General features: G+C 40.9%; 2 protein-coding genes and 1 pseudogene across 2 annotated transcripts; all 3 read right to left on the bottom strand.

Moving 5' to 3' along the window:
* Positions 1 to 31,039: 31,039 nt before the first annotated feature.
* Positions 31,040 to 33,383, bottom strand: LOC142985866 (uncharacterized; annotated as a pseudogene).
* A 4,175-nt stretch (positions 33,384 to 37,558) lies between these two features.
* On the bottom strand, positions 37,559 to 37,969 carry LOC142985865 (uncharacterized). The gene has a single exon (XM_076134109.1). It carries the CDS (start codon positions 37,967 to 37,969, stop codon positions 37,559 to 37,561), a length of 411 nt encoding a protein of 136 aa, XP_075990224.1.
* A 4,680-nt stretch (positions 37,970 to 42,649) lies between these two features.
* On the bottom strand, positions 42,650 to 43,153 carry LOC142985864 (uncharacterized). Its single transcript, XM_076134108.1, has one exon. The coding sequence runs from the start codon at positions 43,151 to 43,153 to the stop codon at positions 42,650 to 42,652; it is 504 nt and encodes a 167-aa protein (XP_075990223.1).
* Between the last annotated feature and the right edge of the window lie 28,936 nt (positions 43,154 to 72,089).

The raw sequence follows: 72,089 nt of genomic DNA, 5'->3' as shown, positions 1-72,089 counted from the left end.
ATAGTTTCATTTGAAGTTATTAATCTATACTAATATTATCTATACTAATATTATATGCCTGAAGAGTTTGTTTGTTTGTTTGTTTGTTTGTTTGAACGCGCTAATCTCAGAAACTACTGGTCTGATTTGAAAAATTCTTTCAGTGTTAGATAGCCTATTTATCGAGGAAGGTTTTATATCCATATATATATTCAGTAATTGGTACTCTGCTCCTTCCATATATATATATATATATATATATATCTTACTAATATATATATATATATATATATATATGCGTCAGCAATGCTGACGTCACAATTTTTAAAAACACTACGGAGGTCCCTCCTCCGTCATCAGAAGTGGGATTACAAGAAGCTCTTACCCCAGCTGCTTCATCATCAGCTCTTCCACCTGATCAACTGGAACGAACCAACAGCCAGCAACAAGAACCTGTTTTGGCTACCAATGCACCATTGGAAGCTACACTCTGAGATCAGGACCACAAGCGTATACCTACCCTGGAATGCAGTTTGGAGGGATACCACCACAATTCCTGATGCAAATGATGGAGACTATGCAGAAAATGTCGGAGCGCTTATGTGCTCCACCTACTGAAGCAAAAATAAGGATCAAGGATGTTTACTTACCATCATTCGATCCAGACACTCACATCGGTGTAGGAGAATGGTGTCAACATATAGATCAAGCTATTGAAGCGTATAAGCTTGATGATTTCGATGTACGCATGAAGGTCTGCAGCTTGTTGAAGGGGCGTGCTAAGATGTGGATTGATGATTGGATGGTGACAACCACAACGTGGGAAGAGTTGCGGAAAAATCTCATCACCACTTTTGAACCCGAAAATAGATACTCCCGGGATATAATCATGTTCAGGGAACATGTTTACGATACAACAAAAGACATCGCGGAGTTCTTATCACGTGCCTGGATCTTGTGGCGAAGAGTCACCAAAGACAAACTGGGAGACGAACATGCTGTGGAAGCTGTGATTGGATGCATTAATGATGAGCGCTTGCGTATCGAATTAATGAATGCCAGGGCAACCACTGTCCCTGAGCTCATCTCAGTTGCAACATCGATACGGAAGAAGCGGAGTTATCCAAGCTCCAGTTCCACACCACATAACAAACGTCCACGTTATTCGGACAATACAGCATCAACTGCAAACTGCCGAATATATATATAAAAAGACGAACCACTCCACTAATGACTGCAGGTTCAAACCTTCGGAGTCTAAACCGGAAACTAGCAATAAAGATTTAAAAATAACAACCACAAACACGACAAATGAAAAACGAAATGAAACAAACACTTGTACCTATTGCAAGAGACCAGGTCACACTTATGAAAATTGCTTCAAACGCGAACGTTTGTTGACTTCAAATGTTTATTACGTAGCGAGTGGTAAGCTGGCTCCTATCTCCATCAAAATAGGTGAAAAGACTTTGCAAGCCATATTCGATAGCGGGGCAGAGTGCTCAATTATCAGAGAATCAATTGCTATGGCCTTACCTGGTCAGAAGAGACCAGTAGTCAATTATTTGAAAAGGATTGAGCAATTCCCCGCATTATCGTTAACTAAGCTCACGACCGTATGTGTCGTGGATACTATCAGTGTTGAGCTTGAGTTTTACTTATTGCCCGACTACGAAATGTCAACAGACATTTTAGTGGGTATGAACCTAATTCATAACACTAATCTAAGTGTGATAATCACAGCCAACGGGACGAAGCTAATCCGTGAAACAATCGTCAATCATGTGAGTACCAGTTCTTGTCTCTTCAATAACTTGGACTGTGACCTTACGAATGAGGATGAAGTTATGCAACTACGACTACTTCTTAATAAATACGAGCACCTGTTCATCCGTGGGTATCCTAAGACTCGGGTCAACACTGGCGAGCTAGAAATCAGATTGAAAAATCCTGAAAAATTCGTGGAAAGAAGACCATATCGCCTCAGCCCAGTGGAACGAGGGAAGGTTCGCACCATAATACAAGAACTTTTGGAACACAAAATCATTCGTGAAAGCAAATCTCCCTACTCAAGTCCCATCATACTGGTCAAGAAAAAGAATGGTGACGATCGGCTTTGTGTGGACTTTCGAGAACTTAATTCAAATACTCTACGTGACCATTATCCACTCCCGTTGATCTCAGACCAGATCGACCAGTTGGCAAATGGTAATTTTTATACAAGCCTTGATATGGCTGCAGGCTTCCACCAGATTCCCATCAGTGAGACCTCCATAGAGAAGACCGCATTCGTCACACCAGATGGACTATATGAGTATCTCACCATGCCTTTTGGTTTGAGCAATGCTTGTTCGGTCTACCAACGATGCATTAACAGAGCCTTGACATCATTGTTGGGAACAGCTGCACAGGTCTACGTAGATGACGTGCTGAGCAAATGCAAAGATTTTCCTGAGGGAATCTCACATTTGGAGCGAATCCTCATAGCACTGCAAAACTCGGGCTTTTCTATCAACGCAGACAAGTGCACTTTCTTCAAACGGTCCATCGAATATCTCGGACACGTAGTTTCTGATGGACAAGTACGACCGAGTCCACGCAAAGTAGAAGCCCTAGTCAAAGCCCCAGTACCCAAAACTGTCAAGCAAGTCAGACAGTTCAACGGTCTAGCTGGATACTTCAGGAAGTACATTCCTGACTTTTCTCGTGTGATGGTACCTTTGTATGAACTAACGAAGCAAGGAGCAAAATGGACATGGACAGACAAACACGAAAAAGCTCGTAACACAATCATTGAATGCCTATCGTCTGCTCCAGCACTTATGTTATTTCAAGAGGAGGCGCCTATACTACTATACACAGATGCAAGCAGCCTTGGATTTGGAGCAGTACTGGTTCAGGTGACAGATGGACGCCAACATGCGGTTGCTTTTATGAGCTTGAGAACCACGGAGGCTGAAAGTCGCTACCACTCCTATGAGTTGGAGACACTAGCAGTGGTACGTGCTATAAAACACTTTCGCCAGTATCTATATGGGCGAAAGTTCACTGTAATAACAGATTGCAATGCATTTAAAGCGTCAAAACATAAAAGGGATCTCCTACCAAGGATTCATCGCTGGTGGGCGTTCTTACAAAACTACGACTTCGAAGTAGAATACCGCAAAGGTGAACGTCTCCAACATGCTGATTTTTTTAGTAGAAACCCAGTTGAGTTTGCGGTCAATGTTATGACGAGAGACTTAGATTGGCTTAAAATAGAACAGAGACGAGACGATGAACTACGACCGATAATGGACAGCCTCACTGACAATAACCCAGTAGAGGACTACGTCTTGGAGGATAACGTCTTAAAGAAGAACGTCAATGATCCTGTCTTCGGTCAGCAGCTCAGTACTGTTGTCCCCAAATCCTTTCAATGGAGCATTATAAACTCCTTTCACACTGCTCTCAAACACCCCGGCTGGGAAAAGACTCTGCAGAAGATCAAATAAACATATTGGTTCAAGAAAATGAGCTCTACTGTTCGGAGATTTTTGGATAACTGCGTTATATGCCGGACATCCAAAGGAAGATCCGGAGCCATTCAAGCCCAATTACACCCTATACAAAAGCCGACAGCAGCCTTCCAAGTTATCCATATGGACATAACAGGGAAGCTGGGCACTCCAGATGATCAGCAGTACGTCATAGTCACCGTTTATTTATTTATTTATTTATTTTTTGGCACACCAACAGCTTTTAGGCTAAACATACAATTAACATATTATTATAAAATGGGCACAATCTGGCCTACGAGCTAATGACAGGTGTGAGACAACATTTATCACTATCTAGTGTATATTAAAAATAAAGCGGTAAAGACAAAATTAAACAAAACTAATATAACAAAGATAAAATTAGACAAAGGATACTAAATACGTACACAAACCGTAATAAAATCTGGTCAAGTTGGTTGCAATACTTGACGCTTGAGTTGCGATGGAGTGTTATTAAAGATATCCAAATCAAATCTTTCCTGTAGAATGTTGTAATTTGTCTGCAATCTTTGTAGGGGCGAAAATTTACCAACATTTGTTCTGGTTCGACGAGACAAGAACGTCATATTACGTGTTATCCTGCTATTAATCTTAGGATAGTAAAAGTCTAAGCTGGATAAAAGATATGGTTCGGAAATCCTTCCCGCAATCAGCTTATGTAGGAATGTCAATTCAAGATAGGATCGTCTTTTTTGCAGTGAAACCATTCTAAAATATTTAAGTCTTTCACTATAAGCTGCTCTCCAATTTATGCAGCTTTTGAATGTATTGATTTCCTTATGCACAAGATATCGAGTGAAAGATTTTTGTACTTTTTCTAAGCGATCAACATGCACCTGATAAGAAGGATTCCATATTTGACTGCAATATTCTAGACGGCTGCGAACCAACGCACTATAAAGGGTTTGCAATGTCTTAACGCTTTTAAACTTTCTACCCACACGCTTTATAAGACCGAGCATTCTTTGACTATCACTGACTACGTTGTCAATATGGCTTATAAAATTCAATTTACTATCCATAGTGACGCCCAGGTCCCTAATAGAACTAACTTCATCCAAAATAACGCCACCTAGCCTATATGTTGAATAAACTGGAAGTCTTTTCTTCGTGAATTTAATATGACAGCATTTGTTAGCATTCATCGTCATCCTATTTGCAACACACCAGTTGTTGTTACTAGAAAGATCTTCCTGCAGTAATTGAGCGTCCATAGCCGAGTTAATAGTTCTATACAGCTTTACATCGTCAGCAAAAAGCAAGCACTTTGAGTGTTTTACGTGTCTTACTATGTCGTCAATAAACAACACAAACAATAAAGGTCCGAGAAGTGAACCCTGGGGTACCCCTGAGGAAGCCAAATATGTGTTTGAAAAATACCCGTCTTTTACAACACGTTGATACCTATCTGTTAGGTAAGACTTGAGCCACAAAATTACATCATCTGAGAATCCAAAGTTATTTTCCATTTTGTATAACAATATGTCGTGATCAACTTTGTCGAAAGCGCTCGAGAAATCTGTATAAATTGCGTCTGTCTGAATCCCCGCATCTAAAGAGTGTGATATATCACTTACATAACACATAAGGTTGGTATTCGTTGATTTTTGAGGTACAAATCCGTGCTGAAGAGGCGATATCATCTCTTTTACATGACAGAACAATAAAGGATGAATAAGAGACTCAAAAACCTTCGCAAAGATGCACAAAAGAGTTACTGGTCTATAATTTTTTACCGAGCAATTATCGCTTTTTTTATAAATTGGCACCACATTGCTTGCCTTCCAATAGCTAGGAAAAGTACCAGTTTTTAATGATTCGTTAAATATTCTAGTCAAGGGAGCAGCAAGACCGTGAGAACACACTTTAACAAAAATAGGAGGAATCCCATCTGGCCCAGCACTTTTATGGACACTTAGACATTTCAATTTTCTCAACACAGAATCTTCAGCAAAATATATTTTGGTAGCTATGTTAGGAGTAGACTTGATACTGGAATATGACATCACTGTATTGTGAGATGACTGCAGAAAAGTAGAAGAGAAATGTACCGCAAATAAGTTGCATATTTCTGTGTGAGTGTTTGCAGAACTATTTCCTAAGAACATGGTTGAGGGATAAACGGATTTTTTATTTTTATTTTCTTTTATAAACGACCACAATAAGTTTGGATTCGTCGAGATTCTATTTTCAATTGAAGCAATATAGTTATTATAATCTAATCTGATCTTTCTATCCACTCTCTCTCGGAGTATTTGGAATTCAAAATGGTCTCGAGGGTTCTGCGTCCTTTTATACTTAGAACGTTTATTATCCTTTTCACGAATCATTCTAATTAGAGATGGAGAAAACCATTTAGGGTACCGCCATTGTCTCCTTTTTGACTTAGGTACATGTTGTTCTATACACCCTCGCAAGCAACCGTAAAATACCGCAACCATATCATCAACATCAGTACAAACAGAGAATCTATCAATCCAATCTACTGTATTTAAGTAAGCATTAATTGCATCGTAGTCTGCCTTTTCATAATTTAAAGTGCCAAATTGTTTAGGGTATAATATCTTTTCATTACTCTGATTAGCATAAAGTGATACTTCCAGTGGAGGATGATGAAGGTCAATAGGACACAGTGGATGTATCGCCCGATTTAGGGTTAATTCGAGAAAATTACTTAGGACTAAGTCTAATGTTCTATGATTCAGATTTTTTAAGTGGTTTATCTGATAAAGATTATTTTGAGACATAAAGTCGAATAGTAATAGTGCCGCTTGAGATCTACACTCTGAGTATATTGTGAAGGGACCACTTTCATCTTTCCTCCACTGTATAGTTGGAATGTTAAAATCTCCAAATAATACAAAATTGCAGTTACATGAACTTAATTTTTCGTTAACAATTTCAAAAAAGTTACCGTATACTGTAGAAGCTATGTTAGGAGGCATATAGACAGCACCCAAGACGATATTTTTGCCATGCGAAACGGTCACCGAAACCCATATGTCTTCAATTTCACTCTGCCAAGCTGTGAGTCTTGATGATAGTAGGTGTTTGGAAACAGCAATAAAGCATCCGCCGCCTTCCCTTTTCAGATTTGTACTTGAGGCTCTGTCTCTTCTGTATAAAGTGTATCTTAATATTATAATGCAACGGGTCTTATACGCGATTGCGAGCTGAGTCAGCTCGTGACCACGGTCGTTGTAATGCGATCGAAACGTCGGGCAGCAAATAAGGTATCCTAACCTTTAAATTTTCAATCGCGTATAAGACCCGTTGCATTATAATATTATGTGTACTAGTCGCGAGAGTTTAAAAACATTAAAGTGTATCTTGCATCCAATATCTCAGCATCGTGAATGTTGTCGTTTAGCCAGGATTCAGTAACTACTATAACGTCATAGTTGTTCGTCAAAGAATTTAGCCGAAATTCATCAAGTTTTGTTCGTATTCCTCTTGTATTTTGATAATAAACAGTGAATTTTAATTACTTTATCATACGGTCTATTTGTAAGTACTTTGTTCACATTTTGGCTATATCGGACCTGCTTTTAATCAATATGGATGGTGATTCATCATTTTTTCTTACGAAGATACGACCATTCCTGATCCACACGTATTTATACGCCTTCTCACGCGTTGCTATCCTCGCTGCCGCATGGAGACTCTTGGCAGTTGGTGAAAGGTGTTCACTAATATATATTGCCGTTTTAGTCCCAGCCAAACCCAAGTGGCTTGAGTTGAGCTTGTCTTTAGCATTCGATTTATTGAATTTTGATACGGCGGTCAGAAATGTGTCGCTTTGTAGCGGTGTGCGCAATTTTACTATAACTGATCTTGGTCGAGGACTGGAACTATCCAACTTGGCTACTCTCTTACAAGTGACAATATCCTCTTCTTTGATGGAGCAAGAAATTACCCTGCCAATTTGTGAGACAGTATTGGTTAAGTTTTCCCTCATGTGTTCGGGTATGCCAGAAATTTCAAGATTACTCTCACGTGTGTGGTGTTCAAGTAATGCTAAGCGTGAAGACAAATCAGTAACAGTACTTTTAAGTGCTGCATTTTCTTTCTCGAGGTGGATAATACTTTCACTGTATTTAGAAATTTTAATCTGAATTTCGTCGTATTTCTCGTTCAGAAAACCTACGTTTTTTAATATTTCCATATTATTGTTTTTTAATACGGCTATCTCAGCAGCCAAAGATGTTTTTATCATTGACGTAAGCTTTTGTTCAAGAGTATTATACCAAGCTGGAAGCGAACTCGTGTCATACATGCAGTCAGCTAATTCCGTTTCTGGCCTTACCGGCAGATTTTGATGCTGTTTATTGCGCGTAGTAACATTGGTGTCAGAAGGTGAAGACAACGGAGATGGGCTGCCGTGTCTTTGAGGTCGTGCCGGCGTATTGTCACCCTTTGGCAACTTATTTCGACAACAAAAACCTTTCCAGTTTTTTCTATCACTCATGCTCATAGCTTTAAAACATTTTTCGCTAATATTAGCACACTCCAAGTCATACCATTTATGACATATTGCGCATTGCATGCATTCTGCATGTTTAATAATATTCAAACAGCCGATACATTTCTTTGGTGGCATTTTGTCGTAAAGAAATTCCGATTATCGTGTGTGGGTAAGTTAATATTGTAATACAACAACTCCAGAATAAAGCGCTGACAGCAATCGTGTAAAGCAGTAGCGTTCAATGTCCAATATGTTAATCAAGCGCGTTTACTGCGTGAAGGTTAGAGAATAGCACAGGTGCACAGTCAGGCCTAAAAGGTCGTAACCGCCGTGCAAACAGTGTCGCTTACGCGTAATGATCAAAGACAGTTCACAAAAATCCCGAGATCACTCAACTTGTGCAAAAACTTTGTTTATTTTCTATTTACACTATTTTAACGTGAATATTTAACACTTTTATAACATCCACTGTCTTGTCGATGTCCTTAGCAAAGTTTTAGTACCATAACAGTCACAAAAAGTCACATATAAACACTAGATAACTATTTTAATAACGGGAGCAAAACAAAAACACTTGTTGTCGCCGTACCGCCGTTGTCACCGTTGATGCTTTCTCGAAGTATGTTCTACTGTACTTCAGTACCAACAAAAACCCACACAGTACATTGGCTGCTCTAAAACGTACTGTGCATCTATTTGGCGCACCGGTCCAAATCATAGTCGATGGAGGAAGAGAGTTCCTTGGCGAGTTCAAAGAGTACTGTGACAACATCGGAATAAATATTCATACTATCGCTCCAGGAATCAGCCGAGCGAATGGCCAAGTTGAAAGAGTCGTCGCAACCCTCAAAAATGCATTAATTATGATAAAAAATTACGAATCAGAGCAGTGGCACACTGTACTCGAGGAACTTCAGCTGGCAATGAACTGTATAACCCATCGGGTCACCGGGGTTGCTCCACTGACACTCATTACACAACGCAAACACAGTGTACCTCCTGAGCTGCTCAACTTGGTGGATATTGACAACGAAACCATTGATATTGAAGCACTTACCCGACAGGTGCAACAGAAAATGATTCGTTCAAGCGAACAAGACAGGCAACGCTTCAACCTACATAAGGCCAAAATCCATAATTTCCAAAGAGGAGATTACGTATTGGTTCAGAATAATCCTCGCAACCAAACGTCACTTGACCTTAAATTCAGTGAACCGTACGAAGTCTGTAGAATACTAGAGAATGACCGATATTTGGTAAAGAAAGTTGTTTGTAGAGGATGACCTCGCAAGGTTGCCCATGACCAGCTGCGCCGTGCTCCACAACCTGGTGATCAGTTAACCGTATCGGCGGGAAACGATTCACCTACTCACCGAGAACATGCTGCAAACCCAAACGAGCCCATCCCGTCGACCTCACGAGAAGAGCCGCAAGTACAGCAAAATCACGACCTACAAAACAACCCACCAGAATAAACAAGTAAGTATTGTAATTAGTAACTCAATTCAAATTTCAAAATTCCAAATTTCCAAATTAAACTTCGAGAACTCTACGAGACCCTTCGAGAACTCTACGAGAACCTCCGAGTATTCCACGAGAACCGCCGAGAACTCTACGAGAACCTTCGAGAACCTTTAAACCAAAGCTTCGAGAACGTTAACAATATTAATGTTTAAAAAAAAAAAAAAAACAAAGCAACGCCGGTTGCTTACAGATGCACTACTCAGAGATAATTATTTAAATTTTCAGGTCAACGAGAGCTTACAACAATCTACTAGAAACAACAAGGCTGGTGCAGAGCGCGCACCGCCTGTCAGTATGGCCGTATCGGCGCAACCACATTAGCTGTCCAGAGAAAGTAGAATAAGTTTGTTTAATCATTTGATTGTCCAAAATATTAGTTTATAAATCATCAGTTGATTATTTTGAGTTTAATACGATGTAAAATTAACGTTATTATTGTAATTTCAATACTTAACACGTTCGAGGACAGAACGAGATTATACGTCGTAGTTCGAAATTTTGATTTGGCACAACGTACAATGACGTCCAAATAAAATTTTTACTTTACGACAGAACGTACATTTCCGATGAACGTTCAAGTTAAAATCCTATCCTATTGAATGTATCTTGTGTCACAACATTTAAAATACTCGAAGCTTTACTGTCACGTAGAGTAAGTTTTAAACTATTTCAAATAAGAGCCGTTGACGGTGGGCGGTAACGGTACTCACACACGCACAACGTGTAAATGCGTCGCGCGCTCCTACCGCGCTCCTACATTCAGTGCGGCTGCGTCACTGCGGGGTGCGCTCGCGTTCACTAAACATTTCGTGGCGTATCGTAATATTTGCCGCGACACAACATCGTAAGTATTTAGTTTATTTTATTTATATTATATTATTATTCCTCAGCCAGACAATATACTATTTTGCTATGAATTAATAATTTTACTCCGTGAAATTGATGTTTATTGGATTATTTTGTGTGTTTTAGATGGATAAGCGCAAAACAAGACTGATGAGCATTTTCGATGATTCCGACAGCTCTACCGAGGCGGATCCTTACCATGATGATGATGGAGAATATGGTTCGGATAAAGATTTTGACCCACAAGGCAATACATCAGGTAGTGAAAGTTCTTTTTCTATAAATTACCGATGGAAATCGTTGAAAACTACTACAAAGGGTCAATCAAATTTGGTCGGTACTTCAACTCAGAAACCTGTTACTTCTGAACCTAGTAGCGATGAAGACGATATAAAATCTGTTGGGAGTGATCATACACTGTGCACTGTTAACATACCGTCGCCTCACACACCTACCTCATCACGTTTTCAAGAGGAGGGTTATGATTCGAATTCCTCAGAAGAAATTTTTCCTCTAGCCAAACGGTTAAAGTTGGTTAAATCTCCAACTACGACCGTGCCTACTGTAAATCCAAGTTCAAATGAGGTAACCCAACTGGAACCTGAAACTATTGTCCCTCCTCAATGTGTGACTTCATTTACAAGTCTGGATAACCAAGCACACAACACCTCTCAAAATGAGATATTGGGTTCGTCCACTTTATCACTAATTTCTAATGTCTTGGCTGAAAACTGTGATAATACAGGTGAGTTTAGACTTGACAAACTACCACCTTTATTCCACGAATCACAAAATGAGTTGGCTTTAGAAAATTTGACATCTGTCGTTTCTGAAAACAGCCAAAACGAGATAGTCCAGGAACAGCAGATGTGTTCCCGCCAATCATCTAATGATCCGCAAGATATAACTACAACTGTAGAAGATTGGACAGAAACTACAGCGCCTATACCAGAGTTCAATTTTGATACTGATACTGTGGGAGTAAAATTCACTATAGATAATAACACAACCGTGTTTGATGTATTTAACCATTTGTTTCCACCTCTTATTTTAGATTATCTCATCGAATGCACTAATGCATATGGGACAAATATGTGTCAAACTAATCGACCGAAAACTAGGCATAGTCGATCTTACACATTTAAATTGACTGATAGAAATGAGATGTTGAGGTTTTTAGGACTGTGCTTGCTTGGTGGCCAAGTCAATATACCCCAAAAGCGAAAACTTTTTACTTTGTCAGACAGTTTATATTACCACCCTGTATTTGTCTCAACGATGTCAGGACGACGTTATGAACAATTGTTAAGGTGCTTATGCACAGGACCTTTAGGTGCCAAGGGCAAAGATAAAATAATGGAATTCATGGACGCTATTACAAGGAATTTCCGATCGTGCTACTCACCTGAGAAAGAACTTTCTTTGGATGAGTCACTCCTATTATTTAGAGGGCGTTTGTCATTTAGACAGTACATAAAATCTAAAAAGGCAAAATACGGAATAAAATTCTATGAATTAACGGAAGCAAACGGCTATGTTTTAAATATATTAATGTATACCGGCAAAGATGACTCGACTGACTCGGAACAAGGTAAAAAAACTGATAAAACTGTCATGAGACTAATGAAACCATATGTTTTAAAAGGCCACGAATTGTTTATGGACAATTATTATAATTCGTACGGTTTGTCTCAAAAATTACTTGGTCTCAAAACTCATACTATCGGAACCCTTAGAACAAACCGCAAAGAAAACCCAAAGATTGTTGTAAACCAGAAGTTGAAGAAAGGTGAACATGTCTGGGTACGTAAAAATAATGTATATGTCTCAAAGTGGGTTGATAAGCGAGCTGTAACCATGATCACTACAAAGGATCATCCAAAGATGATTAATGTTACAAATAAGCGCGGACAATCAAAAAGAAAACCTTTGGAAGTGGCGACTTACAATGCATTTATGTCTGGTATTGACCACGCTGATCAGATGGTTTCATATTATTCGTCTCCACGAAAATGTTTGAGGTGGTATAAAAAAGTATTTTTTCATTTACTTGATTTAACTGTATGGAACAGTTTTTATTTGTATAGAAAATACAAAATGAATAACAGTAAGAAATATGAATTTTTACATTTTAGAGAAGATTTAATCCGCAATTTAATTGGTATCGGCCTTTCTCAAAAACCCGAACTTTTAGTGAAGCATTCCAAGAACGACAACAGAAGAGTTAATCGGATAGTAAACCCAGAACCGGCCCCAACACAACCCGATAATAGCAGTGGTGAACATTGGCCTGAAAAAATTCCAATTCCTCCTGGTTCTAAAAAGAGTCACAACTACCTAAAATGCAAAATGTGTGCAAAGAATAAACGCCGCAAGGAAACTGGATTGAGATGTAAAGGGTGCAAAGATAAGCCCGCACTTTGCGCATTGTGCTTTGAGGAATGGCACAAGACTGAAAATGAGACTGAAAACTAGTTCCTAATTTTTTATTACTTGTTTTAGATTTTTATTGTTTTGTTAATAATATTTTATTTTTATGCAGAGGTTGCTTTTTTGTGATAAATATAGGTAATTATGCAAGTTAATGGTTGTGATTAAGTAAGTTTCTACCTAATAATGTTACGAGTTCCTATACGAAAGACTTAATTTTGATATTACTTATTTTAGATTTGGATTATTCTGTTGATTACATTTTAATTTTAATGTAGAGGTTGCTTTTTTGTGATGAATAGATGTAAGTAATTATGCAAACTCGAATGGTTGTAATTAAAAGTTAGAGAAGAGAAGAAGAAAAACGTTTCTACCTATGATTGTAAAATGATTCTTAGATAAATAAATACCTAGTCGATTTTCGTATTTTGATTTATTTATTTCCACATGCATTATCTATCATAAAACGTTAAGATACCTTGAACGTACACTGACGTTGTGACACAGGCATAATCTGCCATCTCAGTATGATACGACAAAACGTATTGAAACGATGGTCAGCATAATACGTTGTGACCTAATGATGTGGTTGTCTTATGATTAAAAGTGACAGAACGTTATTTCACGTTGACGCATATATACGTTGTGATGGTACTGCTTGTTACCAACATACCTATGATGTGCCAGAACGTATATATACGTTAGACGTTATTACACGTTGTGTCCGTTCACGTCTAGTTAATTTTACTTTTAATGACGTAACGTATTTATACGATAACGTGATAAAACGGACATTTACTGTGTCATTTTGGTACACAGTCTCAAGTGGTAGCGTCCTCGAACGTGTTAACCTAAAACTTATAAACACGTGCTCGTGCGCCGAGACCTATAAATACGGCCGCTCTGTAGGCAATCGTCTCAGGAGCGCCTCGGACCGTCGAGGCGAGTGCACGTATAGTTTCTCGCCGCGCCGCGCCGCCCGGACTCCACTTACTCGCGCACGGTTACTGCCGCGGTGTCCGCGGTGACGTCTGTATTCGACGCCACCGTGTACACCGAGGCCGCCCGTGTGCGAGCCTGTGCTTCCCGGCCTTCCGCAAGGATCTTTGTCGCCGTTGGGGTCGCGGCCATTCCGAAGACAGACCACCACACCTCATCATGGATCCGGACCAGGAGGTCCGCGATCCTGCACCGGCTGCGCAGTGCAGCCCAACCGCCAAGACCGGCAGCCCGGGGTCTTCCCGCAGGACGCCGGAGGAGCCCACGCGCCCTACATCGCCGCGTGTGAACCCCGTAACCGCCGCGCCTCGTGCGAACCCCGCGGCCGGCCCGCGTGGCCGAGCATCGACGCGCTCTCGCGCGGCCCCTAGGCCTGCGCCCCCGCGCGTGTCCGCCGCCCAACGTGACCATAAGGTCCCCCCGCGCCTCGCCGCCCTCCGCAGCAGGCGCCCGACCGTCGCGGGCCGCCCTGCGCCCTCCTCGCGTACACTAAGTGACAGTGACACCAGTGTTAGTGCCGCGAGTGAAGTGAGTGCAGTGCGTGCTCGTGACACGGAGGATGACGCCCCGCGTGATGACGCGAGGGAGTCCCCCGCCGCCCCCGACTCAGAGATGTCGTCGAGAGCCTGCTCATCGACGTCCCTGGACTCCGCCGCCTCCGGAAACCCAGGTAGGTGCCGCTGGCGTCCGCAGCCGGACACTTTTATGTTTTTGGCGAGGCGCGCGCGACCGATTGCGCGCGCCCACTCCACGTCGGCGCTGGACGCCAGACGATCGGCCCGCCTGGGTGACGAAACCCCGCCGCCGCCTCAACCGCCCTCTAGGCGCCCCCGGAGCCCAGAGGAAACGGCAGCGATGGCCAAGCGCCATTGCGCCATGCCGCCGCCGGCTCGCGCGCCGCCTGCGACCGCGCGCCCGAGCGACACCGCACGCCCGACCGCCGCGGAGCCAGCACCGCTACCGAAGCGAGTGCCGCCCGCGCCCGCGCACCCCGCGCGCCCCGCTAACCACCCCGCCGCCGCCGCGAAACCGACCGCGCGCCAAGCGTGCGCACCGCCCGCCGCAGCGCGCGCCGCCGCCGCACCGCGCGCCGAAGCCGCGCCGCGCGCTCCCACACCGCCCGTGTCGCCGCAGCCAGCACGCTCATACCGAGCTGTGTTGGCGTGCTCGGCCCGACCTGCCGGACCGACCGTCGACGCGAACTCCAATCGAGACGCAGCCTCCGGGACGACTGCGGCTGCTGCAGATGCCTCCAGCAGCACGCCGCCCCAGCCGCCAAACAAGGACTGCAACAGAAAACTCCGCTACGTTATAATATGTTAAAAACATACGGGCTCGTGGCGACCGACCCGGGTGTATCCTCTTCGCCATCCTGAAGAGGACCAAGGACCTGACGCCGGGGATTTTCAACGTCGACGAGATGCTCGGCATCCCCGGCGTCAAGATAGAGGTCTGGCGGGGTAAGAGAAGACCCGCCCAATGCCACCGCTGCCAACAATTTAGGCATTCTTCTCACCAGTGCCACAGGACAATGGCCTGCGTGAGATGCGGCGGTGAGCATCCCGCCCGGGAATGTCCACGTCCAAAGGACGAGCCCGCCACGTGCATTAACTGCGGGGGCGAACACCCCGCAAACAACGTCAAGTGTCCCGTGTTCCGGAAGGAGGCCCGGAACACGAAGGCGGGCACGGTCGCCATCAGTGGGAACTCGCGCCGGCAACAAGCTGCCACCGAGAGGCCAACGATTCCCACTGTCAACCCTGACAAGGAGCCCCAGGGGGCATCGCTTATGGCAGCAGCGAATGCTCCCACAGAGCGCGGAGAACCCGGACCCTCCTCAAAAAGGGGGCGGAGAAAGCGGAGGCGCGGAAGGAAGTCCCGCCCCGCGACAGATGCAGACTCCAAGGCACCGGAAGAGGTGCCAACACCACAGGGCGGCCAAAAAGTGTCGCCGCCGCAACCCACTGTTGTTGCGACCAAAGGCGCAGGGCCAAACCAAGCCGTCAAGACTGCGCCTGCCCACAAGGTCGCAACAACGACTAGAAGGAAGGCGGATCACTCCGCGGCAGGGACAGAGATCCCCGCGGCGACACACTCCACGAAACCGCGGAGAGACGAGAGCGGCAAACCTCTCGACGACGCCGCCATTGAGACCGCGCTGGAGGTGCTCCAGGACGTCCTCCTCGCACTGAGAGCGGGGAGCGACACCTCCAGCATTAAACAGGTGATCCTGAGGGGCATGACGCGTCTATGCGCCCTATGCATAAGCCCCTGAGGATCATCCACTGGAATGCCTGTGGCCTCGTGGGAAAGGCCGCCCTCCTCCGCCCCCTGCTGCAGGAACAGGACATTGACGTGGCGCTGATAAGTGAGACATTCCTGGGCCCTGCAGACAAAATTAAGTTCCCGGGATACCTCACTTATCGGAAAGACGAGACGTCTCCGTGCTTCAGGTGCTACCGCGGCCTGGCAGTTCTGGTGAAGCGCAGAGTCGTACACCAGCAGCTTCCCTTGAGACCCTTCAACACCTTATACACGCTGGGTGTTGAACTTCACCACGGTGGCGCTCATCTACAACTGTTCGCCGCCTATCGCCCGCCCGGTCCCGTTCTCAACGTGGCCGACATCGGCGACCTAATGAGCGCCACCGCACCGGTCGTCATCGCAGGCGACCTAAACGCCAAACACCCAGCGTGGAACTGCGCCACCAGAAACAGGGCAGGTGTACGACTCCACGACGACGCCGAAGCGCGGGGGTACACAGTCGCAGGTCCGGAGGTACCCACACATTACCCGGACAGCGTGAACCTTACCCCCGACGTACTAGACATCCTGGTCCACAACGCCGCCATGAACTGCCAAATCACACAGCAGGTGCTTGACGACGAGCTACAATCGGACCATCAGCCTGTACTCGTCGTCATTGAGCAGCACCCCACACGTCTCGCCCCCCAAGCGCCACGTCCCAAACCGGACTGGACCAAATTCCAGGAACGACTGGAGACGATCACGCCGACTCGGCCGACCAATACCGCCGCCGATGTTGAGCTACTGGCCACGGACATAACTGCCGCTGTAAAGAGCGCCCTCGAAGCGGCGACGAACACGCACTCCACCCAGGGGCGTAGATACACCCCCCTGCCGGCTCACATTAGAAGCCTCATCGTCGCCAAGAGACGACTGCGAAAACAGTGGCAGTTCACGCGCTGTCCAGCGCAGAAAACAGAGCTCAACCGGCTAGCGGACAGAGTAAAGGCCGAGCTTAAACTCCACACCGCCGAGAGCTGGGAGCACACCATCACCGAGGCCGCCGACGACTGGTCCTCGATGCACCGACTCTGCCGCCGACTCACCAACACCCCAGCTCCGGTGCGTCCACTGCTCCACAGCGACGGGGCCCCCAGGTACCGAGCAGAAGACCGAGCGACCATCTTCGCCGACCACCTGGAGCGTCAATTCTCCCCGAACCCAACTGCCGACACGGAACACGTCGCAGCAGTCGAGCAACACCTTCGAGACTACTTCGCCACGCCGATAGCCTCAGAAGAAGATCCACTCTACTTCTCCCCGGCCATGGTACGCAAAGCGATAGCGCGGACCAAGCCCAGGAAGGCCCCGGGCGCGGACGGCATCTCCAACGCAGCGCTGCGTCACCTGCCGCACAAATTCGTGGCAGCGCTGACGCGCCTGTACAACGGCGTCCTGCGCACGGGCACCTTCCCCACAGCTTGGAAGGAGGGCCGCGTTATCATGCTGCCCAAGCCGGGGAAAAACATCCTGAAGCCTGAGAGCTATCGGCCGATCACTCTGCTGCCCACCACCTCGAAGGTGTTCGAACAACTCCTGTGGCGAACCCTGTCACCCCACATCACGCCGAGACCAGAGCAGTTTGGGTTCCGTGCTGAGCACAGCACGACGCTCCAGCTGTCGAGGGTACTGCACCACATCTCCGCGGCCCTTAATAAAAGGGAGAGCGCGTGTGCAGTATTCCTCGACATGGAAAAAGCTTTCGACCGGGTCTGGCACGCCGGTCTTCTCTACAAGCTGACCACTCAGACACCGATGCCCCGTCGCCTTATCAAGATAATCCAGTCGTTCCTGGAAAACCGGACTTACCGAGTAGCGGTTGAAGGAGCTCTCTCCCCGCCGAGACCAGCAGCTGCCGGAGTTCCTCAGGGCAGCTGCCTTTCGCCTGCGTTGTACGCCACGTACACGGACGACATACCGTCCCCAGAGGGGGCCCACCTCGCGCTGTACGCGGATGACGCGGCGTACGTGACGACGTCGCTGAATCCGTACCACGCCGCCGTCAAGATGCAGCGCGCCCTCGACCTCCTCCCCGCCTGGCTGTCGCAGTGGCGACTGTCCGTGAACGTGGGAAAGACGCAGGCAGTCTCCTTCTCGCGGAGGCTGATCGAGCCCCAGCCGCTACAACTCCTCGACCAGACCATCAATTGGGCCACCAAGGCCAAGTACCTGGGCGTCACTATTGACCGCCGCCTCTCCATGACGCCGCACGCCGAAAACGTGGTCGCACAGGTCCGCGCGGCCCGCGCCATACTTCGTCCAGTGCTCTCCTCACACCTCCCCACGAGAGTGAAGCTGGGTGTGTATAAGACCTACATACGCACCCGGCTCACCTACGCAGCACCTGCGTGGTATGCCCTCACGTACGAGAAGAGCCGGCGAGCTTTGCGCGTGCAACAATCGCTTGCGCTGCGCAGCATCGCCGGCGCCCCAAGGTACGTGAGGAATACCACCATCCAACGCGATCTCCGCGTCGAGAGCCTGGACGACTTCGTGCGCCGCCTCGCCGCCTCCATGTTCGCGCGTGCCGACGCGTCAAACCTGGCCCATATCCGGGACATAGCGCCATGGCACGCGCGGCCACCCGACCGCAAGAGGCTACCACGCGACCTGCTCGCGACCACGCAGGCGGAGGACGTCCCTCCGCGACCAGAGGCCGGCGGCCAAGCCCCAGGTGCGGCCCAGGTGGCCCGCACCCCGGACAACACAACGCCCGCCGCTTCCGCTGCGCCGCACTCACGACCGAGTGCGTCGCACGCAGCGGAGCCATCATCACCCGCTTGTCGCGCTCCCGTTGGGTCGAGCGCGACAGCCCCACCGGACTGACTCACCGTGCACCGGGCTCCCGCCGCCTGCCTCGGCGGTAGAGCCCGGTGCAACACCGACAGGACGCGCCGCGCTCCCTCTAGGTCGAGCGCGGCGCCCACACACCGACCTGCGCTGGGCCCTCCGCCATCAAGGCGGCAAGCCCGGCGCCCTCGCTGCGCGATGCGGCAGCCACGCCCCGCCGCAGTTGCCCCTCTCCGCCTGCGAGGACGACCGCGTGTATACTGCGATACGCGCCTCGTCCGCAGGAGACGGGGGCTCTCATCACGTCGGGGCGGTCTCGCCCCGCATCCCGCATGCAATCCACATCACCGCCTCGGCCCTAAACGCAGGGAGTAAGGATCGATAAAGCCTCCCCCCTGGCTGGCGCCCCCTCGTTGGGCCTCCTATGGGGCAACCATAGGTCTCACCCGACGCGGGGGCGACCGCCGGGAGGAGTGAAGCTCGATCCCCAAACCTCGCGACCAGGGCCGAAGGCACTCGTCCGCCATGGGGGAAATTCCCCCCACACCCAAACACCCGCCCCTAAGTTTAGGGGCGGCGAACAAAACACCCCAACAAGGGGACCTTCCAGGTCCCGATGTTGGCTCCACGTGTCCCGTAAGGGGCACTGTGAAGACTTCAACATGCAATCGTCTCAGTCGCACGCCGATCGCCGTACAGTACGGACCTCTCTGGGACGTCGTTACGCTGCCCGTTGAATAAACGAAGTTTATAAGTACAAGTGAAGTTTTTCTGAGAAGACCCAAAATGAGTGATCATCATGAGAACCACAATTGTGACGTCAGCAATGCTGACGTCACACTTTTTAAAAACACTACGGAGGTCCCTCCTCCGTCATATATATTTAGATCAGAACGCTGAAAATTTAGTTATCCAGTAAGAAATAACTTTCTACATAATTAAAATCCAAAATTTCAAGTCTGTAGGTCCTTTAGATCCGAAGTTCTTCTTCTCAGTCGTACACTCTTGACAGAGTGGTCGTGGTTGTGGTTGGTGTCAGGGCCATGAAGTGTCGGTTGTCGGTCTTGGTTCGCACCGCCTCTTTTGCGATCTTTCTCCACTTAGATCGGTGAGCAGCATTACGCGAGCATGCGACCAAGGAAGTTTGGGTCTCTGATTTAATGAGATCCGTCCATCGGGTAGGTGATCTTCCTCTGGATCTCTTCCCCTCCACTTGGCCTTGCACTACTAGCTGTTCAATAGAGCCTTCGTTGCGAGATATGTGGCCAAAGAACTTTAGTATCCGTAGAAGCACAGTTGACGAAAGTCGTTCTTTTATCTTGAGTTCCTCTAAAATCGAGTTATTCGTGCGAAATGCCGTCCACGGAACTCTCAAGAGTCTTCTCCAACACCACATTTCAAGGGTGTCAATCTTTCGGCGGTCTTGGAGTCCTAAGGTCCAGGTTTCAGCGCCATAGAGAAATATTGGAAAGACAAGACATCTCATGAGTCAAACCTTTGTGTTTTTGGTTATTTTCCTGTCCTGCCATATTTTTCCCAGTTTCTCTACAGCAGTCCTCGTAATAGCACAGCGCCTTTTGAGTTCTTGCTCGCAACCTCCTGTATTTGAGATAGTAGAGCCAAGGTAGACAAAGCTCTGGACCACTTTACAGTTTGCAATACTGACGACGTCAGTTCGATTCAGCTGGGCTCGATCCACTATCATCATCTTAGTTTTATCTCTATTGATAGCTAACCCAAAGCTGAGACTAACTTCTTCTAGTCGTGACAGAAGTTCTTTTATATCTTCTTCCGTCTTAGCAAGCAATGTGGTATCATCTGCATATCTCAGGTTACTCATGGTGCGACCCCCAATAGACACGCCTTTGTTCCAATCTTCCAAGACAATTCGCATTATGTATTCCGTGTATATGTTACTGTAAAAGCCCGAACTGTGGTAAATCCTGAGATTTTCCGGTAAAACCTAAGATTTACCAACTCTCAACGGTAAAAGTCCGAACAAGCCAGAGTTTAAAAACTATGTTACGATATATAAAAAAATCCTCCTTCATAACTATGTTTATAACTATTGATGACTGCCTCTGTGACGCGGTCGGTAGTATATGCGGCTGCCATGCGAGAGGTCTCGGGTTCGAATCCTGGGTCGGGCCTAAAAAAGTCTTTTCTGAGATTTTCTGTTGAGAATTTCTTAGAGATGCCCGGAGTTGGGAAGTTGAGGTCGAAGACCTCCGTGCCTCGGAGAGCACGTAAAGCCGTCGGTCCTGCGCCTGACCTCTCTCTGGTCGTGTCGGTTATCCGTCCCACCAAACTATGAGAGTGATGGAATAGAGAGTGTACCTGTGTATTGTGCACACACTTGGACACTATAAACAAAGTCCTGCACAGATGGCCAGTTTCAATGAAACTGACCGCCGTAGCCGTATATCGGCTAGGAGGACATTATAACTATTTCACGGTATAATTATATACTGTGACATAGTTATAAAGAAGGAGTTTTGGGCAAAGCGACATGGGTAGGTTAGGTTAGAAGGCTAAGGCACCTTAGCCTTCGTGGTTAATTTTTTTTAAACACCCAGAAGGAGGAGCCTCGACATCATCAAGTGAATATAGGTAAAAGTTTGAAATAAAATAATTGTTCGGACTTTAACCATTGCGAGTTGGTAAATCTTAGGTTATACCGGAAAATCTTAGGATTTACCACCGTTCGGGCTTTTACAGTAACATATATATTAAATAAAAGTGGAGAGAGAATACATCCCTGTCGGACGCCTGCCTCCGTCTTGAAACTTTTGGATTCCAGTTCTTTTAATTTAACACCCGCTGTGCCATCCTCATACAGCCTTTTTACGAGGTGGATGAGGTGCTGTGGTACAGCCATTTCCACTAGGACTTGCCAGAGTTTAGTCCAGTCCACTGTGTCAAATGCTTTACGAAAGTCCACAAAGCAGGTTTAAAGAGGAATGTTAAATTCCCTAGCCTTTTCTATGATCTGACGAAGGACTAGGATCTGTTCTCGTGTACCTTTCCCCTTTACAAAACCGGCCTGTTCGGGTGAGATCTGGTGAGAAAGATACGCCTTAAGTCGTGTGTTTATTATATGGAGAAGCACCTTGCTTGCATGTGATATGAGTGATATCAGCCTGTAGTTGTTACATATTTTGGCGGAACCTTTCTTGTGTAGTGGTATAAATAATGAGTGTGACCATTTCTTTGGCCAGCACCCAGTTTCCCACACTCTTCTGCATATGTTGTGCAGGATCTCTACTCCTGGTTCTCCCATAGCCTGGATTACTTCGATCGGTATCTCATCGACTCCTACAGCTTTGTTGCGTTTTAGATGCTTGATGGCGGCACGTATCTCATCACGTAAAATAGGTGGTTCCAGTTCATTTACGCCATATGAGTTTGTGACAGTTGGTGAAGTGTTACTTTGAGAGAAGAGTGATTTGCAATAGTCCCTCCAGACGCTGACTATCTCTTGAATCTCAGTTATAGTTTTACCGTCGGCATTCTCTACGGCCCAGGTCTTCGGTTTGAATTGTCTCGTAAGATATCGTACCTTATCGTGTAGATCTCTAGTCTCATATTTCTCGGCGTGACCTTCAAGTTCTTCACATACTTTTGCTAGTGCTCTGTTGCGGTCTATTCGACATGCTGCTTGTATTGTTGCACTTATGGTATTAAGTTGGGACACTGTAGCTCCCTTCGTTTTCATATTTCTACGTTGTTCCACTAGGTTCAAAGTTTCCTCGGTCATCCAGTGTTGCTTTTTGATCTTTAGGTTTCGTGGTTGCGTCTGAGCTACAGCGTCTTTTATGAGCTTTTTCATTGATAGCCATAACGAGTTTGGATCAGTAGTATCGTTGTTGTCAGAGAACCAAGCTTGTTTTTTCGTTGCCACACAATTGCTAAAGGAGATATTGTCGCATTTGTCGCGAATTTCCACTCTCTTTGGTATTCTCATTGGTCTGGCTATTTGTAGCTTGAGGCGCAATTTTCCGATCAAAAGTTGGTGATCTGAGTGGCAGTCAGCTCCAGGGAGTGTATGCGCATTCGTTATTGAACTCCTCCATCTAGACCTTATCAAGATATAATCAATTTGATTCCGGTGTTTTCCATCTGGCGAGATCCAGGTGTACAGCCGTCGCACATGATGTTTAAACACGGTATTTACGATGGTCAAGTTGTTGTTAGCCGCAAATTCAATCAACTTTTCTCCTCTGTCATTACGATCTCCGAGTCCGTAGTTTCCCACAATTTCACGGAGTCCAGAGTTATTAGTGGTGTCCCCCACTTTGGAGTTAAAGTCACCAAGAATAACTAGCAGCTCTCTTTTCGGGATGTTTCCCATACAATCTTCAAGATCTGCGTAGAATTTATCCACCTCTTCATCCTTGGCGGCGCTTGTTGGAGCATAGACCTGGATTATGTTAAGAAGGGTCGGCAAGGTATTGAGCTTGATTGACATGAGCCTGTCGCTAACTGGGTTGTATCCCAGAACCGCTCCACTAAGTCTTTAAGGAATGGCTACAGCTACACCAGAAAAACTGCTCTTCTCGTTTCCAGAGAAATATATAGTATGTTTCTCTGTGTCATAATGGCCGTTATTCTTCCAGTGGGTCTCACTTAGTCCAGTTATTGTCAAATCACAGCGCATAGGTTCGTCTTCGAGGATTCTAAGCTTCCCCGGCTTGAGCAGTCCTCTTACGTTCCATGTGCCGATACTAAGTTGTTTACGCAGGTTGATGCATCTTCCAGTAGCATTATTTCCATGGGTTGCCTGGTTGCCTGCAATTCCATGGCCACCAGTTGCATATTTCACACTTTGAGTCCCGGTAAACCCAAAGCGCCGGTCGCTACGCGGATCACCAGGCAAACTCGCTCTATTCTTAACCTGATTATTCATCTTCACAAATCTCATGGGATAATAGACACAGTGGTTTTCCGTTGCCTTCTGTGCCAGTTATTTTAGGGGTTATTTATTCCCCAAGGTCGCTGGAGCCTCTTCCAGTTGGTTGCCCTTCTGGGAGTATGGTTATACCGCCAATGCTTGGTCGTCAGAGCCTCGTTCGTTGTCTAGCAGGGAGCACCACGGAAGCCGAGCCGTCTCTGTTCAGAGTTATAACTGCATATTAACTAAGATATACTAGACTAACATCTCGCTATACCAACATATTCTGAATAGTTTTTTTTAGACAAGCCATTAGTAATATATTTACTGTCAATTTTTATTTGATTAAAAATATCTTTCATCCGTTAACCAGCTCGGTGAAAATCATTATATAGCGGGATCCTACACTATACTTTTAACATGTTCTACTACATTCATTATTTAAATAACACTGATCTCAAGATTTGCTTTTTCAAAATCCTAAATCAGTTTAATTTATAACTAGGTGTAGTGTGAACAGTCGTTAATATGCGATTGAATAATAATATAAAATTAGTAGTGACAAATAAATAAAAAAATACAAGTAAGAAAGGTTGTTATTTGGTACGATTGTATAATATCGACTGCTAAATTCCACTCGTTTCAGTTCACGTTACCTGCCGTTCCATTATATAAAATATTTAAAAATCTTGCCTAATCATGCTTAAAAATAATGTTGATTAATATTCTTTTGTCATATCGATTCATTTCATATTTGAGTCTTTTCACATTCACTCACACTCAAATTTTGTTAAGGGGATATAGCGGTCTTTTATAAGGTTCTGAGTTTGGGTGGTCAAAGAAACGACTAGAGATCTTGATACATGATTTAATAATGCCAATAATACAGGGTTACATAGTCTTATATCTAGGAATGTCACATGACATCATCATCTTATAATGATACCTTACTTATTCCACTACACGCCCTACCACAACAGAAAAAAAAAAGTCACAAACATATATTTTTTTTTTATACAATATACAATTTTGTCCTATTCTTGTGTACAATCTCGGTTTTGCTGTTTTTTATAATTTTCACATTAGGATCAAGGTCTTCCAAAACTTCAAAAGGACCATGATAAACATTGTCAAATTTATTTCCTGTCTCATTCTTAACTAACAATAAGTCACCTTTCTTATACATCACGGGTTTCACATATTTATCAAGTTTACACTTTCTTATGAATTTACTTTCAACTAAATTTTGTTGTGCTTCACACTGAGCTTTCTGTAATCTAAATTTTAGTTCCATAGGATAGCTGTTTGTATTATATAAAGGTTCATATTTTTTACAATTTACCAAATTGTTGGGTATATTACACAATTTCCCAAAGACCAGTTCATAGGGTGAATATTTTGTATTTGAATGTACTGTGGTATTGTAAGAAAAACACCAGAATGGAAGCCAATCACTCCAATATCTACTGTTATTATCCGTTTGGATTCTCAAAAATGCATTGAGGGACTTATGTGAATTTTCGAGTGATCCTATTGATTCATGATGGTAGGCACATGCAAAGGTTTGTTTAATATTTAGTAACTTACATACTTCAGCCATAGTGCTGGCAATGAACTCGGTTCCTCTGTCGGACGCGATCTCACGTGGGATACCGTACCTTAGAATGAAGTTGTTCACCAACGCCCGAGCCACACTTTCGCTGTCTTTCCTAACTAAGGGATATGCCTCTACATACTTACTTAATTCACACTGTAATGTGAGTATATAGGAGTAATTATAATAATCCTTATCTAAGGGCCCAACTATGTCTTAAATTATCTTATCAAAAGCTGACTGCGCAGTCGTGGTTATGACCATTGGTTGCTTGGTATGCAACGAATGCTTTTGTTTTTGGCATTTATCACATTTATTGACAAATTCTTTTACATCATCTACCATATTCGGCCAAAAGTAATATCTCTTGATATTATTTATCATACGCCTAATACCAGCATGCCCACTAGTTGGCAGCAAGTGAAAATCATTTAATACTACGCGTTTATCGTCATCATTTATTATTCTTATTAGGTTTTTTAATACAAAAATTCGCGGACCGGTCCAATTATTATTTCCACAATATTTGTTCAACCATTTTATATATTTATCATTTTTACCATCTCTTCTAATATAAATTTCATTAATATTTATTTTATTACATATATACTCCAAATCTCTCACGAACGCGTCTCGCGCAGAACATGATCGAGCAATTGGGTCTATAAAGATTGTCTTTCTTGAAGGTACATAAACAAAATCATTTACTTTAACATACTTAGTACTACGCTTTAATACATACGACGAAAATATCAAGTCTGTGCAATTCTTCGGTTTTCTAAGAATTTCAACGACTGTAGGCTGATCAGACCGACTATCTTTGCTATTCCTATCGACCGTGGAATTATCAATTAAGTTATTATTTTTCTATACTTATACTCCGTGTCAAAACATTTAAAACGTTCTGGTTCATGTCTTTTAATTCATCTGACGTAATAACGATGCGGGATAACGCGTCCGCAGCCACGTTATTCACACCCTTAACATACTCCACTACGTAATCGTATTCGTCCAAAGTCAACCGAAATTTAATCAATCTACTGGATGGATTACTGAAACCAAACAAATAAAGTAAGGGTTTGTGATCAGTTTTTATCACAAATTTTTTACCAAATAAATAAGGCCTAAAATATTTAACAGACCAAACAACAGCAAGGAGTTCCTTTTCTATTGTCGGATAATTTAATGCCATCAAAAACATTCTGTAAAAACCTCAAGTCTCGCCGTAAAAAGTTGTGAGATCTATATAATACCAAGTCGATTAATCTATTTAGTCTCTACTTTTAAAGGACCTTCTGTCTTAAGTTATTACGTATGTTATTATCATGCCAATTAAAAAAAAATACCTTTATGACAAATAGACCGACCTGGCCATCGCATGATTTGATTATTAGTATGTATGACACTACACAGCACGACGAGAAGTTAATGCTCCTGATCCTGAAATGTTAATGGCGAATTTGTGTTTTCTTGCGATGACCAAGTCGATCTATTTGTTTTAAAGGTATTTTTTTTTTAGATTGGCATGATAATAACATACGTAATAACTTAAGACAGAAGGTCCTTTAAAAGTAGAGACTAAATAGATTAATCGACTTGGTATTATATAGATCTCACAACTTTTTACGGCGAGACTTGAGGTTTTTACAGAATGTTTTTGATGGCATCTCACTTCTTTTTGTAGAGCGAACATAAGTCCCATTTGTATGGAAAGGCGTTTTTTTTCATAATTCAACATATTTTCCTATGGGAACGTTGTTTAGTTTCATGGACTAAACACCCTTACCCACTCTATACCCCCTCCCGTTATGCCTCATATAGTAGGTACCTATTTACACCTATTTATTTTAATATAGTAATACTAATTCATTAACTGCAAATGTAACCTTGTAATCTTATACATTTATATGGGATTACAAAGTTATTGTTGCAGTTAGTGTATTTAGAAAACTGGACCGAAATTAGAAAATATTGAATTTTTCCCATGATTAAGACACTAAACCCTATTTGTATTCTAAATTTTAAGCTTCTAAGTCTGCTAGAAGTACCTTAGACTTTTGATGATCGGTGAGTCAGTGAGTCAGTGAATCAGTGAGTGACAAAATTCAAAATTTTAGCAAGTTGTCATTCTTAAACTACTGGTTCAAATTGACTGAAATTTTAAATATACCGTGTTTATACAATGACTGATTAGTTGCTGAAAATCCAGGCTTCTTGTTTTATCCACAACGGAATTATAGGGGTGTCAAAAATAGCCCGAATTGCTTCGAGAAAAGTATGTTACGGCCGTGCCGCATTTTTTTTTTGCTCGACTTGCGGGGGCACTTCCGTGCCCCCAGATTCCGCTTTATTAAGAGGTCGGCTCGCGTAAGCTACCGGTAAATCATTTTTATTACATAATACGGAGCCAATAGCCACACTAGAAGCATCTGTGTGCAATATGAACTCATTGTTATCCTCAAAATCAGGATACTGCAAAATGGGTGGGTTGACCAAGGCTTGCTTTAACGATATAAATGCATTTTCGCATTCCTCATTCCAAAGAAACGTTGCACCTTTCCTACAAAGCCTATTCAAAGGTATTGTTATTTCTGCAAAATGCGGGATAAATTTTCGGTAATAATTTGCAAATGCTACTAAACGCTTAACTTCATTTTGTATTTTTCGGAGTGGGGTAACTTTGTATTACTCGAGTCTTTTCAGGGTCAGGTGAGACTCCTTTGGCAGACACAATATGGCCTAAATATAACAATTGCTTCTTTAAAAATTGTAATTTTTCAGGATTTATTTTTAAATTTACGCTTCTAAGTCGTTCCAAGATATCAATTAAGTTTTTATTATGAATATTTAAACTTCTACCTATACAGACCAGGTCATCTAAATATATTAGACACTTGTCATGGTTCAAACCTGACATTGCTACTGTCATTAAACGACTGAAAGCACTAGGGCTGATTTTTAAACCCATTGGAAGTCGTTTCATTTGGTATTGCTTATTTGTCGTAAAAGCAGTGTATTTTCTGCTCTCTGGGCTTAATTCTAACTGGAAATAACTTTGACTTAAATCTAAATGACTGAAATAAACCGCTCCTGATAAGGAATCCAGTATATCGGAGATATTAGGCAATGGAAATTTATCATCTATAATGCAACTATTTAATTTCCTATAATCAATAACAACACGCCACTTTTTATTGCCATTACTATCACTTTTCTTGGGCACCAGAAGAACTGGGCTGGACCATTCACTCCTACTCTCCTCTATGATATCATTACGTATCATTTCACTGATTTGCCTGTCAATCTCAATTTTTTGGGTTTTAGGCAACCTATAAGGCTTAGTGTATACTGGGCTAATATTTTCTTTTAAATGTATTGATTGTTTGTATGGCTAATCGTCAAAACATTCTGCTCGAAATCTAAAATACAACTATATTTACTTAAAAAAATCTTGCCCCAATATTCCATCCGTGCCTAACTACTGACAATGACGCACCGGTGTCAAGTAACCAACTGCGCGACTCATTAAAAACATTTAAAGTGACAGAGTTAATATTTTTACAATTAAAATACTCATGCCCGAAAAAACCAATTGTTATTTTCAGTTTCAGTTTCAGTACTATTGGAATTTTGTTGCAAACGCTCATTACTAACACTGGTATCGGCTATGTTCATTTGATGTTGCCGGGCAGGCCGCCGGTAACCTGTATGGCCACGAAAACTTGAGCGACCGCGATTATTAAACGAATTACCAAAGTTACGTGCATTACCCGAATTACTAGCATAACCACGACCGCGATTATTATTATTGTAACTGTTTGAATTGGAAAATACCCTAAACGCACCCCTGTTAAAATTATTATGGTGATTAAAACGCTGATAGCGGTTTGACTTACCTCTATGCTGCTGAAAACTCATCACTTGTTGTCCTCCTCCACTGAATAGCTGCTCATCCAACGCCCCTTGAACAGCGTCCTTCAACGAGCTATAATTCCTAGCTGCAATAATAGTACTAAGGCGACTATTACGCAGACCATCGGCAAATCTTTTTATCGCTATTCGCTCATTTATTGGCTTTAACGTTTGATACGCACTAGAATCTCCGTTGGCCTGAGTAATTGTCAAATCTACGAACAACTGTTCCAACTCCTTACCGTACTCTTCGATCCGTTCCTATCATTCTGTCTCGCGTATTGTAATTTGCTCTGGATCGTTGTATCGGATTTCCTAGGTAATAAAATGTTTTTCATATCACTGACTAAATCTGCAACAGATAAATAGCTATTATTCATGCGCAGCTTGGCGCTTTCCGACAACCGCGACTTTAAAACAAATTGCACCAATTGTTTTTTGCCACCATCATCAATCATAGTATCATACATTTCAATGTTCGAAATTAATCTTTTCGTGGTATTTTCATCACCCGTCATTATAGGTAACAAGGCAATTGCCGTTTTCAACTCAAATTTCTCCATTGTGCTAACCGTAACTTTGCTACTTTCGGAACACAGTTGAGTTATTTTTGTATACAATTTATTAATATTATCAAATAAATCTGTGAATAATTGGCTTTCACTCTGATCAATGTCTTTATTCTGCAACTGAATCAGAACTATTTCATGTATAGAACAAAATTGATTATACAAAATATTTGCCTCAGCAAGTTTTGTTTCCCTTACAGTAGGTGACCTTCTACTTGGACCTAACTTCGTTAGATACTCTTTAATATAGCTTAATTTACCATATATCTCATTAGCTTCACTCGCCATTACATAAAATAACTACCTATGAAATTATATGCATAACTACTATGCTAAAATAAAATTATTCAAATAAAAGGTAAGATTACATACCAAATATCGATACATGGGTCAAATGCGAGTAAATACGTGTATCATAGATTATATATTTGATTTAAACAAGAGAAGTACCTTAACGTTCATACCATTACTGCTAGACCGAACGATTACATTGTCCACTTTTCGTTGCCGCACACACACACACATTTATACACTTATATCTTCTCTGCACTATTAATACGCAATCTGCTCATACGGGGGAGGTGCCCCCAAGAGTTGAAGAAACGGGGTCACGTTGACGGCGAAACAAACTCATCGCTCTCCGGAGCTCGTGCTCACGGACACCTCTTTCAATCCACTTGCCGTGACATTTTCGGTAATACCGCATCAACCATATAACTCCTCCAACAATCAATATAATGCATATGGTTATCACAAAATAGGTCGATGTACTTATATGCTGCAGCACTTGTTCTGTTGTCGCCGAATTAGCAGCACCATTCTGTGCGATAATAACTTCTGGTTCCTTTGACTGCTGCTTACCCATCGCTATTGTTTAGCACACCGTTAAGAGTTGCCACAAACGAGTCACTAAGTAACGAAGTGTTTCTAAATAATGCCATTGTAATAAATCTAAATGTACTGCACAAATCACTTAGTTTATATTAACCACACCATATAGGGAACGCTCGGAACACGAGCCACTGGCAGGGTCGCCATATAAGGTTCTGAGTTTGGGTGGTCAAAGAAACGACTAGAGATCTTGATACATGATTTAATAATGCCAATAATACAGGGTTACATAGTCTTATATCTAGGAATGTCACATGACATCATCATCTTATAATGATACCTTACTTATTCCACTACACTTTACTAATACCTAGGCTTATGGTTATGGTGGGGGCGATGGGGAGAGTGCCAGTCGGAGTGCCTGGGCTCGCGGTGATGGTGATGGTGGTGATGACGGCGCTTGTCTCTCGAGTGAGGAGCAGGGTACACGTCCGACACTACTAGTTCCGAGCCGTCTTTGGGAGCTTCTCTGTCTCCATGTCTCTCTCCTGTTGTGGCCGTGCTTGGCCCCCGCGGCCTCGTGCAGCTCCTCCCACGCTTGGCGGTAGAACCTGTTCAGTCCACTCCTGGATTCCGAGGAGGAGGAGTCGAGGGAGCCGACGGTGTTGCAGTCAGGAGACACGTGGTGTCTGTAGCGCTTGCCGTCGTTGTGTTTCCTGCTCCTGACGAGTATGACAATGGTCGTGATGATGGCTATGAGGAAGACGAGGGCTTCGAAGGCGCCTAGTGCGACGACCGCTCCGATATTGAGTCTAGCACCGACTCGGTCGCGACGCTCGCCGTCCACTGACTGCGGCACGTTCACGCGGGGAGTCTGCTCTGCGCGGATGTTGTTGCCGCTACCGAGGATCTGGTTTTCCCTCGGATGGCTCGCCACCATAATATGCGGAATATGGCTTGTAGGTGACTCATGGTTGTCAGGCACGGACACCTTCCTCTCCGGAGGTCTTTCGTAGATCCTTGTGGTCGGCCGCTCCGTGGTCGTCTTCGGCTTCAGCCTGCGCGGTGGTTCAGCCGTCACGAAGGGTGTTGGTGAGGACAGTGGTCTGGGAGACGTGCGCAGTTTGGTGGGACCTGCGAGCACCAGGCGGGGCGTGGTCGGTGACACGAAGAGAGGAGGTGTGGTCGGCAGTGGAGGGGCACTGGTTGTCGTCGTTGTAGTGGTCGTGGGACGTTCTTCCACTGGCGAGCATATCGGCGCGGGTTTATCCCACAGACCGGAGGCAAGGCAAGCGATTCTTCTAGCTCCCTGCATCTTGTGACCCCTCAGGCAGACGTACTCGGCCACGGCACCAAACACCGACGCTTTGTGAGATAGCGAGACCCTTGCGTTCAACACTTGAGGCGGGTCTTCGCATTGAACCACATCACACCTAGGCGGTGGTCCATTCCACCGTTCATCAATGTCGCAGACCAGGCGGGACCTGCCCACCATCTCGTACCCTGCCTTGCAAGAGTACTGCACGTGGGAGAGGTAAGACACGGAGCCGTTGATCAGCCACGGAGCCGTTGATCAGCTCGTACGTGCCGTGGGGTATCTCTGCTGGGAAACCGCACTCTATGCGTTTACAAACAGGCGGGAACTCATCATAGAATTCGGTATCAAGACAAGTCCTGACGGTGGGTCCGACCAGCAGGTGACCATCGTCACACGAGTACTCCACCGAAGCGCCGACCTCGAAGCTGTCAGCCGATATCGTGGAGTTAGGAGGCTGCTCCGGACGACCGCAAGCCTTCGGCTGGTGTTGACATATATAGTTCAGTCTCGCTTGGCAGTCGGTGTCGGCCCAGAGCCAGCCCTTGCTGCCGTCGAAGCGGGCGCACTCCTCGCCGCCACTGGGCGCGTTCCAGAAAATTGTGCATTGCCGTTCACCCACTTCCAGTTGGCAGGGTCTCTGATGTCACGGACTGCTCCCATCCAGTACTGGCTGCTGCTGTCACTTCTGTGTCGTCGCCACAGCTTCCAGCTGATGAAGCCTTGCAGCGCGGGGTTGTTCTCATCCACCAACGTGCCTCCTCTCGACCGGCAGAAGCCCAGGGCATCCGTGAAGGAGGCCGGCTGCCGATCGTAGAAGATGTAGCATTTCCCGTTGTAAGTCGCCGTACTGCCGGGGGGCTGGTCACGGAATTGCGGGCATCTCTCAATGGGTAACGCCTGGTCGGTGTACACAAAGACTTCGCAGATCGAGAGTTGGCTTGGACTGGAAGCTTCCAAGTGCACGCTGACGAATGCTCCTGGCATCGGAGGGCATGGCAGGAAGAGAGGCTGGCCCTCTTCAAGGAAGCCGGTGTAACGGTTGCAAATGGGGTTGGTGCCGAGGTCGGGACGGTTGTTGCCGACGCGAACTACCACCACCGCTGGTGCAGTTTGGGTGGAGTTTTATACTCTTCTGGGGAGATTTTGAATAAAACAAGAATAGTAAAACGTGCTTTGTCGACCACAATTTGAAAACGACATTTTATGCGCATTTAGCCTTACAAAATCACCGAAAAGATACAAATTAACTAAAAAATTACTTTAATATAGGTAAAAATTAAATAAATGAACGACTTTTAAAACGTATGTTAGTATCACACGCCTTTAGTCAACTCCGTAAGTTCCGAAGTTAAGCGAAAGCAAAATTTCGTATTTATGACACTTACTCATGATCTGAAAAACGTTCATTTTAACTATTTCGGAGCGAATTACGTAAACTGCAGCCGAAGGTTCGAAAAAAAACCAAAGTTACTTATAATTAATTTAATAAAAAGAAAATTACAGTTACAATTATAGTGAAACCTATTCGATGCGAGAATATGGAATGACAATTTATTCATATTAATACATTAAAACTAATTTGCTAATTCGGCGATTGATTCCCAAACGTCATCGGGCTGCAGTTCTGCTGTGTCGGCGTTTCCGGCCTTAGATTGTATGTTTGCGGTAAATAAGTATATTCTTGCTGCGTCGTCGGTATTGGTTAGGGATCCGTACTTAACACCTCCATCCGCAGAACAGCAACTATTTTGTCATATTAAGAGAAAATGTTGCTGGGACCTCTTTGTGTTTCTTGGTCACTTCTTCATAAGTATGGATCTGGAGAGTTTGCTGATTTTCTTTGTTTCTTGAACAGAGATTCCAACATTTGTATTTGCGGCTTAGTATGAATATGATGATGGCGGCTGCACATATTACAATGGTATAGAGTGGTATCGTTGTATGATGTATGACAGACGACTGAGTCTCGTTTATTTGTACGGGTTTTTCAAGTATAACTTTATTCTGGATGCTGTGAAGTTCTTCTAGATTTATTGATCTGGATCCAATATGAGCAAAAACAGCTGTCTTGTTGAGATCTTCATAAGGAATCTTTGAGAGTTTTAGTGGTTGACCCTTTATCTCATTTCCGTCATTGACTATGGTGAATTCTGGAGTTTGTATGTAGCAATTCACAGGGATAGTAGCCAGATAACTTCCTTGCAGCGTATTGTAGTCTCTTCTGCCACACGTTAATTGTACTTTGGTAGGTTGTGGTAGGGAAAGTACATAATGCTGGTCGTCCATTTTCTCTATTGCTTCTTTAGATAGTATGATTTTGGTCAATTGGCAGCTGGTCCTTAGGTTTTGTCGGATGATGAGTTCCTGGATACAATCGGGATCTGTCCGGACTTGATGACTTATCTTCTTCTCACAGAGATATGTATATGCTGCTGTACTTCGGGCATTCAGCCTCTATGTACACGAATGATTTCTCGGTTGTTGCTATATAAGGAGTAGGAGGTATAAGGGCTAATTGATTTTCATTAGGGACAATGGATAATTTATATAAATCGTAAATATCATGTGAAACTATAGGGAAATTATAAACTATAACTATTCTTTTCTCAACAAAATATGAACCTGGCTTAATCAGATCATAGTACTCTCGTAACTCTAAATTTATTATTTGATCTTGGTTGTACAAAGATCTTAATTTACTAACCATAGATTTTAAGATTTCAATATCTATCATAGAGTGGTGTGTACTAGATGCATGTATAAACGCTAAAATATTCTCTATTCTAATTGTTTCTAACATAATATCTTCTACATTATTAGTTATTATACCTAAGGCTTGGGAAAACTTAATGAACCTTACTAAGTTATAATCTTTAAGGGCATCTCTCTCTAAGAGTAATTGTAAGGATGCGTTAATTTTTTCCTGATTTAATACTAATTGTTCTAGGACAGTGTTGTGTTGAGACATCCATTCTTTACATAAACTAATATGGTTATTGAATTCAGAAACTACCTTATTGTCGTTTTCCTGTAAAGTTCTAATGGCTTCATCGTACCTTACAGCGTCTTGATTGATTGATTACTGACCCTAAGCTATCTATCAGACCTCTTTTAACCCTTACAGGTTCCAGTGATTTCACGCGATCTAGTACCCTATTCAGTTTATTTGTAAGATAATCTATTTGATATTCAAAGATAGCGTATGTTCCTTTATCAAGTTTAGTCTTAAACGTCCCAAGTTGAATCTGTACAGAGTCTATTTTGTCTTCAATGTCTGTAAGCTGTATAAATTGTATAAAGGAATGGTAATGGGTTGTTAATCTGGTTGGTCCTAGTTTATATGGCAATAATCCTGGTCCGTCAGCTAATGTCTCAAGTCTTATGTCCTGAGGATGTGTCGCCGGTATTATCAGTAGTAGCAGACTCCTGTAACAATTGGTTCCCTTTAGGTACTCGCTTTAGACGCGATTTGGCAATAGGGCCGCGTTTTTTGGAGGTATAAATGTGGATTGGTAGATCGGCTAGAACTGTATCCTGCGTGTAGCGTGGCGCGACTTTCTGACGACTAGCTAGGGGATTTTTAATAAAAACTTGTTGCTGTGGTACGTATTCTACTTCAGGCTCACGGGATTTATTCCTATTTTCAATTAGAGCTGTACGATCAGAGAGAGAGGATGCGTTAATTAAATCATATACCCGTTTCATCTGTTCCCTATGATTCTGCGCGTACTGCTGTAAAATATGCTCAGTAAAGTCAATGTTAATTGGGTCTCTTGGGTCAAAATGTCCATTCAGTAAGTCGAACGGTCTGCACTTAGTAAAGCTATGGATAGAGCTGTTATAAGTTATAATGGCGTATGGTATGAGATTTACTACTGGTTCAGATTTATTTTGTAATTTAAGAATTCTTATATGTTCCAATAGTGTTGAATGAAAACGTTCTATGTTGCCATTATCATTTGGGCTATGGGGTAAAGTTTTATGATGGTCAATTTTATGAATACGCGTGAACTCGGAGAACAATTGGTTCGTAAATTCTGTGCCATTGTCAGTAATAATAATCATGGGCAGTCCATGGTGGGTGCAAAATTTTAAAAGTGCCTGAATTATACTTACTGCCGTACCGTCTCGTAAGTGGTATGCCTGACCGTATTTCGTAAAAACATCAATAAATGTTACATATTTTTCAGAATCAACCGTGAATAGGTCCATGTGAATAATCTCTAATGGTTTTGTAGCTGGTGGTACTATGTTAAAGTATGGCCTGATTGGATTCCTATCATATTTAGCCTGACCGCAGATGGTACATTCGTTAATAAATTTAGCAATCTGTTCTTTCATTTTTGGCCAGTAGTATTTTCGTGAAAGAGCTAGGTAACATTCGTTGATACCACGGTGATTAGTTTTACCATCGTGGTAGTGTTTAATGATATCTTGTTGTCGTAGGTATTCTTTAACATTCTCTAATTCAGTTTTAGTCAATACTAGTTTAAGGGAAGAGCTTTTGAACTTATCCTGTATAATAGGTATTATTGAGTACAAAGCTAAAGGTGGGTTTATCAGTAAGGCCGTCTTAACCTTAGGGTTAACATACTCTTTCACAGCGTTAATGATATCTGATTCTAAATTTGATTCTGAAACCTGAATTGCTGTTCTTATATAGCCCTCAAACGGTTTGACTACTATCGGCTTTCGTTTTATATCTCCAACTACGGTAATGTGAATTTGTCTATGAAACTTGTTAAGAGGCTCATCGGTAATAGGAACTTCTAAAATGGGGTGTTCGTTACTAGTATGTATGGTGTCAGTTGATGATTTTGTCAGGTTAGCTGGTATAACTATTTGATTGGAATCTTCTCTGGGGTGTTCATCGTTAGTATTGAAAATGTCAGTCGAGGAGTTGGCACGTTGGATTGATGGTTGTGAGGTGTTATTTATCATTGAAGCTAACTCTTTGATGCTGTCAATTACTGAGTTAATTTCGTCAGTCTCGTTGTTATGGATCTCTATGCGTGAAAGAGCGTCAGCGTTAGTGTTAAACTTTCCTTTCTTATAAATTACGGTAAAGTCATATTCACTGAGTTTAAGTCGCCATCTTGTCAGTCGTGAGTTCGGTTCTTTTAAGTTCATCATCCATTGCAACGGTCTATGGTCAGTTAATATTTTAAATTTTCTACCAAATAAATATGGTCTGAAATACTTCGTGGCCCACACAATGGCTAACAACTCCTTTTCAATTATGCTGTAATTTAATTCGCTGTCGTTTAGAGTGCGAGACGCGTAACAAACTGGTTTGTCAGACCCTATGGGTCCCTGAGATAACACTGCTCCAATAGCAACATTTGAGGCGTCTGTTGTAAGGTTAAATTCTCTATTAAAGTCGGGGTACTGAAGAATAGGATCATTAGTAAGCAATGTTTTACATTTATTAAAAGAATCTATATATTCGGGGCTATAATAATAATAATAATAATAACATTTATTTCAGACTTTGTCCATATTCTTGTTAGTAACAATGTTCTTAGTCTAATGTTAGTAAAAATACAAATACAAGTACACATAAGTCAGGCGCTTGCTCTCGTGTGGAGGCCTATCCAGTGTGCCAACAGTACCGAGTCCCAGCGGCCGGCACACGTCGTCAGCATGGTGCTGGGGCTGCTGCGCACCCGGGCTAGCATCGAGGCACAGCGCTTGCGTATGATCGCATGGAAGCCGTCCACGTTCGCCTCCGCGAACATGCCACTCGCGCTACAGTAGCGCGGCAGCCCCATCAACACCCTGAACGCATTATTATACTGTATACGCAGAGCGCTGTACGTCCCCTGCGTGTAATTGGCCCACAGACTGCACGTGTAGAAGGTCTGACAGAATGCCCTAAATAGTGTGACCTTCACTTGTTCAGTACAACGTGCGAATCTGCGAGCCAACATATTACAGCGGATACACAGCGCCCTACGTTCTCTCTCCATATCCATGTTGTCTTTAAGGTCTTCAGTGACCCAATGGCCCAGATACTTGACTATGAATTACTTTATTACCTTTCTTAAGACAAAGTGTAAGAGGCTTTGTAATACGTGCGAAATCTGGGATGAATTTTCGGTAATAACCGAGAAGGCCTAAAAATTGTTTTATTTCTTTTGGGGTGTTTGGTATAGGATACTTCTGGATGGCAGAAATTTTATCGGGATTGGGCATAATACCGTCCCTACTAATTATATGTCCAAGGTAGGCTGTTTCTAACTTAAGGAATTCCGATTTGTCCATCTGAATTTTGAAGTTAGATTCTCTAAGTCTTTGGAATACTCTTTCCAGGTTTTCCAGGTGTTCCTGGAGCGAGGAGCTGAACACGATGATGTCATCAAGATATACTAGGCAAATGCTATTCTGGAGGCCTCTTAGAACATTGTCCATGACTCTTTGAAAAGTCGATGGGGAATTCTTCAAACCCATGGGCATTCGTAAAAATTCGAAGTGCCCATGCTCTACATTAAAGGCTGTCTTGGGTATGTCCTGTGGGTCCATTTCAACCTGGTAAAACCCACTTGCTAAATCTAGGGTCGTGAAGTACTGGCACCTTCCTAACTTGTCCAGGACGTCAGTAATGTTTGGTATGGGGTATTTGTCGTCTATTGTCTTTTCATTCAATTTACGGAAGTCCACTACGAGACGCCACTTTTGTTTACCAGAAGCATCCATTTTCTTGGGTACAACCCAAATGGGTGAGCTCCAGGCAGAGTCAGAAGGTCTAATTATACCCTGCTGTAACATTTTTGAAATTTGGTCTCTAACTTCTTGTCTATGAACGAAGGGATATCGATAGCTTTTGGTATATACTGGTACCTCGTCTGTTGTACGGATTCCATGTTTAATTTTGTTTGTAAAAGTCAATGGTTCGCCGTCGATATAGAATACATCCGCATAGCGACTACACAATGTTAGGAGATTAGCTTTTTCCTCCTCATTAAGATGATCTGTACGCAATCGGGATAGCACATCGTTTATACGGTTAGAATTATCGGTCTGCGTGCACTTAATGTTGAATATATCTGCACCAGCGGGCTGATCTAAATAAAATATTATGTCATTGGATGTTGGGTTTTCTATTTCTACATAGCCTCGACCACTACGGTAGTAAGACATTGATGTAAAATACAACTGCAAAATATTTGTTCGTCTATTATAACTTCACCATCTGGGGCGTTAATTGGTATTTTAATAATTTTAGAACTTTTAGCGGGTATGATGTCCTCATATAAGTTGACATTACGGGAATTATATAATTTAATATGATTGGTTGCGTTTCGTGTAATTAATTTAAAATCCTTCAAATTTATATTGGCTTCCCATTTGGATAATATATCTAAACCTATTAAGCCATCAAAATAATCGTGAAAACGATATACAAATAGTTTAACTTCATCATTCTCGTTAAATTCTTTAAAGCATGGTAATGTTATAGAATGGTCGCTTCTACTAACACCATGAATGTTCGTCACTTCAAAAGGGTCATAGTTTAGTGGGTAATCGCGGTAAAAATTTTGTACAGCCTCGGGGCTTATAAAGGACTGATTCGCGCCAGTATCTATTAAGAATTTTAAGGGGGGACAAGCAATTTCTATATACGGTAACTGTCTTTGTGTTTGCAAATTTATATCTATCCTTGCTCTTTTGATATCCTGTCTGAGCGAAAATCCTGGCTCTGTCCTGCGTGGCTGGGCCCTGGTTGTGGCTCCATGTCATGTACCACTTGGTTATGATAAGGTGTATCGCTATAAGTCATGTTAGTATTATATTCATAGTCGTAAGAGTTATTAAAGTCATTAAAGTCTGTATAACAATCATTTTCCGGCTCACAGTAATACTCGTCAGAATAATAGGCATTATCGGGTAACGCAAATTCATTTACATTTACTTCGCGTGTTTTAAAATAATTATTAGGTGGCGGGTTACCAGATTGTCGCCAATCATGACCTGACATAGGTAACGCTCTAGGAGTAAAATGTTGAACGCCGCTCATGGGTTTCGCACCAGCATTTTGTGGGGCGTTATTCCTGGGTTGTAGTCTAAACATATTACTCTGGGGGTGATAGTTAGTTGGCTGTGCGCGGAACATTTGCTGTGTTCTTGTAGGAAAACGGTTATGTTGTTGGTTAGGCATATTGAATCTAAAAGCTTGGTTTGGAGGCTGATGAGGGCGCTGTGCCATAGGGGCTGGCCAATTAGGTACGGGAGGTCGCGGGACACTTTGCGTGTTTAACGGTACATTGAAGGGCGTAGCAGACTTGGGTGTACTATGAGATTTTACGGTATCATTACGCTGTTGCAAGTACATAATATTTAATTCCTCCTGCACATATTCAAGAGCCTTTTCTATAGTTTCCGGACGCATGCATCGTATACGCGATCCCAAGGGTTCTTTTAAACCACGTACAAAAGCCTGCATAGCTACTTTCCTATAAAGTGTTCGTTTAGCGTCGATAGTTGTCTGTAAGGTCTCATGTAAAGTCACATATGTCATTATTGTACTAAACAAGGTTTGACAATGATCGTAAAATTCCTGAGGGGACTTATTACCTTGTGTAGCTAACGAAAGGTCGTTATATAAAGCTGTTTCGTCTCTCTGGTCTGAAAAATTATTAATAAGAGCTGCTCTAATGCCTGCCCAAGTCTCTGGGATACCATTCGCATTAATAGTGGATGCGGCGGAACCCGTGATTTTATTTAAAATACCATTTAATAAACATAGATTGCCTAACTCGCTGCCTGGCTCGGCGCTAGCGTATTGAGTTACAATTCGATCACAAATATTAATAAATCTCGTCAATACATTATGATTACCGTCGAACTCTGGAACAAGGCGAAGTGCCTTATAGATTACGTCCGGGTCGTACGGCATTTTTAATTGAAATAAACTACTCAAATTAAAATCTAATTCACTATCTAACTCTCTATAACTATCTACTATATGCCGGCGAGCCTGACGCGATGCAGGATCCCGGGAATGAAATTTTCCGGGGCGGAAAATCTTGGAAATTATTAGGATAAGACAGGAAGCAACACGAGAAAGATTCAAGTGTACTTACATATAATAAATCATCTCTGGTTCTTCTCCGTGAATCGAAGTCTGGATTCTCCACTCGGCGCTGCAGCTTCGTAGATTCTGGATTCTCGTACCGTGGCTTGAAAGCCGCCCGGGCGACACGCGAACGCGAATTATCGATATAAGATGCTTCTAACCGCTCGCGAACCGGCCCGCGAGAATCCTACCGACTGCGCCAATTACGTAAACTGCAGCCGAAGGTTCGAAAAAAAACCAAAGTTACTTATAATTAATTTAATAAAAAGAAAATTACATTTACAATTATAGTGAAACCTATTCGATGCGAGAACATGGAATGACAATTTATTCATATTAATACATTAAAATTAATTTGCTAATTCGGCGATTGATTCCCAAACGGACGTCATCGGGCTGCAGTTCTGCTGTGTCGGCGTTTCCGGCGTTTTCGGCCTTAGATTGTATGTTTGCGGTAAATAAGTATATTCTTGCTGCGTCGTCGGTATTGGTTAGGGATCCGTACTTAACAAGCGTGATGCTCGAAAACTGATGAGAATTTCGATAAAGTGTGTTTACAAAAGTTGTAGACAATTTTATCATCTTTCATTATGTAGGAGACACTTTTTCTCTACAACGAACCGTTTTAAAGAAAAAAATGGGACCTTTAACCCTCTCCCCCCACTCCGGGGCCCCCCCTAGAGGCGGGGATTTTTAGTATGTTTATTCTCTAAGCATCCTGAACCAATTTCTGAAGAAATTGCTTAGGATCCCGCTCACGCACTCTACACTTGCTTTTTTGAGCGGACTAAAAACTGAAGAGTTTGTGTTTGTTTGTTTGTTTGAACGTGCTAATCTCAGGAACGACTGGTCCGATTTCAAAAATTCTTTCAGTGTTAGATAGCCTATTTATCGAGGAAGGCTATATAGGCTATATATCAACACGCTACGACCAACAGGAGCAGAATACCAGTAAAAAATGTTACAAAAACGGGGAAAATTTTGACCAATTCTCTTATGTGACGCAAGCGAAGTATTTATCATCACGCTGCAGCCATTAGAAACGGAGTTCAACAAAAAATGTTACAAAAACGGGGAAAAATGATGACCCGTTCTCCCTTCGGTGACGCAAGAAAAATTGTGCGGGTCAGCTAGTAGTTTAGAAGTCTATTTAATTAGTTTTCCAGGGGACTATTTCAACTAGAGTAGGTTGGACTTTTGAGTCATAATTCCCGTTATATTGGTAAACTTGTTCTGCTGTTTCTAAATTCTTAAAATATAAGTAATTACCTACCGTAAAATTATTAAAATACTGTTCCGGCGATCCCTTGATGGTATTGGAATAATACGCAGAGTGGACTGTATAAATTATATTGTTGTGAATACTGGTAATAGTACAGAGCTGTCGTTGCCGATGAGACTATATAATAACAAATGATAAGAAGGCGCGCGTGTCCGCTTGCAATGGCGTCGATCAGCTGACTGGTTACGGAACCGGCGCACCCGCCGCTCGCCCGTCAAACCCCTCGTCCCGCTCCGTCCCCGCGGCCGATGTCGGTCGCGAACGCGAACGATGCGAACGAAGGTCCATGTTGAATGGCTATTCAACATACTGCCCCGGTTGAAGTATCTTTTCAACAGAAGAGATGGGAAGAGCGCATATGGTGTTGAAGGCCCGCCGAATGACACCCTTACGCGTGCGGATGTCGGCGACCCTTGCGACGCCGTCTCTGCCTGGTAGCACACGAATGATGCGTCCTAGAAGCCACATTAAAGGGGGTGAGCTTTTGTCTTTAATGACGACAAGAGTGCCTTCCTTAAGCTCGCCTGAAGAACGACGCCATTTGGTTCTCTCCTGAAGCCAAACGACGTACTCGTGCGAGAAACGAACCCAAAAATGCTGCTTCAGGTATTCGATTCGACGAAACCGTTGTAAGCTGGAGACGTTGATGCTCTGGATCTGTGGATGTGGCAGCATGATTAGCGATCGTCCAATAAGGAAGTGAGCAGGAGTCAAAGGAGTCAAGTCTGTAGGGTCATTGAATAAGGGAGTTAGCGGCCTCGAGTTTAAAACGGCTTCGATCTGTGTCAAGCATGTAGCCATCTCTTCAAACGTTAAGTTTGTTAAGCCTACATACACAAACTCTTAAATAAGCCTACATACACAAACTCTTTAAATATTAAATGCAAATCACTTTTCAAATCAAAACTCCGCATCACCCACAGTCGAACAAGCGTGTCTGTCGCGACGTGACGTCAGCGCATAGCGCGCGAAGCAACGTAAATTTAAAAAAGCAGTGAAACTTTATAACGCTGTAACTTCGGTAATTTTGACCCGATTTTTATAAAACAAAAACTATTATTATCAGCATAAGTACACAAATTAAATGCAGTATGTTTAATAGTCATATTTTGATGTGCTGGTGTGACTCATTACTGATTTATATTTAATAATAATAATAATAATAATAAAATAATAATATAAACTCTTTATTGTCCACAATAAAAATACATTAAATAAAAATAGAGAAACCTTAAATATAAATAAGATACTGATGAACAATCGGCGGCCTTATCGCACAAGACAATCTCTTCCAGGCAACCATGGGATGGAGAGAGAAGTGTAGATGTAGAAAAGGGTAGAATTGTGTACAAGTAACATAAACTAAATACATGAGTAACATAAATAAAGGCAGGTCATAATAACACACACTGATTATTACATAAATAGAGAATTTATAGAAATTGTATAAATAAAATAGACATAATATATAAATAAATACATATATATATAAAATAATAAATATATAATATAATAAAATAGACATAATATATATTTATATTCATACAGAGATAGCAAGAGGAGTTTAGACAGTCATTGGAAAAGAAAAAAGTTAGAAGAGTGAGAGTAAAGAGATATTCAAGGCAAGGTGTTTTGCAGTGATAGATAGTGCTCCTTAACCCGATTTTTGAAAATTGGCAAGCTTTGCACTTGCCTAATGGATAGCGGCAGCGCATTCCATAACCGCACAGCTTGCACAGTAAACGAGTGGTCTAAAAATTTACTGGAGTGCACAGGCATCTTAAGTCTCAAGTTTTCTGATGATCGTAAAAACCTTGAATGCGTGTCATGTAGAAAAACAAAACGTTGTTTGAGATAGAAGGGAGTCGAGGGATTAAACAATATATTGTACAGAAGATAGAGAATGTGAGCATTCCGGCGTGAACGTATAGGTAACCACTTGAGCTTGTTTCGATACTCGGAGACATGGTCATATTTGCGTAATCCAAATATGAACCTGATAAAGAAGTTTTGAAGGCGCTCAAGCTTATTAAGTTGGTTCTCGGTTAAATCGGGATAGCTGACATCGGCATAATCAAGAATGGGGAAGAGAAGGGATTGTACAAGCGCAATTTTAGTGTTGATGGGGAGAAAATTGCGTAGCCTGCGCAAGGACCCCGCCGAAGAAAATGTTTTACGGCTGAGTTCCTGGAGTTGAGGACTCCAGGACAAAGTCTTATCAAACCATAGCCCCAGGTTTTTGATTTTGTCACTAAAAGGGATGGCAGTGCCATCAAAGATCACGTTGGGTACAAGTGACCACTCCACTCTCGAGATCATCCTGGGGCTACCGATGGTAATGGCTTGAGTTTTGTTAGGGTTGACGTCAAGTCCATACATCCTACTCCATTCACAAATACGAACCAGATCGCTATTTATCGTTTCCACAGCTTCCGTCAACCTGTCCGGGGGAGCACAATAATAAATTTGTAAGTCATCTGCATAGAGGTGGTAGGAAGAAGTTATGTTATTGGAAATTGTATTGATAAAAACAGCGAAAAGTAAAGGAGATAAAACGCCGCCCTGCGGTACGCCAGCGGATAATGCACTCCATTCAGAGACATTGTTTTCAATGTTAATACGTTGCCGGCGCCCATACAGGTAACTACGAAACCAGTCAACCACCGATGGAGATATGTTAAGAGAACACAATATACCCAGTAGAACATCGAAATCTACACAATTAAAAGCATTGCTGAAGTCTAGCAATACTAGGGTCGTAAGCTGGCCATCTTCCATACCTGATCTGATGTCCTCCGTAATATGAACCAGGCTCGTAGTAGTACTATGACCAGGACGGAAACCCGATTGGAAAGCATTTAGGAGTAGGTTAGAGGAAAGATAGGTGCTAAGTTGCATATGGACCAGGCGTTCAAGTACTTTCGATAGGAACGGGAGAATGGATATGGGACGATATTCTGAAAAGGAAGATGGGTTACGCTTTTTTGGTATAGGGACAATCTGGGCATCCTTCCATGTGGACGGAAAGATGCCGCCAGTGATGGAAAAATTAAGGATATGACATAGGATAGGGAGTATTACATCCAGGACAGGGAGGATCATATTACGGCTGACACAATCAGTACCCTGCGCGTTCGATGTGATCGACAATATGCTCCTCTTAACATCACAAGCAGTGAATTGACTAAAGACAAATGGGGAACAGTCAGGAGTCGAACAAGATGAGAGATAACTAAGTGTATTACATTTCGTGGTGTTATCTAACTTTGATGATGCAGAGAAGTGTTGGTTTAGGAGGCTAATATTAATACTATTGGGGACAGGGTTTTGTTGTGGTTTGCCGACCCCCAGCGACTTGAGAAATGTCCAGACCTTGGCTGGATCTCCATTTTCAACGGATTCATGAATGTGTCGGCGTTGTGCATTCCTACACACCTTGCTGCAGTGATTACGTATGGCTACATATTTTTCTCTATTAGCCTCTGAGGGACGACATCTGTACTTCGATTTGGCTGTAGCTTTTTTGTGGAGCAGAGATTTGATGTCGTCAGTAAGCCAAGGCGACGGAAGCTGTTTCACTTTAATTTGACGGAAGGGTGCGTGAGTGTCGTAAAGCTCGATTAATTTCACTGTCAGTATACCTTGTCATCGACGCAATCAGATTCAAAGAGTGAGCTCCAATCAACATTTCCGGCATCCTCGCAAAGCTTAACGACATCCATGTCACGAAAATTACGATGCACAAGGATTTTCGGTTTGGGTTTAGGTGGTCGGATTCGGTAGGATAGGAAAAGTAAATCGTGGTAGGAGAAAGCATCAGCTGGACACTGACCATGTTTGGAGACACGATTTGAAGAGGAGACAAGAATGAGGTCAAGTAAGGAGGGAGTGCAGTTGGGAAAGTGGTGAGTGGCACTGAGAGGAAGGATAGACAGGTTGTTGGATTGAACTATAGACTGGAGTGTGGTGGAGCGGGAATCGTTTTTCAGGAGACAAGTGTTGAAATCACCCATGATTATGGTTTGACTGTACATTGGAGTAAAGTTTTCTAAAAGAATCTCAAAAGATGAGAAATAATCGATGCGAGAAGAGGGGCAGTAAAATACACCGAGCAGTATTTTAGAGTGGAGAAGTACAATCTCAAGAAAAAGGTGTTCGCCAACATCAGTATGTGACGACGAACTAATAATAGAATAGGGGCTGTTATTTTTTAAGTATATGGCAACGCCACCCCCACCTCCCGTAGCCCGATCATTTCGAATGAGCTGATAACCAGGGAGTGAGTATGCAGATAATGCTAAACATGGTTTAAGCCATGACTCAGAGACCAATATGGCGTGCAGGTTTGTACAGTCAAAACTAGTCAGCATGTCTGGATAATGAGCCGGAATACTCTGGGCATTTATATGGACAACATTAAGATTTCTAAGAGCATCAGAGAAATGAGATGATATTGTTTCAGCGAGAGAAGGAACACTAGCATAACTGGAATCACTGTCAGCTGAAAAAAAATTATCACTATCGACACTGTCGTCGTGTAGCGACATAATATAAAAAAATAATAAACTATAAATAGGCTTAAATAACAATAATAATAATATGAAAGTAAAAATATTATAAATAAAATATTAAAATAATATGTAACCTAATTCTATAAAAATATTTTAAAACCAATAACGAAACGTTATTGCTCCATCTGCCGGCTGTAACAACTAAACGTAAAAATAAAAAATGTATATAAGTACAAAATGACAAGAAAAAACAAATAAATAACAGATAAAAATCTAGTTCAGGCACAAAAATAATAAATAAAACTACTAAGATAGGAAATTAGAAGGAAGTAAATAAATAAAAGAATTGTTTAAGAAGTTATGGCGTAGATATATAAATCAAGAGGAAAAACGAAACGTAACAAGGTAGGAACGGAAGTGACAGATGACATTAGTAAAAACCGTATGACATTCAACAACTTGTCAATTGTCATTGTCACGTACCGTGATATGCAAATTTGCCTAAAGTGAAGATAATTGAAGGTATTAGGAAGACGTTAAGAAAAATGAACAAAAATAAATGTGTACCTGAACTATTAACAAAAAGTAGGGCCTTTCCTTTACTTCTTGGCAACCGTGCGTTTGGACTTCGCGGCAACTGGTACCTCGGGCTTCTTAGGGGCTGAGGTCGACTTTGGCAGGAGTTCGCCAATCTTGCCCCACTCCACCAACGAAGTGACCCGATACCGCGTGTCATCCGGGCCTTTCACAAACACTGCGCCATCACGAGTCCAGCAACTGGTGACACCGAACTTCTCCCGTGCGGCCATAAACACGTCGTGCCTCGTCTTCGTAAGAAACTCGGACATTGTGACCCCCGTGCCCTTCAGCTTCGTTTTGGAAAACCACATCTTGTCACGAACATCCGAGTCCACCAGCTTCAGAAGATTATATTTATACAATGCAAAGATGTACATATACATAAATAGATATTTAATCTCAATTTGTGTAGAACGCGCAACTAATCCCAGGATTGCTTATCCATTAAATAATCGTCAACTTTATAATAACCACTTTTAATGAGATGATCTTTAACAACTACTTTGAATTTTTGTTGGGGAAGATCCATAACACTACTGGGAAGTTTGTTATACAACCGAACACCAAGACCTGCAAATGAGTTGTGTACTTTTTGCAATCTATAGCAGGGACCTACTAATTTGTGCTTATTTCTGGTATTAATGTTATGAATGTCACTATTCTTAGCAAACGAACTGATGTTTTGTTTGATAAACATCAAATTCGCTAAAATATACTGTAATGCCACCGTCAGTATACCTATTTTCACAAATACCTCCCGCAGAGAGTCCCGCGCTCCTAAGCCGTAAATAGCGCGAATTGCTCTTTTTTGAATTACAAAAATTGTGTCTGTATCAGCCGCCCTGCCCCAAAGTAGAATACCATAGGACAAAACGCTGTGAAAATAACCAAAGCAAACCAGTCTTGCCGCATCCACACCAGCAAACTGTGTCAGACCCCCGTCACTCGGCCGTACCTACAGTAGGGATGAAACGATACGAGTAAATCCAAGTAAATACTCGATACTTTTCTCCGATACCAAGTACATTTTAGTATCGATACTTTGAAATTAAGTATCGAGTAGGTATCGGTTAAAAGTACTCATATCAGTAATTTTATTGTTTTGGTGTACATTTTACGTGAATGGTAAGCGGTATACGCAAATTCAAATAATTGACATAAAAACGTTTATCATAAATTGAAATTTCTGAACGCATCCTAGATTTAGTTTTGTGTAGTTGGCAAGCTTGTTTGTCTATGCCCGAAAAAAGTTAGCGCCGGCCACGGCCACCCACCACCATATTTTATTTTATCGTCATTCTGTCATGCAGTCAATTGTTTGTTGTCTTAACATTTCTCCGTTAATCTTACAACCGTTAATAGTAGCCTGTGTTTGTTTGTATCTAAAGCATTTTGATTATTTGAGTGATTGAAAATGGGGCCTCCGAAGTCTTGTGTGTGGCAATATTTCACAAAAAATGACGAGAAAACCGCAGCCTGTAAAAAAGTTTTAAAACCGTGCGGTATTGTGGCAATACTTCTAATTTGCATAAGCATTTAAAAAGCCATCCTGATTATAGTGCACCAGCTAATGACAAGATTTCAATGTAAGTACATACCTACTATAAAATTTATCTAAAATTATCAGGTAACTTTGGCTGCCGGTAATGAATAGTGTTGTTTGTTACGTTACACTCTGGATATCGATAAACTTTAATCGTACTAATTAACTGGTATGACTGGTATCGATAAACTATATAAGTTATAGCATTTATATTTAAAAATATATTTTTTTTTCTGCCTTGTGATAAAGAAGTCAATAGTAGCACTAGTTTTATGAAGATTAAGTCAATTTCAATTATTTTAGGAGACAGAAAAAGGAAACTGATGGTATGGCAGGAGTTAGCAGTCAGAAGAAAGAAACAGTTCCTGATTCCCCTGAACCCTCGACATCGACGTCTACAAAATCTAATAATCCACAGCCTGACTCTGATCTGCACATGATGCGTGGTGATAATACATTAAAATGTATGTTCGACAACATTGCTTCACAAAAAAGTAAGTAACCTTATAATAAAAAAATTGGATGATTATTTTTAATTACACGTACAAAATTTGCTTTGTTTCAGAAGGTGGCATGAAATATAATAATATTAATATGTGCATTTTGTATTTCATATGCAAGGATATGCGACCATTCAATGTTGTTGAAGGAGAAGGTTTTTTGAAACTAATGAAGGAATTGGCTCCTTATTACAAAGTACCTTCGCACACAACTACCTTCTGTCACAAATACGACATTGTGAAGATGGAGTATATTTCAAGAATATCCAATGCAACTGAGCTATGTGTGACTCTTGATGTATGGACGGAAACTATGAACGAAAAGAGTTTTTTGGGAGTTACAGTACATTTTTTAGAGAAAACAGCGCTTACCAGTTCGAATATTGCTACCAGGGAACTCCAGTCAAACCATACAGCAGAGTACATATCTGAAGTATTTAGCAATATTCTTCAAGATTGGGATATACCACTGTTAAAAGTAACTTGCGCAGTTACAGACAACGGCGCTAATATGGTTGCCGCGATTAAAAAAACTCTTGGTGATGCAAAACAGTTGCCGTGTTTTGCACATACAATAAATTTGATAGTAGATTCATCAATCAAAAATGCTTCTACTTCAATAACTGGTATTATAAATAAAGTCAGAGATATTGTTAAGTGGGTTAAAAATAGTGTTATACAATCTGACAAACTGAGAAAAATCCAAATTGATAGTGGAGTGCCTGAAGGATCTACCAAAAAATTTGTTCTTGACGTTAAGACACGCTGGAACTCACTGTACTATATGATTGATAGATTTTTAGATATGTCCAAAATTGCTACTCAACTATTACTCGATGCTACATACAGTCCTGAATTGATGACTGGACAGGAAATTGAAATATTGAGACAATTGATACCATTATTACAACCTTTTGAATTTGTTACAAGAGAATCTTCAGGCCAGAATTACGTTACCTTATCAAAAATAATACCTATGATTAATTGTCTCACATCTCAGTTAACGAAATTTTCATCGGAAATAGAATGTATTAATCAGTTACAAACAAAGTTACTGGCTGAATGTAAAAAAAGATTTGGTCTAATTGAATTTAACACACTTGCTGCGTTGGCAACAATTTTAGACCCACGGTTCAAAAACCTCCATTTTCAAGATGCAAATGCATGTGGAAGAAATATACAAAAATTAAAAAGTATAATTAAAGACGATGTGGCAATTTCAACCAGTGGGTCTGAAGATGAAACCGCCATTGAAGACTTTGATTTTTGGTCTCATCACAAACAGCTTGCAGTTGGACAAAAGCGGAGGCGTGCTTCGTCAAAAGCCGACGAAGTGTCAATTTACTTGGCGAATCCAGTCTGCGCTTTGAAAGCCAATCCATTGGAGGAATGGGAGGATTTAAAGCCGGTCTTCCCAGCTTTATATAGACAAGCACGTATATATTTAAACGTTGTAGGTACCTCAGTACCTTGCGAAAGACTATTTTCCAAAGTTGGTGCAACGATAACTGCATCAAGAAATCGCCCAACTGGAAAACATTTAGAAAAGTTGATATTTTTGGGCAGCACCACAAAAACGGACTTTTTTTCATAAATTATTTTGAAATAACATATTACTTTATGTTAGAATACTATTTCTACTATTAGTACTTTTCAATAAAGATTACCAATACTTGTTACGGTTTTCACTCAAAATTTTCCTAAAACATTACGATACTAGTAAGTATCGATACTTTGCGATCGATTTTGAGTAGGTATCGATACTTGACGAAGCGATACAGTATCAAGTAAAAGTATCGATACCTCAATGGTATCGTTTCATCCCTAACCTACAGCGATAAGTGCCTACAAATTCGCGTGGAGTGGCGCCGACGCCACGCGAGGACTCTCTGCGGGAGGTATTTGTGAAAATAGGTATACTGACGGTGGCATTACAGTATATTTTAGCGAATTTGATGTTTATCAAACAAAACATCAGTTCGTTTGCTAAGAATAGTGACATTCATAATTTTAATTGCAACCTTTGTTATTAGCTAGGTAGGTATGAACATGATATGGCATCTTGATCTTGAGGAAGTGTTCAAAAGGCAATAAACTTCTATTTAACATGTGCGCTTGACAGTATCTGAACCGGGCTTTAAGTTTTAGATTAGGTGTCTTTTGCAAAAGTATAAAACAGTTTTGTATGTATATATAATGAAAACAATATTTACGTCGAAATGATCTTCACAACAAAGGACGTGACTCGGGTCTGTGAGAGGATCTGCTCTCTTCATAACCTTTAACCACTTTTTTCGCACATTTTTATCTAATGGTACAGAAAAAAACAATGTTTGGGGTGTTTTTTCACTGGAGTTAGTACACATAGAAACAATACAATATTTTTTTACCATTTTGTTTGTCCACTATAGGCAAAACAAATTATTTAAAGCGAAACCGCGAGAGCGCAACCGAGCCTATGTAGCCAAGTACTGACGAAATAGCAGTGTCACGAGATGACGTCACACGTCCGTGCGGCCGCTTCGCCGGAGTTTGGCGCGAAGGCCATACCTACTTTAATGTTTAATATCTCGGTCATTTTTGAAGATACGAAAAAAATAAAAACAGATTTTTTATCCTTGAAGTACCTAGTTTTTAAATACGCTCATAACAAAAATCATTGGTGTGACTCATTTAACTCTGTAACAGAAAGGTATCGCACGAGTCTCAGTGGTATTCATTATCGACGCTCACGCGTAGAGCTTGTGCGTGCGTTTATTAGAAGTTTTATGAGTAATCTATACTTATAATAAATCTGTAGAGAGGTCAAGGTCAGATTTTTTCCTGTCTGTATGTTACGCTGCCCCGTAAAAACTACCGGATAGAATGCACTGAAATTTGGTATATGCATAGAATAAGTAGTGGAGCAACTTATAGGATACTTTTTATAGCATAAAATTTCATATATTTTTAGAAAATTGAAAAAAATACGTAGAAATCGTTTGAACCTGCGTTTCCCTGTAGAGACCTTAGATGGCGTTGCAATCCATTTCACAACATTCGCATAGTGAACGCGGCCCCGGCCGTATCCGATACCTGTTGTCGCACCAACCAATAGATGGTGTTATAGTCTGCGACAAAGCATGTTTTTCCTTATTAATTTATTTTGATGGCTTAATTGTAAAAAAAATACCTTTGAAACAGGCTATACATTTATAAGATTTTCAAACATAAATGTTGTATGATATATTACACAAAAATGTGGATTTACGTGGGTCCGGTGCGGTCGGGATATCCTAGATGGCAAACAGAGTAATTTCGTTTGTTGTCGTTGTTCGCCGCAACTAACAGATGGCGTTGCAGTTCGTAACACATAACCAAATTAATTGGTTGCATTAAGGAAATAAATTGGATAGCTATGAAACAGACTATGTGGTAAGTTTTAAAAATAAAACAACGGATGATATATAAAAAATAATTACGGGTTACGCGGTTTCGGACGTATCATCGCAAGTATACATTATTACGCGTGTGAAGAGCTCCGGCGCAGATAGGTCTGTCTGTAGCTATAATAATATTCTGAATCCAGACGGGTAAGCAATGGTCAGTCTATAATGAGGTATTATATTTTACACTGTAAACTGGTGCGGATACAGACGAGAGAGGAAAAGAAGGTAACCACAGGAAATCAGGCTTGCCTGAGCCTGTGTCACATTGTGTGTCCCTTTCGTAAATAACCATTAGATGACAAAGAGTTGTTAACATTTTTATGTGTAGGTGTATCGAGTGCTTCGCAATTCGCGTGCTCAAACGAATAAGCAACAGTACGAAATTCACGCGAGCGGAGCCGCACGGGTCAGCTAGTAATATTATAAAAACGTTTAAAATAGAATGACAGGTTTAAAGCATTGCTCATTTGATGGATGTTTGTCGAAAAAGAAGGACGAGGGATTGTCATTTTTTTCATTACCTACAGATGAGGAAAGCTAAGTTCAAATTCATTTAAAAACTATAAAACTTTACAGTACCTACCTACCACAAAATAATAGTACTAACTATAATTAGTTACTTTGTTGATACTAACAATAATATGGACTCATGTCTGAATTATTAAGGATTTTGATACTTTATAATTACGAGAGCAACTTGCAAATGTGACTTTTTGTTTATTGAGATATTTCAACGATTTTGGTATCAAATGAAAGGTCTAAGACTAAAACTATTTTATCCGTTTGAATGATATAAATCGGTTCACAGGTTTAGGACATATGAAGAATATAAAATAGTAAAAATGTAAACAAACCAAAACAGGTAGCAACGATGCGGCGAGCCGACAACCCTAGCGTCATAGGTAACGCGTTACTCTACGCCAGACAGTGACAGAGTTACGCGTTAAAAGAGAGCGGGAATACTTAGGTGAATATGTCGTTAGGTACGGAGCGCTTATACGAGCTGAATTAGACTTTATTGCTTAGTAGCAAGAGTCGTTATTTCTATAAATTGTTACGAGGAGTGCTTGTTCTGTACTTTAGTACTTATTATTCTGTGACTGTGTTACTTTTCTTATCGCGTAGGCTGCGGAGCTAAGCCTGCCCGCGAGCTTTGTTATTTGGGTGCCCCATTGAAGCTTGTTATCTAAATCTACACCTAGGAAGGTTGCGGAAATAACCATGTCTAATACCTCACCATTTAGAGCTACATTTGCACCTAGATTCCTAGCGTTGGGCATGGTAAATCTAACACATTTTGTTTTCTTTGAATTCAACAACAAATTGTTGGCTGTAAACCAATCAAGAACCTGTGTAAGAGCACCATTTACATCGTCAAAATCTGTTTTCTTACGATCTACTTTAAATATAAGCGACGTATCAACAGCAAATAGTACGATATCACACAGATCCTGTACCTGATGTGGCAAATCATTAATATATACCAGAAAAAGGAACGGAACAAGGATAGGGCCCTGTGGTACCCCGAGACTAACCGCAGACCCAGTGGATCTTGACTCATTAATATCCGTATAATGTACTCTCTCAGACAAGTAGAATGCAAGTAAGTCAAGTGCCACATCCCCAATCCCATAGTGCTTAAGTTTACATAAAAGAGTATTGTGGTCAACACAATCAAACGCTTTGGAGAGATCGCAAAACACCCCAATAGCGTCCTGCGACATCTCCCAAGCATCGAAAATATGCCTAATAAGTGTGACCCCTGCATCGATGGTAGATCGACCCATTGTAAAGCCAAACTGTTTGCTGTGGAGTAAATTATACAAACTGAAATGGCTCTCTAATTGCTCTAATATAGCCCTTTCAAATACTTTGCTAATAGCAGGCAAGATGGATATTGGCCTAAAGTTGCTGGGCTCACTTTTGCATCCGTTTTTAAACAAGGGGATTATCTTGCTGTGCTTCATTAAATTAGGAAACACACCTACATCTACACATCGATTAAAGGTTACAGCTAAATGAGGTGCTATTTCAGCGATAATACTCTCAAGTAACTTCACAGAAATTCCCCACAAGTCCGTTGTATTTTTGGAATTAAGCGACTTGAATACTCTGATTATGTCAGAAGGGTTTATATACTTAAAATAAAATGAGACATTGCACTGACTCACATTGCTCCTAAGTAATGATTCTGCTCTAGCGGTAGAAGAATTTAAGGAGCTAGTCGTAATAGCTGGTATGTTAGAAAATAAATTATTAAATGTTTGTGCTATACCTAGGCTATCTGTAATAACTTGATTATTGACATTTAATTCGAAGTCGTGATCAGGTGGTTTCGATCGTTCTCTTTCATTAATAATAATATTCCAAGTTGTTTTTATTTTATTGTTGGAAGTTTTGATCTTGTTGCTTAAGTACAAAGACTTAGCAGCGGCACAAGACTTTTTAAAGATTTTTGAGTAATTCCTAACATATTCATGAAAACCTGGATTGAAATTGTATTGTTTCATGGCATACAGCTCATACATCCTAGCCCTACTTTTGTAAATTCCTACAGTCGCCCAATCGCAGAATTTCAGCTTTGTATTTTCCTGTGTAATAGTTTTTTCCTTAAAAATCGTATTAAATTGAGACTCAATAACATTAAACAAGGATTTATAGAGAACGTCTGGGTCATCCTGAGTAATATCAATATTGGAAATCTTGGCGGCTACCTCTTGATTAAATAATGCTAAGCGGTTGTGGGTCTAAAAGTCTAAAAGTTATCGTGTTAGATTTGATAACGTTCTTCCTAGAGAAGACGGCTTTTAGTCCACAGTGGTCTGAGGTTAAATCGTTAACTATAACCCTGTATAGACATACGCAGTTGCTAAACATATTATCCAAGCATGTGGCCGAATGTTCGGTAATTCTGGTTGGATTATCAAAAAGATGTATAAGATTAAAAGATTTGAACAGAGTAATCAGTCTAGTGGTGGTGTTTGACTGCTCTAATATGTTTACATTGAAATCACCACAGACAACCACATACTTGTTATTAACACTCAAACGCTTTAATGCATCTTCCACTATAGCTTCAAACAAACTGAAGTCACTCATAGGTGGACGGTATATGCATACTATAACATGCTGCTCGAGTTCTACACATGATACTTCGGCAGTGCGTTCTACTGACAAGCTAACTATATCCTTACGTTCTTTGCATTTTATATCGTTGCTAACTAAAATCATTGACCCTCCATGTATAGCCTTCTTCCCACTGAATGCACTAATCATTGAGTAATGTTGATTATTAAACATTAATTGGTGCGACAGCAACCAGTGTTCCGTGACACAAAATATATGTGTGTCATGTTTTTTCAAAAATAAATCTATCTCTAATTCTTTGCCGGATAAACCTTGTATATTTTGGTGTACTGCGTTTAGAAAACCTGCCTGTTTATCCGTTGTCGTGCTTAAGCGTTTAAATTATTTGTGTTCTTTGTTACATTATACGTAACAGTGTCCTTACAATCTAAATAATCAATAATATTAATCACAGTATTGTTAGAAAAACGACTAGACAATACTGATTCGTCCCTAAACCTAGGTTGTGTTATATTACCTATAACAGAGTTAATATTATATGCTAACAAAGTAGCAATTGAATGTCGATGTTTATAAGAAAGAAACATTCTTTCTTTTGTTAAATAAAAATTACTAATAAATTTATTAATGTCAAAAAACAGTAGTCTATCACTATGATGACTTGTTAATAAATGTAAAATAGCATTCAACTTGTGAATTTGTCGGTTCTCATTCTCAGATAGTGAGTCAGAGTCGGGAAACGCACATAATATTATTTTTCCTAAATTAATTTCTAATAAACTACTTATATTATGAATAACATCAGCCTTTCTTAAACCTATACTGTCACCAATCATAAAAATAATTGGGGTGTCTTTGTCTAAATTCATAGTTTGGATTTTTTCCACTATTCTGCCTAACTTAAGGATTTGGTAGCAGTGGTTGGTCACTTTACAATTAATGTTGTTATTTAAAAGTGATCCAAAACCTAAACCTATCCTATCTGAGAACATTAAAGCTCTGTTTTCCTGACAACTTTCTTGATTTGAGCTAAGACTTATGTAGTGTTTTGGTGGTATATCACTAGTGGTATGCTGAGACTGCTTTGTACAGGGCTGTGACTCTAATTCACTAGACAGTGAAATGACCTGAGAACAATGTGTACATTGGGAACTATTGTACAAAGACATGACGCGTTCTAAATTTTCCTTCCCAACTTTGGCAATCTCATCATATTTGAGGATATAGTCTCTAGAGTCCTGCTCATAATCTAGGGTCATTTGTGATAATCTATTCTGTAAGGTTGTGATTTTTGTTTTAAGGTCCTGAGTGTGCTTTTCATACAACACTTCACTTAAAATAAATTGTTCTCTACAGTTGTCTAGTTCTAGCACTAAATCCTTATGGCCTTTTATTAGATCATTACTATTCTTTGTCAATAATTTAATTTTAGGGTACCTACTGAGATTAAATTCTATCTTTTTAATCAACCTACAGACTTTTGCATACCTTTTGAGTTTGTTATGGCTCCTAGTCTTTAGTAAAAGATTTCTTGAGCGTACAAACTTATCAATGACTGATGACCAGTACCTATTAGCTCGGAGTAAAGATTATGAGTTTTGTTGCTATCGTGTGACTGTAGTGTATGTTCTAAGAAAACTTTCTTAATCTGTGCTTCATTTAGATCAGTTTCCAGTTCAGTAATCCTCCCCAAGGACCACAAATAGGTGTCGTTGCAGCTGCTGAAGGAGTCGACTTCCTCTTGAAGCCTGTTTTGTAGATCCATGTTGTCGATCCATGTTGTCGATATGGAGCTCAGCAAGTTCACCCTTCAGATCCAAGACCTTCTGGTTGACCTTCTTTATCTCCTCCTCACAGTCAGCACGTTCACCCCACAGTTGGCTGTTCTCATATTTGTAGGTCTTCAACTCGAGCAAGGCAAGCTTCAGTTTACCTTCAGTTTCCTTTAGTGTTGCTTTACGGGTCATCATTGTGGTGGCCATTGTACAAAAGAATGTGTTTCAGAATCAGCGAGTCCTGGAAAATTATACAATAAGTTATAGAAAGATACCAAATAAGATAAACAAAGGAAAGTTCAAGAGTAAGAATTTGGAATTAGGAATTAGTAATAAGGGGGGAAATAAGCTAAAATCTAGTATAATACACTCAGCGGCAAAAAAAGTGGCCCAAATTAAGTTGTATATGAGAGATATATTGTTGTAAGTAGTTGCGAAGTGATCTGTTTAGTGTAATGAAGTGTTTAATTTGAGATTAATTTAAGTGACGGATGACTTTTTCTAACAATGTGTGTTAGAACTGAATTCAGTGTTGATTCGAGAGGTCAGTTGAATTCTGTATTTTGAAATATTGCTGCCCGGAAACGATTTTTTTTTGTGATTTTTATTGATTATTGGTCTATTTAGATTTTAGAAAAGATTTGAAGATGTCGCTTACTGCTGACCAAGTGGCTTAGGTTGTCTGGTTGTCCGCTCAGGGCCATTACCATTGAGAGGTGGCTGCATTTTTCAACGTATCGCGTACCACTTTAAGGTCTGCGATTAGGAGGTATCGTGAGACTGGTCTCTACACGCGGCGACCAGGAAGTGGACTGACACGATGTACATCCGCAAGAGATGACCGATTTGTGAAACCGCTTTCTGACAGTGATTTACGGGCAAGAAGACCAGCCCGAGTACCAAACCTCGAGAGACAACATCGAGTTGCGCGATTACGATTTGCTCGTAAACATGTGAATTGGTCCATCGACCAATGGAGCTAGTTCTTGTTTACCGATGAGTGCTGAATAGCATTAAGAGCATCAAATGGTCGTGAGAGAGTGTACAGTCGCCATTAAGAATGGTTTCTTCCCAACACAACACGTCAGTCGGTCGGTTACAAAGGTAGGTCTGTTATGGTGTGAGGAGGTGTATGTTTGGAGGCACGTACGGAGCTTGTCATCGTAGATCAGCGCATAACAGCAGCCGGGTACATTGAAGAAATCCTCCAAGACCATGTTGTACCACTTGCTGGTGACAGTTATATTTCGATGCTACAAATTTGTACACCACATCTATTATCACTATTTTACTATATTATGCACTAATTCTTATAAATATACACTTATAATAATAAAATTAAAATTAAAATTGAGGAGCTACTATTTTACAATGTCTCAATCAATCTCACTAGTGTTGCCAGAGCAACAAAAAAAAAAGCCGCCGGCTTCCCGCCGGAGATACAGGTTAACCTAGTTCAGGCACCCACAACCATTGTCATCGAGTAGTTTTTAGATGAATGTAATTTATATTGTTTGAAATTAAGTGATTTGAATAAATGATTATTACTATTATTATTATTAATCACTAAAACTTTTAGTGATTTGTAAAGTAAATATCGATATCGAGTTTTTTGAGCATACTTTCAATAAACGATTACGAAAAAAACTGTATTTTTTTATTTTTCCCATTTCTGATAACTGATGAACATTACGACTATTTAGTGTAAATTGTAACAATACAATAATAAAAAAAATAACAATAGTTTATACAAAATAATAGTTACAGCCAAAATAAAAGTTTTATCGTAGTTTTACTTTGGGCCATTTTTTCTGCCGCTAAGTATATGTTTTATGTAATTAATATGTGTGTAATAAATGTGTAGCGATGAAAAGGTATGAAACGTAGGATCGAGATAGGATTAGTTTATTTTCAGTAACCAATGTTATACAGCAACTAGACTTAGGCACATACGACTAAACTTATTCTACGCGGTACGCTCCTGGCAAGTTCGTGACGATTGTCTCGAAACAAGTAGGATACGTCACTACGAGCGCGAGGCGAGAGCGGTTGTGTCCGGGCTCGGCGAGCTCTTCTAATGCGTGGAAACAGCGGAGCGCCAGCGCAGACTGGCTGCTCGTGCTAACAATGGTCTTCAAGAGAGCCCTAATTGGGCCCCGTGGGATCTGTTCCAGCCAGTTGGGCTGTCACGGTGGTGTCGATCGCCGCCTGCAGATGGGTCAATCAACTTTTATGTGTACATGAACGTATTTTTTTTCATATTTTTGTATTTGTTGAATAGCCATTCAACATGGACCTTCGTTCGCATCGTTCGCGTTCGCGACCGACATCGGCCGCGGGGACGGAGCGGGACGAGGGGCTTGACGGGCGAGCGGCGGGTGCGCCGGCTCCGTAACCAGTCAGCTGATCGACGCCATTGCAAGCGGACACGCGCGCCTTCTTATCATTTGTTATTATATAGTCTCATCGGCAACGACAGCTCTGTACTATTACCAGTATTCACAACAATATAATTTATACAGGCCACTCTGCGTATTATTCCAATACCATCAAGGAATCGCCGGAACATTGGTCCTTCGAGCCGGATACTTTGAACTTTGGACCGAAGAAAATACTGGCAAGCTGTACGGCGTTCAAGTTGAAGTCGAAACGTCGAGGCTACGGGACAGGAACGTCTTCGCAGCAGGCAGAACCGCATCTGAAGTGTGTCATCGTGCCTTGAGATCATCCAGAAGGAATCTCCACGTCACAGGATTCGGCAGTGGTTTGCGCAGAAAAACCGTGAGATCGTTCCAACTCCTTTCTTTAACCTTAACACCTTAATAATTTATATAATGGCTAGCAAGTTAGATCCTATAACAAGTCGTGAGTGGGAGGAGCATAGAAACACTTTAAGCGACTCTCCAGCATTAAATATTTTTATTAACTTTCTCGGTAATAGGGCTGATTTATTGGAAACTCTTGAAGAATCAAAATCTATAAAATTCAAGAGCGAAGGTAACAATAATAATAAACATAACAGTTTTAAATCAAACAAAAGTTTTCTTTCCTACACTGACACGTCTAAATCGTGTCCGATGTGTCAGCAGGATCATTTTGTATTTTCCTGTGATAAGTTTAGGTCACTTTCAGTCCAGGATCGTCTTAAAAGGGTCCATTCTTTCAATGTCTGTCATAATTGCTTGAGACCTGGTCATGAGGTTGGTTCATGCAAGCTAGGACATTGCAAGTATTGTAAGAAAAAACACAATACTTTATTACATGTAGACAATACCGATAGTAACCACTCTAACTCGCAAACCCTTGCTTTATCAGCCAATCATGGATGTACATCTCGTGCTATCTTGCTATCCACAGCGCTCGTGCAAGTGATGGACCACAAGGGCAAACCTCACACGGCGCGAGTCTTGCTTGACAATGGAAGTACGGCGAACCTTATTTCTGAAGATGTTGTACGTAAGCTTCACCTTTCTACCTACAATGCCAAGTCACAGGTAATAGGTATTAATCAACAATCTTCTTATTGTTACAAGGGTTGCTCGGTTTCTTTCAAATCATTCAATAGTGATTATGAAATCAATATTGAATGCTTGGTTTTACCAAAAGTATCGTCCTCGATACCGAACACATATATTGATACAAGCAATATTAGTATACCTTCGAACATTCGTCTTGCCGACCCTGAGTACTACATTCCGTCTTCGATCGACATCTTAGTCGGCGCGGAAGTGTTTTAGAGTATCATAGGCGCGAATCGTATCGCATTAGGTAAAAACAAACCTTCCTTATTCGAGTCAAAGCTAGGCTGGATTGTTTCCGGTGTCTTTCAGAAATCTGACTCATCTTCTCATCAATGCATGCACATTGATAACCTGCAAACCGACTAAACTCGTTTTTGGATGTTAGACTCTGTAGATTCAAAACATAAGTTTACTTCGGAGGAACGAGATTGCGAACAACTCTTTATTGACACTACTGTTCGTGATTCAGATGGTCGCTTCGTGGTAAACATTCCTTTAAAAGAGTCCCCTGATGTACTTGGAGACTCATACATGATGGCTAAACAAAGACTCTTATCTCTTGAGCGTCGTCTAGCCGGAGATTCTTATTTTAAGGCTATGTATGTAGACTTCATGAACGAGTACATACACTTAGGGCATATGTCGGTTGTGAACAAACAAATTTTTAATTCGAATCATGCCTATTTTCTTCCACATCATGGTGTCTTAAAGGAGTCAAGCATTACAACGAAACTTCGTGTTGTATTCGATGCTTCGGCTAAAACAACATCGGGCAAATCATTTAATGACATACAAATGGTCGGGCCAACTTTGCAAGATGATTTGTTGTCGATATTGCTTCGTTTTCGTCAATACAAAGTTGTGGTTAGTGCGGACATCGAAAAAATGTATCGACAAACATTAGTTAGTGAGGTTCATAGACCTCTACAACAGATTCTTTGGAGAGCAGAGAGATCCTAAGCATAAACTGAGAACCTACACTTTAAACACCGTAACGTACGGTACTGCATCGGCTCCCTTTTTAGCAACCAGATGCTTGATTCAGTTGTCGAAGGAGTGCTCTGATCCAGATATACGATTTAGTCTGGCACATGACTTTTACGTTGATGATTACTTATCTGGTGGTTCATCCGTTTCAGAGACCATAAACAAGTGTCGCCAAGTCGTTGCTGCTGTACAGTCGGCAAAGTTCAATCTTCGCAAGTGGCAGTCAAATTCACATGACGTCTTACAAGCGTTATGCAATGATATGACTGGTTCAGATTTTTTAGATTTGAGCTATGGTAATCAGATGTCGAAAACACTTGGACTTCATTGGAGGTGTTCGACTGATACATTTACATTTCGTATAAATTTGACTGTTTCAGACAAAATCACAAAACGTCAAATTTTGTCAACAATCGCACAGATTTTTGATCCCCTCGGGTTGGTCGTCCCTTGCATCGTCGGTGCCAAAATAATCATGCAACAGCTTTGGTTAGCTAAATGCTCTTGGGACGATCCTATACCTGAAGATATTCAGCATGATTGGAGTGCCTTTCAGAACACTTTACCTCTTCTGAACAACTTTGAAATACCCCGTTGGGTATCATGCGATTCAGTATCTTCTTTGCAATTGCATATCTTCTCTGATGCTTCTGAAAAGGCTTACGGTGCATGCATTTATGTTCGAAGCGTCAAGGAAAATGGAGAGGTTTGCGTTCGCCTGTTTACCGCTAAAAGCAAGGTGGCTCCCATCAAACCAACCACCATTCCTAGATTGGAACTTTCAGGAGCCTTGTTAGGTACTCGGCTTTATCATAAGGTTCGTCAGTCTCTGACTGTAAATATACAGGAGTCGACATTTTGGTGCGACTCCACCATTGTCTTGGGTTGGCTGTCTGCGCCACCAACACAATTACAGGCCTTCGTTCGTCATCGCGTTTCTGAGATTCAGGATACTGTCGCAGGTTGTTCTTGGCGCTACGTTTCTTCTCTCGAAAACCCTGCAGATCTCGTTTCGCGCGGACTTAGGGCTGACAAGCTATTGTCATCTGCATTATGGTGGTCAAGCCCACAGTTTTTACAGAAAGAGTCGTCTTTATGGCCTATATTTCCTCAGAATGTTACATCGGACTCTATAGAAGTAGCAGTCTCTCATCACATTGACACAAACAACAACGATAATAATTATTTTTCAACAATAGCACAGAAATACTCTAACTTTAATAAGCTACAACGTATAATAGCATTCGTATTTCGATTTATAAACAAATGTAGAAAAACATGTACAAACGGTGGTCTACTTGCTAGCACAGAATTAACTACTTCCCTACATTTCTTACTTAGATTAAGTCAACAAGAGTCCTTTCGTGAAGAGTACCACTTGTTGTTGGCAGGTAAACAACTACAAGTAAAAAATAAACTTTTATCTCTATCACCCTTTCTAGATAAATCATCTAAGCTTATTCGTGTAGGTGGTAGACTAAATAACTCATTTTATGACTTTAACGTAAAACATCCAATTCTTTTATCTAGCTCTCATATTATTTGTGTTTCACTATTTAACCCCTTCGGACCCGATTTTACAAAATGAGATGGAAAAATGTTTTAACCGGATTTCCTTATCACTAGTATAGTAAGAAATAATTTCTGATAGAAAAAAAATAGTTTTCCTTTTTAGATTTTTTGGAAATTGTATGTCCATCCACATGGACAGCAGGTTTCGAGTGTTATCGAATGGATTATTTTGAATCACCTTCATATTTATATTTTTTTACTAAAAGTCATGAAATAAAAGGCTTATTAATAATTATTTCAGCTTTTTAATCGAATAAGTACAATTATCTATGATTATTAATAACAGCTTCTATGTCTTTATGAAAAAAAAAACTAGTTTTTATGGAAATCTCGAAAACAATTGCGCTTGATAGATTATTCAAAATGTCTTGTCCAAATATTGCTTAAACATGTGTGTATGTCTTTACAAAATGCATCATTTTATCTTAATATACAATCATATCACTTAAGATAAAATATTGATATATAACACAGCAGATTTATTTAGTTATTTTTATTTTAACATGCAGAATTACCAATCATAATATCTTACATTAATAATCTATCACGGTTCTACAAAGATTCTTCGAAAGTAATATTTTGCTCTAGCCATTCGCCTGGCCAGGCTCGTAATTTCTCTTTAGCTACTGTAATCGCCCTGATATTATTTTGACCCCGTAGCCTAAATCTGTCATTTTCTAGTACTTCTATTATTTCATATGGACCTTTGAATTTGGGGGCAAGTTTGTCATGGCGTCTATGGTCTTGGCTAACGTAAACGATGTCGCCAGTAGAGTAAGTTTTATTATTTCGTCTAGTATTGTCAAACCGGTCTTTAAATTTAATACCGCTTTCATTAAGTCTTTGTCTCGCTAAGTCACGGTCACTATTTACGTTAATATACGGTTGATTAGACTCATCTGTCACGTAGTGTTGTAAAAATGAGCGCTGAGCGTCGAGCGTTAAGCGCTGAGTCGACGCTGTTGAGCGTTTTAGACTTGAGCGTTAAACGCTTGAGCGCTTAAGGCTTGCGAGCGTTGAGAGTTTAGACTTTCAGGCTCGAGTTATGCGCTCAAGCGTTCAAGCGTTGTAATGTTTAAATTCATAATTCTATGAAGTCGTTGTTGGATCACATGCAACATTTTCGAATTGTAAATAAATTAAACAAATCCGTAAATGATGTATAATTACGAAATTAAATGAATACTCTTCACTGATAAAAACGGATCTTACAGAAATAGCTACTATATTAGATCCACGTTTTAATAATAATAATTTTATGAATAAAAGCAATGCGATACCATTAAGAAAATTAAAACAAATGTATCAAAATAAATATTGATAGATGAAGATAGGATAGAAAATCAAGAACCTGAAATTCAGACCAGAAATTCATTATTTTCTTCAATGTATAAACAACAATCCAACAACACAGATGTGATGTTGTGGTGGAAAAATAAGCAATCTACATTGCTAAACTTAACTAACCTGGCATTCGAAATTTTATCTGTTCCAAGCGCGAGTGTGCCAAGCGAAGTGGCATTTTCGAAAACTGGCCTTATCATAACTAAAAGAAGGAACAGACTTAGTAACAAAAATATACGGACCAGTATGGGTCTTTCTTCATGGTATTGTTTAAATATTTTTCTATTATAATATAGAAAATATCACTAAAAATTATATTATTTCAATTATACTATTTTTCTTACATTTTACCTAGCTATGTAATCTAAGCGCGCGCTCAAACCCGAGCTATAACGCTCAAGCCACTGCTTGAGCGTCGAGCGCTTCAGTTGAGTCCCGACTTGAGCATTAGCAATCTGCTTAAGCGTCGACTCAAGCGTTTAAGCGCCGACTCGAGCTTTTTTACAACACTACTGTCACGTCATCTAAACGAGCTTGTATGGGAGGTATATTTCCTTCTCTACCTATCAATAGCCTCACCGGCGAAAATCCTGTACTTTTTTGAGCGGTGGTATTCAGGGATTGCTGTACATTCCAAAGAGCGTTTGGCCATTCTGTAGTATCATTAATTGTCGTAGTTAGCATGTTTATAACTGTCGCCACATAACGTTCAACTTGGCCGTTACTGCGAGGTGTACCGGTAGATATCATGTGGTGTTGAATTTGTAATTCTCTAAATAGTGATTGCACATTGTTTGAAGAAAAATTTGTTCCTCTGTCTGTGATTATCAGGGAAGGGGTGCCAAATAATGTTATAGTCTCACGTAAAATAAATACTAATTCCTGTCCTCCTAAATTTTTAAGAGGTTTTTGGGATACAAAACTTTGTGAATCCATCTACAACTACTAAAATGTGCTTATATCCATCCTCAGTTTGTCGAAAAGGTCCAGTACAATCGAGGTGCAGTGTATGAAAGGGAATAGTTTTTATTAAGGGGTGGAGCAGACCTTGTTTAGGTCCCGAATGACCTTTCCGAGAAGTGCAAATTAAACAATGAGAAATATATTTTTTTGTAAAAGCTGATATACTGGGAAACCAAAAATGTTCTTTAAGTTTATTGAGTGTTTTATCATAACCTACGTGACAATTCTCGTCATGATAGAGTCGTAGCATACTCAGCCTATATCCCTTGGGAACGTATAATTTTGGTACATCGTCAGGGTCGGTTTTATAATGTAATAGGTCGTTAATAATTACATATTGATTGGCATCAATATCACCGGTTCGAACTTTGTTTAATAAGTCTTGAGTTTCATGATCATTTTGTTGGGCAATTTTTAACCATGATGGTGGATCATTTAGATTTTCAATAATGTTAACTGAATGTTTTACAGCTACCGGGTTGCGACTTAAGTAATCAACATGTTGAACAAACGATCCCTTTTTATATGAAATTTGGAACTGGAAGTCTTGCATAAAGGTCCACCATCTAGCTACACGAGGGGACAAATCTTTTTTTGACATAGTAGATTTGATAGAGTTGCAGTCTGTTACTATAGTAAAGTTTATTCCTAACAAATATACTCTAAAATGTCTAAGAGCATTGTAGATAGCTAATGTTTCCAAATCGTATGAACAGTATTTGGATTCCGTAGGGGTAGTACGTTTGCTGAAGTATGCTACTACTCGGTTTTGATTTTCAATTTTTTGGAGTAATATGGCTCCGTATCCTATAGAACTAGCATCTGTGTGTAACTCAGTTGGTAATTTGGGATCAAATACAGTTAACAGAGGTTTTGATACTAAGTGTCTTATCACATATTCTTTAGCTCTTTGTTGATCCTCGCCCCATTCCCACTTTTGATCTTTCTTTGTTAATTTGGTGATACTAGCGGTCATCGAAGCAAACTCTGGTATGAACCTACGAAAATAACTAGCTAATCCCATAAATTGTCGTACCTCCTTGATAGATGTGGGAGTTGGGGAATTAGTTAAAGCAGTGATTTTGCTTTGACTTGGTCTTATTCCTTCTTCAGAGACATAACGACCCAGATACTCTATTTCTTTTACAAAAAAATTACATTTCTTTAAATTTATTGTAAATCCAGCTACACTAAGAGCATTTAAAGTTAGTTCTAAATATTGTAAACCCTCCATTTCGGTTTTAAAGGGAATCAACAAATCATCAATGTATACTAATAAAAATTTTAAGTGTTGGACAGCTTTACTTATAGCTTTTTGAAATATAGATGGACCATTACATATGCCAAAAGGCATTTTTGTAAATTCATAATGATTTTCCGGAGTGACAAAAGCAGTATATTTGATAGAGTCTTCAGACACGGGAATTTGATGGAACCCACTTTTCATATCTATTGAGATATAATATTTAGAGTTACCCAATCTATCAAGTTGGTCCTCAATTAAAGGGAGAGGATACCTCTCCTTTTCAATAATTTTATTCAGGGCTCTAAAATCTACACACATACGGTCAGATCCATCTTTCTTTTTAACAAGTAAGACAGGGCTAGCATAGGGGGAATTGCTTTCTCTGATTACTTTTTTATTAAGGAGATCTTTGCAAATTTCATTGACTTTTTCTCTCTCAATGGGTGCTAGTCTGTAAGGTCTATAATGAATAATCTCATCGCGTTTTAGACGTATCTGCAATGAACCAGTTTTGACGGTCCCAATGTTGTATTCAGAAGGTATGACAGATGGAAATTTATCAAAAACCGTTTTAATTTTAGTCTGCAGGTCAATGTCTAAATGGTTGATTAAGGTGTCCAGTAATCCTAAGTCATTAGTAGTAGTTTTCGTATAGTTAACAAAATCAGTCAGTAATGAAGTTGCTCTACGAGTTACCCTACAACCCATAGAATCCATAACAACAGAAATATCGGAATATTGTACAATGTCACGGCCTATTAAACAATCATAATGGAATTCGCTATCTCTAGCTACTTTAAACTCTATTTCAATACAGATTTCATTATTTTTTACGGGTGCAGTAATTTTACCAAAAATGTGTAAGCTACCATTTCCAATACCACAAAGTGTGGTGTAATGGGGATCTAGTTTACAACCCAATTGTTTGGCTATAGAGTCTTTAATGATACTACACGTAGCACCGGTGTCGATAAGAGCTTCTAAAGTCACGTCCTTAATGTTAATCTTTGTTAATTTGAGATTCTCAACTTTAGCAAAACAGTTTACATCATTTTTATTAATGGTTGAACTATTTTTAGAGGTACTAGCTCGCTGCTTGAAAAAACATACATTTTCAGCATGCCCTATCTTTTTACAATATGTACATTGAACGGGTGGGTGAGCAAATGCAGAGGTTTTAGGTTGACTGGTTTCCCGATTTGGATTGTGAAAGCATTGAGCACGAGTGTGGCCTATTTTATTGCAGAGGAAGCAACGTTTTTCGTCGATTTTAGATCGTTTCTGACTACTAGTAGTGTGCAAAGAGTCTGTTTTGTCAGTCTTGTTATCTAGTGGTCGCTTTTTGGGTATTTTGGCGTATGTCGTAAATAATGAGATTATTTCGGCAGTAGTAGTAACACGACTGTTGTGTGCAGCCATTTTGACAGTAGTATCATGTATTCCTCCACAAATAAGTTCTACTAGCTGAACTTCAGTAAATGCTATTTTTGTTTGCTTAAATAGTCTTAATTTTTCCCTAGCGTACTCGCAATAGGAGTCTGTGTTTTCAGATGTCAATAATACTGCTCTGGATAGTTTTTCAGAAAGATTGCGTTTTTCCGGGTATAAGTCAGTCAAAGTAGTCCTAAAAACTTCCCAAGTTCTACCCTCCTCAGGGTCCCATGTCTCGTACCATAGAAATGCAGAACCCTTCAGGGCCTTACCCGCCTTAGCAACAGTTGTGATATCAGTCCATCCCATGTCCACAGCAATGGAGTTAATGGAGCGACACCAACTTTCAGCACCATTTTCATTTTTTTCTGGATCGAAGGGTGGTAGTATCACATCATCGCTCCGGCGCTTATCCGTTAATGCAGCTTGGATTGTCTTCAGTAGGCTTTCGATAACCGTAGGATCCATTACGAAACCACGCTCACAAATTCTGGAAACATACAACACATTAGTCTTTAGTTCTATCCCACTTCTGATGATATATATATTTTTTATATATATTAAAAATAGCTTATTCGCATATCATAGTTGAAAACAGATGTATTAGGTTATACTATTTTTGTGTCCTTACATATATACAAATATGTAAATATGTATATATATTAAATTGATCAAATAAAAGACTTCAATATGAACCTCAAAGCTTTGTTCTGTTGATATTTCACTAGATAGTATAACAATTGAATATGTATTTTTGATTTCAAATTCATGATGTTTTTTTTTTAAGAAAATAATTGCAATAAAACGTCAGGAATAATTTCACAATCAAAATGTATTGATTTATTTTGTTTTTCTTAATTCATATCACATCATCATTAATTATTTACATACACATTAACTAGGCAATATAATGATAATTTAAAATTTAAATCAACAATCAACAATCAACAATCAACAATAAATAATAAATAATATAAATAATAACAAAAATGTAAATTGTGATAAATAATATAATATTATTTATCACAAAGAATAAAGACATCATAATAACAATATATAAGAATCTTAAATTTACTTAACTTCCTTTATGGTAGTGCAAACTCGGAGCTCCGTACTGTTCGGCGGCCGATCAAGAAGTGACCGGCTCCGGCCGTTACATGTCCTTTTATAGTAACGAGTAAACAAGTCGGGTGAACACGTGTTTTGATAAAATTTTATACAAAGCTATTAGTTTTATTTCTAATTACGTTGGTAAATTATAACTCATTTTTTCTTTATGTTTAAACATGTAAATAATTCTGAAATCGTCTTAATTTCATAACTACTAAAATTCTAACCTATAAAGTATAACAATAATAAAAGATAAAATTATAGCCATAGTCATAACACATTTTCTGTCGGCAATTTTGATAGGGTAACTAAGTGCTTTTAAATGAGACACACACACATATTTAAGCAATATTTGGACAAGACATTTTGAATAATCTATCACGCTCACCAGTAAAACACAAATGGATTTCGCATTTCAAGCGGAACACATGTGTTTTACCTTTACACCCCGGTCTCTTGCATCTTGTAGCTTCTTTTTTTATCATAATCGGGCAAATGATCTACAGTATCATGCTGAATTTCATTCGCAGGTCTTATTTCAGCACCTGCTCGAGGACGTCGTTTTGGTGTACTGGTTGGCGTATTTACTGGACTGCTTTGACCAGATGTAGGCCGACCTCGTTTTCTTATAATTAATGGCTGACCAAGTTTTATAAGAGCCTCAGCAACTCGCTGTCTGAAGTGCAACAAATCTAGGTAAAATATCCGTCTTTGGAATGTTGCAAGTTTTACAATCCTCTTGATATTCAAGCCAACTGTTACTCAATGCCAAGTCAATAGCGTGGAATATCATCCGTAATGTCCATTTTTTAGATCTAATGAAAATGCGGTACAAACTAATAAGGTGGTCAGTTTTATCTACTCCTCCCATTCCATGGTTATACAAACGCACAAGTTCAGGGCGTGGAATTGTTATATATTGCTTGGACAATTTATTCCATCTTCTTACCTCATCTTGTTCTCCTATCCCAGCAAAATTTGAAGCAAGCACGACACCCTTGTTGTCCATCCACTTTATTACAACAACATCTTTGGTATTGTTCGTTACTTGATCTGTATACCCTCTTACTTTCTTCGCTCCTTCTCTGTCTGTTACAAGCGGCAACTTTCCAAATCTATTTACTCTGATCGTTCCACCAGCATATACATATCTCTCGTTCTCGTAGATCTCTCAATAATTGGTAATTAGAAAAATAATTGTCGAAATACAAGTAATGACCAGATTTGGTTATTCTTCTAGATAGCAGATTCACGTAAGCAGCTGATGCGCCGTACTTCAAGACGTCCATTTTTTCTAGGTTTGTGGTAGCACCTTGATAAATTACAAAATCATAAACAATTCCGCTTTTACCGCAAATCATAAAAATCTTTACGCCCCATGGCTCAGGTTTTCCTTTGATATATTGTTTGATTTCTAATTTTCCACGAAATGGTACAATCTGTTCGTCAACGCTCAGTATTTGTTCCAAATTCAATTCCAGGCACCTTTTTCGAATTGCATCGTAAATCGGCCGAACTTTTATAAGGCGATCAGTGTTATCTGCAGGAATTGCATCATTGTCTATAACATGTAAATTACTCCTTAGCTGAATAAAACGATCTCTGGACATGTTATCCAAAAACAGTTTTATACCCAAACCAGAATCCCAATATAGCCGTATGCGAGGAAATTTCAAATTTCCCATTATGATGTGAAGACCTAACATTATTTTTATTTCAGTATCAGTACAGGACTTGAAGTTACGGGCTTCTTTTCTAGTGGCATAAAAATTCGTATTGAAAACCAAGTCTTGGACTAAGGAGTCTGTTATATATTTAGAAAAATACTCAATTGGTGTAAGTGGTTTATCAATTTCAGAAAGCGGTGGAGATGCCCAGGTAAACTTCGGTATGTCCAGTTCTATATGTATTTTCCCTATGATGTTACTTGGTTTTTTGTTACTTGTATTAGGTTCAGCAACAGGTTCCACTGCCTGAATTTCTTCTTCGTCGAAATAATCAATAATTGTAGTAGCTTCGTTGGGAGGTACATCATCACTACCCACACGCTCTAGGTTTTGCGAAGTAGCCATACCTGCTATAACTTCGTCGTCGCTTTGCTCTTCAACATCTGATATTATACCATTTTCTAATACGTCAA

This window comes from Anticarsia gemmatalis, chromosome W (genome assembly GCF_050436995.1).
Source record: "Anticarsia gemmatalis isolate Benzon Research Colony breed Stoneville strain chromosome W, ilAntGemm2 primary, whole genome shotgun sequence".
NCBI lineage: Eukaryota > Metazoa > Arthropoda > Insecta > Lepidoptera > Erebidae > Anticarsia > Anticarsia gemmatalis.
Note: the sequence above shows the minus strand (reverse complement) of the source record. Positions and strands in the feature narration are given on the sequence as shown.

Excerpts from the sequence above, each read along its gene's own strand:
- LOC142985864 (XM_076134108.1), bottom strand. The coding sequence starts at position 43,153 with ATGGCTACATGCTTGACACAGATCGAAGCCGTTTTAAACTCGAGGCCG.
- LOC142985865 (XM_076134109.1), bottom strand. The coding sequence starts at position 37,969 with ATGGATATGGAGAGAGAACGTAGGGCGCTGTGTATCCGCTGTAATATG.